At 37.6% G+C, this 72,089-nt stretch overlaps 1 long non-coding RNA gene across 1 annotated transcript; it reads left to right on the top strand.

Annotated features, from left to right (window-relative positions):
* The first annotated feature begins 16,575 nt into the window (after positions 1-16,575).
* Positions 16,576-56,791, top strand: LOC107833320 (uncharacterized). Its single transcript, XR_001659044.1, has 3 exons — positions 16,576-16,712; positions 52,286-52,422; positions 56,706-56,791. It is a non-coding gene; the product is annotated as an uncharacterized LOC107833320 (long non-coding RNA).
* The last annotated feature ends 15,298 nt before the right edge of the window (positions 56,792-72,089 follow it).

Raw genomic sequence — 72,089 nt, 5'->3', positions numbered from 1 at the left:
TGCCCAAACTGTTAGTGGTGATGACATATTAACACACACATTCCCACAAACATCCTGGTGATGCAATTAGCTGTCATGGCCCGATCTCCTATCAGTTGGTAATGAACAGATAAACTGTTGTGGCATCAGGGGAAATGTGAGGGAAGATAGAGGTGTTGTTGACTTGCCTCTGTCAAACAGATGGTAATCTGTCAGCTCTCCAGTTTTCCAGCTCTTCCGCTGATTGGAGCTCACTGTAATTACGTTATTCAGTATAGGAAATGGAAAATATCACCCCCATCAAGTGACATTTCAAGCAATATTTCATTTTGTTCTCAAGGGGGAACTTTACTGTTGTTGCTCAGCAGACTGAATGTTAGGCTGGAAACCGGCACCATCTTGATTGTTTGTTCTTAGAATTGTAACCAGCTCGTCTTTGCTTGAAATACAAAATACATGACCTGCTGGATAAGCTGTAGACATTGATAGGTTTTCAGAATCGAACAGTTTGAAGTGTAGAGACAGAGTAAAGTGTTCATACGGCTGCTCTTACTTTGTTGCTTCCCTCTTCTCAACCATTGTCAGGTTGTGTTTGGCACTTTTTGCTGATGCAGTCAGTCAGGATTTTTTAAATTTGTAACTGATCATATTTAGAGAGTGTCTGTGCATTTTCACAGTATTTATTTTCTTACTCAAAGAAAATTCTGTTTATTTTTGCCTCAAAGCTTGGCTTTCAATGGAAATGAGGATAACCTCCAAGGATGTTTCGAAGGTAAGAAGTTGGTTCTTATTTGGGAGACCAAATTTTTTAAATTTCTTTCTTTGGGTAGAGCTCATACCTTAAAAAAACAAAACAAAAAAAAGACAATGTTTTGTTGGAAAAGTGGAAAAAATTAACTAAATGTTCTCCCTCTCCCACCAAATAAGATCAGGCTGGCTCTTATCTTCCTGTTAAAGGTGAGTTTTTCCTCTCCACTGTCACGCCATGCATGCTCAGTGTGAGGAATTGCTGTAAAGTCTGCAACAGGATGCAATCTGTTGGGTTTCATTAGATAGAAACCAATATTAAACTAACTTGAATAATGTACCGAAATTCTTGCACTGCTTGATAACTAGGATCATTTGTAATGTACATGTGATTGAATTGAAATGACTTGTTTGCAAAGTGCCTTGAGACAAAATTTGTTTTGAATTGGAATGAAATGAATTGAATTGAATAATAATAATAACAATGATAATTTGGCAGACAAGTCATCCTGATGCTTGGGTTAGTATTAAAAGGTGTCCAGGTGCTGTTCCCCCTATGAATGCTTTTTGATTTCATCTATCTGAAGGAAGAAACTTCTTCATTGAAATCACCCAGACAAGAGAAATAAAAGTTGCTTTCAATATGTCTTTTTTTATTATAGATATTAAATAAACTTTGTCCTTCTGCCAGTCTTATGGAATTGGGGAATCAGCTATATTTACCCCTTCACCCCGGACAAAACACAAACAACAACAATGCAGTTCAGAAAATGAAAGAATGAAATACTGTTTATGTTCTGCGTTACTTGATAGAAAACAACCTATAGAGAACATAACTGTAAGGTGGGACTTTAGTAGGGACAAGTAACAACAGAATCTGCCTCCCTTTTTGCAACATTTCACTCTAAACCAAAGCAAGTTAGAAAATTTTCATGTGAGTTCTGTTATGAAAACCTGTTGCCTAAAAATCACTGTCCTCTCATTTTCGGCAGACGAGTGAAAACAACAAGAACACCTGTTTAAGGATATTTGCCATCATCCACCTGTGAATAATTTATAACTCAGCTGTAAACCAGTAAGGCAGGAAGCTTTATGTGGGCGGGCAAAAACAAAAGTGACTTTCACTGGGGAGATTTCCATGACAAATTTAAATATTGGCCTGTCACTTTGCATTCCTTTTAGTGTTCTGTTCCCATGTGTGCATATGAAGGCTCAGATTCGCACAACGCAGTTGTAATACTACATAAAATTAGACTGTTCCTCCTTTAACATTTACAAATGTTGCCCTTGGAGAAATGTAGGATTGTATTCGGTTTTCTTGTTTATTATTTGCAGTTTGTCTGTGGGGTAAATGCATTGTTGTCTTGGTTTGTGGTTTCATTTACCAGATACTATTAAATCCTCTTCAAGTAAAAGTTCTGCCATGGAGGAAAAACCTCTCTGCAAGCAGCGTAGCTGTGAAAGGTAGAGTGGGGTTTTGGACGCTTTTGCTTTGCTTGTGTGTAAACAAATATGAGTTGTTTTTCCCAGCAATCTGAGTGTGTGTGCGCGCGCGTTTAAGTACTCTTGTGTGTCACAGTTCAAAAGCAGACAAGTGAAGAGGAGCATTAAACGCCCTCTTCCTCCACTAATCAGGGATTAGACAGTGTTTAAGAGCACAAGAGAAAACCATAAAACAAATGAGGGTATAAAAGACATGGCTAAAAACGCCTTGGAGGAAATAAAAGAATGCCTTTCTGCTGTTTTGTTGTTTGACTTGTCTCAGAGGGTCCAAGCCACTTAGCATTTAATTTCCAAGAATTTCTTCGTCATTCACAATTTCCTTTGCTTACTGTTACCATTTTTGGGGATTTGATTGGTACTGGACTCAAAGTAAATTTATGCAACAGAAAGGGAGCTCTTGTTTTAAAGTCAACATTAATGTTTGCTATAATGATTTTTTGGAGTTAACTTTTATGTTGATGACTTAAATTAAATTACTTAGATGTTAGATGTATCAGGCTGTAGCTATCAAGGCTTAATAAGAAAACATGAGGTAGAGCGGAAAAACGATTAGAACTGTCAATAAGCAGTCATGAACTTCTTTGACAGATTCCTGTTAAAACATTTTTTTTTCTTTTTCTGTGAAGAATTGAATTCCAAGTTTATTTTTTACCAACTGAGTCACACACTTTAAGATGGCATTGCCACACAACTATCCATCCTGAGTCACAGTTTCCTGTTTTAGTGGGTTTCATAAGTACTCATCCACTTTGAAAATTGGCTTGAATGTTATGATTTGCGTATGAATCATAGTTTCAAGAATTTATGTGTTGTAGTTCTAAAATACGATACTTGAACTGTAACAAATTAATCAATTTATTCTTGTTTATTTCAGTTATTATAGTTTGACATAGTTTAAAGTTGTGAAATTCTTGTCCTAGTTTAATAAAGACGGCTGGCCTTTCCAGTAACCTGTGAAAGCGATCCTACTGTGTGTCTAAATAAACCCACAGCGCTGAAAAGTTTATAAAATTTCCTGAGGCAACATGTACCCAGCAGAGTTGCGACTTGTGTATGTGTGTTTTTTTTAAGCATCTTGCTTTTTTGGTCTGATTGCCCTCCAAGAGGTTTTCTATAACATGCCGCACTTAGAATAAATTAATCTGCCATTCGTTGTACCTTTCCAGTGCTGCTGTTAGAGCTGAACATTACAGGCAGCATGTTGACACAACACAACTGGAAGGGGGCTGATAAATTTTGTAACATATAAACAGATATTGTTTTTAGAGTTGTTTCGTATAACCAGAGAAAGGGAGATAGAAAGATATAGAGAATGTAAAAGAGAAAAAGACATACAGAAGGAAGGAAGACAGTCTTCCTTGGGATGTAGGAATGATTAATGTGAAGCTGTCAGAGGGGTGGAGAGGGGAACCCGCAGCGATGGGGGAAGAGTCATGGCCAGGTGCAGAGAAAAGGATATGCCAGAGAGGGGGGGAAGCAGAGATGATGGCATAACAGCATGAAAAGGTTCCATGACCGACTGCAGACAGTGAGAAGGAGCGATTGTGCAGAGTTTCAGCTGTGGAAGCATGAAAGGGATTTTGGGAAATATTGCTTATAGGGAATGTGAAAAACGAAGAAAAAAAAGGACAGAGTGAGTCGGACAAGATGAAGATGTAACAGAGAAAAGAGTAGCAAAGGGAGCAGAGAGTTCTGGAAAACAAAAAGGAAAAGAAAAATGAAACCCTAAAAACAACCAAGGACATACAAAGGCCTGAAGATGAAAAAGATCTAAAGCAGGTTGCTTGTAAAAAAGACTCTTGGGTTGTTTCTGTATTCTGACCAGAAGTCTGTCTGTCTGTCTGTCTGTCTGTCTGTCTGTCTGTCTGTACAAAGAGTTAAGAAGGAGAGAACTCAACAATGTGGTCAAAATTAGAATAATGTTTCTTACAGCAATTGCCAGATGTGACACTTTGCCATAATTTTTACCTCTGTGTGAACCAGTATGAACAATGGTTCTGTATCTGCACTTATTGTTCTGCTTCACCTCTAACCTCACTCTACTTTATTGTCCCATTCAATCTAATGGACTTTCCATTGTGTGGATGTCTTTGTAGTGGTGTGCGTGCGTGCGTGTGTGTGTGTGTGTGTGTGTGTGTGTATGTGCGTGCGTGCGTGCGTGCGTGTGTGCGTGCGTGTGTGTGTGTGTGTGCGCGCATGTGTGTATAAGCTGTAATATACAGTAAGAAAACAATAATTTGATGATAGGAGGGTAATAATAAAGCCAGTCGAGGCATCTTGGCTTGTTTAATGTAAATTCAGCAGCTGATTAATTTTCTGTAAGAAGAGATGAATCCATTAGTGTGCAATCTCAAGTGATTCCAGACAGATTAGCTATCACCTGTGTGGCTGTGCATACATTTTGCCCATAAAAGTACAGAAACTACTTAGAGTCCAGTCACTTAATCATTGCAGGTCATTTTTCTTTCTTTTAAAATGTTTTCCTAAATTGCATTCTTTTCAATGTATATTTGAACTGTTGTTTAGTGAAAACTTTATATTACATTAAATTTTCATGTATAGACGGATACTTACTAAATGGCTGATAATTGATCTTTGGTTAGTCTGGCCATTCATACCATTTCTGCATAGTTCCAGTTTGTCCCTTCCTACTTTCACATTATACCTGTAAAACTATTTCATATGTATTTAAAGAAATGGTAATTATTAATTTTCATTGTAGTTTAGTGTTTTTGTTTATTGTGCTGGTAAACTGAAAAAAAAAATACTCATATCATATGTATAATTTAATTACCTTTAAATAACTTTCTGTTACAATCTTTTGTGATTTATTTCAGTTCTGATCACCTGATGGCTCTCTGACTCTTAATTTAGTCAGTTCAGAACAACTCCCAAACAACCTTCTGCTGGTAGATATTTAGTCATAAAATCCCATTTCCTTATTCAAGACTATGAATGTTATTGATTTTAACTTAAGTCATCATTGGTTGAAGAGTGTGAATATCAAATTAGATACACACTGACACATAGTCGGTGTGAAGCATCTTGAAGTAGACAGTTTATTTTCACACCAACCAGGTTCAAGATTAACAAAAATGCAAAGCTATGAAATGAGGAGTATCACTGATAAGCAAATCTGTTGCTACTTAGGCGCAATGCTTCATTATTTTGAGGAATTTTGCAAGCATACTGGCATTGTAATACTGGTTATTCATATAAAAGGTAGATTTTAACATTAGTGACTCAGCTTCAAGGCAGCATGTCCTTATTTTACCCATTAGAGCACCATGCAGGGGTAAATCAAAATATATAAATCTGGCACCAATCTTTTCCTACTGTCTATAATACAACTGGATTTTTCAAGAAAGTCTTAGCTGTTGTAGATGTATTTTGAGAATCACAGTGTGTACTCCCATTGTGCCAATACACCCCTCAGTGGGATGGAGAGCTACTGAACTGCATATGTTCTGATAGTTTCCTGTCTTTCTTCTAACATTCAGTGGTCAGCAGATGATGGAGTTGAGCAAAGACAAAGTCTCTCTTTGGATGATCGGTGGAACCCAACGATTGACTGGTCCACTCCAAGCCACGTCACACAGGACTACTTAACCCTTGTGTCTAGAAATGGGGTCCAACCGACCCCACACACGTAAAACTTGTATCATTTGCCACAGTCCTCGCACACACAAGGGTTAAGAACAGCGTCGAAAGGTGCTGATCCACTGGCAAGTGGTGAACTGACTGGTTAATGTACCGCAGATGGTAAGCTTCTCCATTATATGGTCTGTTCTCGCTATTGTGTTCAGGCCAACTCTCCGTTGATGTTTGCAGCAACACTCAGCAATGGAGAACCTCGTGGTTGAGGTTCTGATGGATTCAAATAAACCCAAATATTTCATTTTGTCTGTCTCTAAACATACAGCGCTTTATTTTTTAAATGGGCAGCCACGCATGAATTTTATTTATTTTTTCACGTCCAAAGAAAAAATAAAATTCACATCATAAGCTACCATGATGTGAATTTTCAAATACAGCGTGAAAAGAAAACGCTTTTCACTTTTCACTGTCTCACACTGTCAGTGCAGGACTGCATCTTGTAACTGCGTTTTGTGCTCTGTCTGTGAACATTGCAGACATGTCTGTGGAATGTAAAATTTAAACAAAACAACAATGCATTTTTTAGATTTTTGTAGTTAAAAAGTAATTAGACAGTCTAACATAGCTATTGCGTAATGCTTTGAAGTAGACTGAAAAATACTAACCCGTGGAATACTTGATCAGTTTCCCCAATGTCTTTGTGTTTTACTCAATAAGAAATGATAAAGTAACTTCTTTTTTTCTTTTTTATGCAGTGGACAGAGGTGGAAAGTATTGAAAATAAAGGCAGGTTGAAAAGCAATTCAGGTTCTGAGCCAAGTTGAATTGATAGCGTGAAACTCTTATTGAGGAAGTGTTTTGGTCATTTTTCTGCCTCGTCCCTTTAAGAACAAAACCTTTCTGGTCACAGCCAAAAGATAAAGAAGCGTTTGGACCACAAGATTGTTTAAACAGCTTATAAGAAAACACTTTTCACTTTTTGAAAAGTAAAAATAATGCAAATATAACACTCATCTACATTCCAAAGGTTCTGTTTTCCACAAACTTTTAAAGCACAGCAGATAATGCACACTGGGACAGGATACTGACAGAGACAGCCACATTCACAAGACCCTGAAAGCATCTTACTCGGTTTGAGTGAAATTACATTAAAGGGAAGCTAGAACGACAAGATGAAACCCAGCGAGACATGAGAGATGTATCATTAGGATATGCCCAATGTGAAGGTAGCAGGCAGATGAGTGACTGAGCGTAGATTATTGGAGAAAACATGGATAGAGATGCAGGAAAACACAGCAATATAAACACTAAAGATACACAACAAAAAACATTAACACACAAGAAGAGTGTACATTTCCTGCTGCAGGTTGGTTGGTTTCACCTGCCAGAAACAATGATGGTTTGCTTCTACAGTGCCATCATTGAGTCCATCCTCACTTCCTCCATCACCATCTGTGTGCTGCTGCCACTGCAAAGGACAAAGGCAGACTGCAGCATATCATTCGCTCTGCAGAGAAGGTAATTGGTTGCAATCTGCCATCACTCCAGAATCTGTTCACTTCTAGGACGGTGAAGTGTGCCGAAAAGATTTCAGCTGACCCATCTCACACTAGTTATGAACCATTTCAGACTCTATTTTATGGCAGGAGAGAAGTACCAGCTGTCAAAAATGGAATTACAAAAGCCAGCATTAAACGTCATTAAAGGGGGGATATTAGGTAAAATTGACTTTTTTGAGCTCGATATCACTTGTTGTATATGTTCAAATGTAGGTGAGATAATGCTGCCTTCCTACTTTCGTTTTCAGCCCATGTTGGCTGTCTTTGCTTATCGTTGCAGAGTCATGGGGCGCTGGTACTTATCTCCAGTGGTCATTGTGCAAGAGGCAGCGTACACTCTGGACAAGTCACCAGTCCACCACAGGACTGGTGACACTGTGATCCTCCTGTGTCAGAATCACACAGAACAAACAACCACACATGCAAGTGCACATTCACACCTAAGAACAATTTAGAGAACACAGGAACAACATGCAAACTTCAGGCTGGGATCCAAACCAAGGACCTTCTTTCCACAAGGCAGCAGTGCTGGACTATGCCATGACAACCAAAAACAAAGACAAAAGATAAAATTTCTATTGGGCAACCGATAGTATCTGCTTAGTATGAAGTGGAGGAGTGGATATTAAAACTTGTATTTTTGTCACGAATCATTGGTGTGAAAGTCTAAGCAAAGTCAAAATCTTATGATATTCTTAAATAGTTTAAAATCAGAAAATTTGTGACTCGGGCTTTACTCAATTTTAAGTCGCATTTCTCAAATCCATACCTTTGCTCATTTGTAGGCCATACAAATTTCTCATTTTATATCCATGCTTAGGTCACTTCCAGACCAATTAGGTCAGTTGCTCACTGGGACGTCTGTCGTGTATTTAATTCATGCAAACTGTCAGAAGAGTTGATAAATAGCTTAGACCTGGAATGTCTGAATTTTATATGTGCAACAAGCATAATGCATTCTTAAACTGCAGGTTTCTCAGCGACCTTTAACTTTCCCTGTCTGCATTCTGACCTGAGGTGAAGCTTTTGTTGTATTTTCAATCTGAGGCCTGACTGAGCAGAAAGAGAATGTGCCAAAACTTCTTCCATAAAAAAATCAGGGCTTCATATCAATTTGTTATTTTTGCCAATAATCTTCAGATATTCACTCCACCAGAACAAACCACAAACTATGTTTTCAAAAATGCCCACTTTGGAATGACAATTTTCATTTTATTTTATTTTTTTCCCCTAAATTTTACTGAGGTGGCAAAATTTTGCTAAATATATGTTTTGGTCTGAACAGAGCCAAAAATAATTTCCTTTATTGACGAAATATAAGGGAAAGGATAGTTTGTACTTTAATATTCAAAACCTTTTTTTATTTTCATGGAGACTTGTATTATTATATAATTTTCTTCCATCTTTATTTATCAAAGCTTAAAGTGTTTATTTTGGAATTAAATATCAGCCAGAAAGGCTGTATAAAGTATTGATGTAAGGACCTTGGACAACTATTTAAAGTGAGTTTGAATGCATGTGGTGCTCTTTGTTGAAGCCTCGTGGTTGTCTGAAATGTCCAAAAAAGAAGTTACTAAATTTGATTAGTATCTGCATTGGCTTGCTTTGCTGAGTCATCACGTCCACTTTCATTCTTCCCCGTCTAACACTGATGACTCCTGAAGTTATACGATACAGTGCTAGACGTGAGAATTTTAGACGGTCCGACCATGCTGATTTAGCATTCATGGCTTGAGGAACAATACGTTTCGATTAAATCCAGTTTTGGTGGAAAGGGAATGACATTGATTGGTCGAGGGAATGGGGATTGACATTGATTGGTCCCGTCTTGTTTGTGAGGGTCAGAAATGTTTTGCATAATGTGGGCATTTGCAGTCTACAGAGATTCTGTGTGGTATACTGGGCCAGAATATAAAATGTGGACAGCAGCGAAACACTGAAATAGATGCGCCGCTTATCTTTTACATTCACATTTTTCTGCTTTGAATTTAGAAGTTGGGGGGAAATCTAAAAAAAAAAATAATTTCAAAATATATGTTTGCCTACAAAGCATTTAAAACATATGGAGTAAAACTATTAAGACAATGGGTGATTTAAGTAAAAAATAAAAATCTCGAGAGACTAAAGAAGGGAAAGGAAGAAAGAAAGAAATAATATTTCTAGGGAACTCAAGAAAAGATAAGATAAAAGAAAGTTAGGAAAGATGACAAGGATGGAAGGAGAGCAGCTATAAGAGAGAATAGGGAGGCTCCTGTGTCTCCTACTCGTCTTTGTTTATGGTGACAGGGACAGGTGGAGCCTGACAGCAGGACCTTTACAGGGAGCCAGTTACAAAAAAGGATGGGATGAAGAGATGGAAATGAGCTAAAAGAGAGATAGAGAAGAAGATGGGACACTCCAATATTAAATGCCAGTCCCCAAATGGCTGCCAAGCCTTCTGTTGTCTTCCTGCTCTTGAGTTGTAGCATCATGTGGTCAAAAGCAGCATGGATGCTAAAAATGATGGACTATCCCTTTTGTTTATTTTGATCTCTTTACGATTATAGTGCTATTACATGAGCAGAGACAATTTAATGGTTTTCTGCATAACCAATATGAAGCAAATACAATGATTTTATTACTCTCTTACACCCAGACTTTCACGATAAACATGACTTGTCAATCTGTTACCTCTAAATGTAAAGATAAGAAATTGATTCTTTTATTTTTGTCTGGTCCTGATATTTGCATGTAAATAGTTGTTAATACAGATATTTACCAATCTGAATAGTTTTTAGTGAAACAGATAGTTTTGTAGTTAAAACATTGCATATGCTATAATTTTTAATTACATAAAACACACACTGTTTGGTATTCTGATGCAGTGTTTGTACATATTGTCAGCTGTTGGCATAGATCAACAATTACTGTGCATATTACACATCAGCATGAGTCTTTCAGGCTTATATTTACATTCTTGTTAGGTGTAGCTCTGCTAAAAATGGGTGGTGCATGTGTGTGTATGTGTGTGTTGTGGGTGGAGGGCGCTGGAGGGGAGCGAGTGAGAGAACCAACAGACATTAGGGTAAAAATTACATCTCTTTTCAAAGATTTACCTGCTTAGCTAAGCTACATTAGAGGAGCAGCACTTACTCCTCCCAAAATCTTTAATTATATTTAGAGTGTTTTGCGAACTGTGTTTTACTGAAAGCCTTTTAAAGCATTTTTATAGTTACAATAAGTAAAGTAACTGTTTTTTAACATTTTATTTAAGATGTAACATTTTATTGGAGATAAAATGTTAAATAAAACCACTCTGTATTGTTATCCTGTCGCACTATTCTCACAGTTTGAGCCTGCTCTGTATTTTCCCAGCTGCAGTGAATGCATCCTTCTCTCCTACCTCATTCTACTAATTACCTGCACCTGTGCATGACTCTATTTAATTCCCCTGTTTTCCTCAGTCTCTTGCCAGATTGTCTGTTGCCGTCTTGTCACAGTGTTCAAGTCTGCATGTTTCTGAGCCTTTTCTGTCTTCTGATTTTTTTTTTTATCTGACTTTCCCTCCTTAGGCTTGGAATTTCCTTCTCTGGTTCTTTGGACTGTTAAACCGACATAATCTTTGGAATTGGTCTTACAGATCATTTAGCATTTATATATGTAGTTTCTTGGTGTTTGTAAACATTTCACACATCCCTTTAAGTGGAAAAATGATGAGTGAAAGGTGTAAAATCTCTTGGTAACACATATTTCCTGAGAGGCAACTTTTGAACCAAGTCATGGTATTGAAGGATTGTCTCACAGTGATTACAGAAAATTTGAGTAAAAAATAATCAACAACATGGGGGAAAAAAAATGGATGCGCATTTCATGTTACGTGCACACAGAGAACACAAAATACAACCCCAAACTCACTCGTCAAAGCAGGAAATCCAGCTACTTTGACAGGCATAATCCTGGAACGAGAGGGGGTAAATTTAGGAAGAGACGAACCCAAACCCGGAAAAGCCGATTAGAGGCTAAGGGAACAAAACCCAGGCAGGGAGAGAAGGAAGAGTAGAAAAACGTATCAAAAGCACCAAAGCCAAGCCGACCCTGACACAACAGGCTGGTTATTTCTCATAGACGGGGAGAACACATAAAGGAGGGGGAGTGAAAGCGGAGCACGAGAACAGAGAGCTAGGAAAAAGATCTGCAGGGATTCATGAAGGTAAAGCTGAGATGCGATCAGAGGTGAGAGACAAATATAGGTTCTAGTCTGCCACACTGTTTCACACAAATTGTAATTAAAAAGGTAACCACATGTGGATGTCTGCTCTAAGCTTTTTTTCTCCTGTCTCTTCTACACAATGAAAGGTATTCTGTAAGTGTTTACAAAAATACCCTTCATTCTTAACACGTAGTCCTAAAAATAACCCAAAATCAGCACATCTTCTTTTGGGTCCTGAGCTTTGGTCCTCACAAGGAGCCGTTGGTTCCCACAACCTCGCATGTGTTAGAAAAATGGTCCTTACAATGTATCAAATACACGGCCACACACGGTATTCCTCTCTTACTTAGGCACACTAAAATACAATAGTATACAATCGAAGTCTGCAGCTGAGTTTCTGCCTCATAGAGCAGCACCTTCACCACTCAGCTCCACCTGACCAGCAGCAATTAGCAAACACCTGGTACTGACAGTCTGCTGAGCTTATACAAACTACTGATCAGTCCAAAGCTCCTAAGTTGTAAACACCATAATGGAGAAACGTTGTTGTAGTGATGTGATGAATGCGGAGTGTCAAAAAGAGCAGGTGCTTCTTAAAGACACAGAGGCCAATTTCAAGGCGTCAAGTTCCTTTTAATTTATGTTTGACATATAAAGCATTTTTTTATTGCAGTATTTTTATGCGTGAAGGTGACATAGTTACTTGGTTGTACTATACAATGGCACTATAAGCGTGAAAAATACACAAGACACTTTTTTCCTAATTGAGGTGACTATATCAGCTGAAAAGCAGCTTATATTAAGAGACATTAACATTTTCAGTGGACATTTGATACTAATTCACACACAACCAAAGATACACTTTGTGTCTTGTGGACTGGTGATGTGTCTTTAGACAGAGTGCTCTTACCACAGATGTCACAGGAGCTCATTTTACTGGTGTCTGGTGAATGTGGAAGACAGGTGAACACCTGTGACTCTTCTCTGAGTTATTCCAGAGTTGCTTTAATCGAGTCTACTCCTGTCCTGCTGAGGGAAAGCAGCTCCTGCTGGTGAGTGTTATTCCCGCTTGAAGGGTGCGATTCATCTTGCACGGCGTTTAGGTGGACTGCCAGCGCTGACGTAATATCCCCGGGAATGCCAGGACGTGTGTTTGTCCCTGCAGCACAATAGGCTGCGACAAACCGTTAGTCACTTTAACCGTCATTGGCTATAAAGATATGGATGATTGGTGTATATAACAAATTTACAACAAAAAGAGGGTTTTACAAGACAGGGTTGCATTATGTCCTCAGATCTGTCCAAGGACTTTACAAGAGTGTACTGTACTCATGAGGTGACAAATAAAAATTAATGATAGTGAAAAAAAGAACAAAGGAGAATAAAACTGTTTTTTTTGTCTCATGTTTTTTCATAACTCTTCTTTTATACAATTTGAGTTCCACTGCTTCCTCCTCTGTCTTTTGCACCACAGCACCACTATTTCTTTGTCGGCGTCTAGCTCTCTATTAATCTGGGGGCTGTAGGGGTTGTAGAGTTGGTATTTTCACCCAGTGATAAGGGCCTTTATAGAATGAGTCTGACACAGACGGGGTTGTAATGTGGTGGAAGCAATAAAACGCACTTGCACCAACACACTCACACATAGGCACACACAAAGCCATGACTTTATTCTATCTCGGTATGATAAAATGGTTCATCCCAGCAATGATGGATGATGGAGGAGACTGATAACTCCTGAAAACACATACCAAGACACATAGAAGCAACATGGCAAGTCTGGATTATGTTGTCCACCATTTCCATCACTGTGGACTTTGCTGATCTCTGGACAGACAGCAGTCTGGGGCTGTATAATATTCTCATTTAGATTGTATGGGTAAAGGTAACAAAAATCTGAGTGAAAGTGCTTGGTTGGCTCAGAAAAATGCTTTGGCCCAACTGCATCCACTTCCAAGAGAAATTTCTAAATATATCACAGCTGCAAAAACAGGATTTTATAGTGCATTTAAAGCTGTCTCTTCCTGATGTCCTGCGTAATTGGATGATAAATACAGCAATCAAAAACACTGACAGAGATAAGTGTTGTTGGCTGTTATGGGGAGATGTGCATGTCTGGAACATCTGTGGGAGACACACTTACTCATATTAAGCATGTCTCTCCTTTTTAATGGCTAAAATTTTAACTGCCCAAAATGGAGGAATTATTAAAGTAAAAATAAAAGAATGTAATTATAAAGTACATTTTGTTTTTGCTGCAGCACTGTGGCAAAAACAAGAGTGACCCATTGTGATCCAGTGCTTATTTCTTTATATTTTTGCTTCTAAAAGGTTTTCTGTTCTGTCATCCTGATGTTTTTGCTTTTTCAAGTCTCAATTTTAGCTCTGTTCCCAATGAATGGAATCACAACCCATGTGGGTTCAGTTCTGTGGCTTTTTAGTGGATGAACCAAGTGCATAGCTGCCATTATGCCCTTCTTTCTTCTAAAAATATTCCTTGTCCTGCGTTTTGTGATTTTTTTAAATTTATTCTGTATTTTTTGTGGAGATCTTGGCGCAAATACAAAACAGCTATTGTAGCTAAAGCATAACCTGAAATATCAAGAGCCAAAAAGAGTGAAGTGAAAATAATCAAATAAATTCACAATGGAATTAATTATACTGAGTTTAACTAAATGTGTACCAAATTAGATTCTAATTAATTTAATATGAACTGGATCTGTGTCTTGTAAAGTGCATTGAGAGGATAGGAGGGAAAAACAATATTTACCTCTTTTAGATATTTTTTTCTGTCTCGACCCAACCAAATGTTTTTTTTTTTTGTTTTTTAAAAAAAAAAGCTTTTTAAATTAGATTGTTACATTCTTCTGTTACAAAGACTGACTTTCTTTCACTTACTGTGATTCCATCTATGAAATATGAACAATACAATTGAAGAAATCCTTGTTGTAGACACAGGAGACAGTATTTAGTAGCATAAAAATAACAATTAACTGAAGGATAATCCATCTCTCCGAGTCTGCATATGACCTTTGCTGGACTTTTTCTTTATTGAAAACTGAACTCGGACGCTGTTTATGTGCTGTAGACACTAGAAAGTTGACACACTGTGAATCAACTTTCCTTAGTTTAAACACGCGGGGACAGCACTTTGTCATTGTCGGGTACAAATATTGGGTGCAAAAATTAATGCAAAAGTTGAATCAATCTACAATGTACATCCAATTTTCATTACTGGGAGTGTTACCACAACATTTTTGCTGCTAATAACTTTGCATGATTTTGTAAATTATAATAATTTAATGCAAAGTTGGCATTTTTAATGGACTTTTAATGCAACTTTTAGAGCAACTTTGCATTAAAAGTGTCATTATTTACCGAATGACACTTCATGACAACTGTCATAGACAGTCATAAAGACTTCTTTATGTTCATGACAGTGTCATGTCAGTCTTATGCACACCCCTTCAAATGAAGTGTTACCAGAAAAAATGACACTATCAAAGTTCAAGTTTTATTTTTGACCTGTGAAATAATAGAACAATGCAAAGTCCATACACTTGGTATTACGGCATTTAGTTTTTTCTACGTTATGTGTGGAAGTCTTTCTTTGAGGAAAACCTTAACAAGATGCAGCTAAGTTTGCAAATGGGTTAGAATTCATTTCCATGTATGAGTGTGTGATGTGTGCAAGAATATATCTGAATGTCATTTTGTCTGTACATATATATTCTTTACTTCACATGTGCAGGTGTCCTTTTTCGATTTTTCTTTCCAAGATAGAATTTTCCAGATCGTGGCCAGTCTGGCAGGCGGCACAGATTGAGGCAGCAGCCAGTATGACACCAGTTAGGAAGCAGGATCGCGTGAGTGGGAAAAGCAAATTGAAGTGTCATAAAGATATTAATGGAAACAAGATGTGGCCACCAAAAAAAACCATCAGCAAATTGGCTAGCAGTAAAAATACAAAGCCAGCCAAGCCAAAAGGAGCTTTTCCAATGGAAATGTCTGTGCTGAATAGATTGTGCATATCCCTAGGAATTTATTTCATCTATCTTGCAGAAAGCCAATGCAGACAGAATATTTTCTCAATAAACACAATGAAAAATAAAATATTGTATGCTTTGCTTTTGCATTTATGTTTATGTATTAAAAAATGTGTAGGACAGAAAAATATAGATTTTCCAAAGTCTATTAAAAAGTTTATTATTGCAGTGGACATGTGGTCGTATACAGTGAAATACAAAGAACAATTTTGATGTCAATAGTTTTAGACAATTTGAGTGACACAAGAGTTCCTAGAAGAACTTTTTTAAAAGTCTAGTAAGAAACTGATATAAATACTTGGAAACTATTAAAGCAGAACATATAAATCTAGATAGAGAGGAATTTAACCTGGAAGGACAGAGAGCTTAAAGAATGAGAATTAGAGAGCTGTGTAAAAGAGATAAGAGGATAGACAGATGCTGTGGATCAAAAGTATTAATATCTCCAGTATGAACACTTGTAAAATAAAATACCTAGAGAAGTGAAGCACAAGACTGATCAGAAAACAGGAGAGTAGGCAGAAATATGGAAAGAAAACACACCTCTACGGTTTCCTTACCAGGTTGGACTAGGCTCAGATAAATGGTGGGAGAGGATTAGGAATGCAGGAAGAGTGTGAAGTCTAATGCTTGGGATGTATTTTACATGAGAGCAGAATCAAAATTAATTTGAAGTTTTCTCTTGGTGCTAAAATGAACTGACTGAATGAACTAAGAGGTCATTTTTGTATCAGAAAGGGGACAGAGGGAGGCAGAAGATGATTCTTTTCAATTAGTGGATGGACTGATAATCAAGCAGATGAATGACAGCTGCCGATTAAAAGGTGGAGATTCCTGGAAATGGATGTTGGGAGAAGGGAAAGCATTGTTATGTTATGTGATCAGACGAAGAGGAGAGAAGTGCATAAGTAGGCAGATACTACTGATGCAATTTATGTAGGAATATACAAAATCAGTGGTGTCTACTTCAAGAGGCGGCTTGCAGAACACGAACAAAGATTTCAAGCAGATAGAAACTACCAATCTTTTCCTAAGCATAAAGCTCAAATACAGGAATACAGGCCTGCCACCATATCAAACCCTTCAGAAATGGTAGGTTGCGTTTTGTGGGAGGAAAATATTTTTTTTTGTTTTTATTTTGTTGCATGAAGTGATAACATGTAATCACTTGACAGATAACCATGCTTTGCAGGGATTCTTACAGTTCTTTAACTTTGCTGTTTTTACTAACAATATCAACCCACTAAGACTCAGATTTAAATATTCTTCTTTCCTACTTATTTAAATCTTTCACATGACAGTTTGTGGATCAAGCCACAGGCCATTACTTCCTTAAAGTGTACAAGGCTCTGTCAGTTCTTTTTAACCCTTGTGTTTACAAATGGGGTCCAATCGACCACACACCCGTAGCACTTGTATCATTTGCCCCAGTCCTCGTACATTTGCCTCAGTCCTCGCACACACAAAGGTTAAGGCCCTTTTATATGCGAGTCTGTCATGTTCCTTGTGGATGGGTTTGCACACAGTTATGCCTAATGTTCAGTTTGAATCATAATCCTAAATCCATGTTTTTTTCTTGGTGCAACTACTTGTTTTTGCAAGGCAATTCAGCTTATTACTAGCTCCAAAACCACACATTTTGAAATTAGTAAGTTACTTTGAAGTGTTTATTGACAGTGGCAGAGTCAAGGGTTTTTCATAGAGGTGGCCAGGCTAGACCTGTTGCTAATAACTGATTGCATCCAGAGCCTTTTCTGTGCACAACATTAATATTTTACTAATAATTCACAAAAGAAAATATTTTCTTGAACCAAATAAGTATATGCCTGTGTTAATATATATGTATAGGCTATCTAGGCATATAATCACTCCTGCCACCAACTGGTTTGGAGGGGAACTGCTTGTTCCAGAAGCGCTATTAAGTTGCACTTCTAAGCTTTTACAGTGACGTTGGACTATATTCAAACTAACCTGTCTAAAACACTTAAGCTCCACCAGACTAAGACCAGCCTGAGTTAACAAACGCCTGGTAAAACTGTGTCTGCTGAGCTTTTCCTAGCCCAACACTCCTAACAACAGTTCTAGGGATAATGGAGGACCATTGGTATTGTGACGTGCAGAAGACGGAGTGTTGGAAAGAGTAGAAACTTTTTAAAGAGTCAGAGAACAATTTCAAGGTGTCAAATTGCGAAGTTATGTTTCATACTTAAAGCCCTTTTATAACAATTCAAGGTAACATAGTGACTTGATTGTGCAGTAAAATGCCACTATGAGCCTGGGAAATACATAATTCCCACATTTAAGTGTGTGGACATGTTTTGGTCAGCTCACACCTCTCCTTACATACACATACAGGGAAAACAATATGTGCATGCACTCGTACAGAACCTAATTTTATGCTAAATATATACAGAAATAAAGCTTATGCTACAGTTATACAATGTGCTCAAGCACACGTACAGTAATGTGGGTGCACATAAGCAGACACAGACACAGAAAAACCCAGACTGTCAAGTACTCTTTTTATGGTGTCACCTGAGTTTGGCCTTAAGTACATATTTCATGCTACATTACCCCCTATGGCAGAAGATGAGGGGAAGAAACAGGGAGACTAAGGGTGGCTGAGAGATGAAGTGAGGCAGTAAAATTAAGGTTCCTTTCTCTCTCGACTGCTTGCCTAAACATCCTTTCTACATCTTCTGTTCTTTCTGTTCCTCCTACCCCTCTTATCTTTATCCCCCTGTTTCTTCTAGTTTAGTATTTTTTAATGGTCACTAACCAGAATGGGTCACAGACATGCTCCTGCTGGATGCCCACATGACAAGAGTAGTGATATGTTTTAATGAGGCTGGGACTTAGGGCACAAGTGGAAATTTCTCATTTGGGTCTTCCATTGGAGAAAACTACATCTACCTCAAGCTGTTTCACTCAATCCTCTGCCACGCTTCTAATGTTTTGTTATTTCCTTCATTTCACCCTCTCCGTCTTGCTCTTTTTATTTTCCAGTTATCTCATTGTTTTATTATATTTTTTTATTAAACCGGTTTCTCACGCACGTTTCACCAATCTCTTCCAGGTTTACACATCTGAACAGATTTCTTTTTCAGAGCTCCTCGCAGATCCCCATCTTTCTTTTCACTTGTTAACATTTAACATGCTCTTTTGCGGGGTTTAGCAAGCAGGAGTCATGCTGAGAAAATATCCTCAAAACCATAACTCCACTAGATCTCCTTACAGTGTGAAAAGACGGCTAAGAGCTTTACAACTGACAACGTTGGTCAGCACCCCATGTGCTTGTTTGCCTGCAGAGAAATCTAATCTGATCCTATTGGTTATTTCAGTAAACCCCCTCCTTTGTGTTTTAGACCCATTTGATGTTTTTAAAGTTTTGCAGATATATGGTGTGAATAAAGTCTTCTTCTTGCATACTAAATTGGTAAATATCCTTTCAAAACAACAGAGAGCATAGTCACACTTACTGTGATTTGTAGCACAGCATAATAAATAAGACAATGGTTTTATTTGATGGTTTCAGAAATCAAAGAAAGAAAAACATATTGAGCCCAGCTCTTTGGCTTATAATATTTGTCAGTGTGTTGTGTTTGCTCCATGACTCTCCTAACACTCCTATCACGTAGCCACCAGAGGGTACCAAGGTGAACCAGCTGCAGGACTTAAAGCTGATTCTTTGCAGGTACGGCGGTAAACTTGCTGGGTATCCACGTTTACTCTCTGCATACCCAGCAGCCTCATTACACCCTGGATGTAAGGAGCTGGTTGCCAGTCACTCTTTGACATTACCCTTCTGTTAATGTCAAGCCCTCCTTGCGAACGTCTGTGTATTTTCCCTATAAACTATTTGAGCCCCAGTGTAGCTTCTTGTATTTCTCCCACTCCACGGTCTCCCTGAGCATCTCCTGGGACCTACATGTGAAACCTCTTGACCCCTCAAAGTCGGACCAGAACCAACCATGACCCTCACTTTAGATTCTCATGACTGGTAACTTCAAGCTCCACCGCCATCATTGTTAGACTACCTGTCTGTCCTCAAATCGTCCTGCAGCATTTTCCATCAGGTTCTCCAGCCCTCTGTCTACCTCCATCTTGCAGTTTCACCTCAAAACCAACAACCCGTAGAACCCACTCACTAGTGAGCATCTCAGCTTTGTGTCTGTGATTTATTTGCATTGTGGACATGGAGTGGAATGGGTCTTCTCTGCACTGACAGCTGGCAGTAAGTTGCAGGACAGACGACTGCGTAAGACTGACTGCAGTGCTCATGAAGCAGGAGGGGTCATGACAGCCACTCGCTCAGGACTGAGCAGCAGAGTTGCGATTGGCGCTTTCACTTGTCACCATAAAGTCCCTAGTAACACACAAAAAAAGTCACTAGATTTGTCGTTCTTGGGGGAAAAAAAAGTTTCTGCAGCAGTAAAAAAAAAAATCACTAAATACAGCAATAAAGTGCCAATTTGGAAACAATATTTATTTTGACCTGACCACAGACCCACTTCACCCCCTACACTACTCCCCACTTTTAGCCCCTCAATGTATTATGGCTCCGCTCACTTTGTTGGAGTTTCCTAAAAATTTGTCATGGGCAGGGTTTTGACTTCAGAGAGTTTAATTATGCTTTAATTTGCATAAGCTTAGTCAACTAAATGCTGCCTCTTAAAACAGTTATATCTGCCTATTTAGTTCACACACCAAATATTCCCTATGCACTAATATACACAGTGGAAACCATCTTAGCACTATGGCAAATGCAGATATCTACAGTCTATTAGGCTGCTTATTTTACATGTCGCCATATCTTATGATTTATGCAGCGCTATTATATTAGTGACAATTAGACAGACATCTTCTCCCGCTCAGAGGAAATCACTGCGCATGTCTGGAGCTCCGCGTGCGAGTAAAGGTGGAGGCGATGGGTGACAACAGACACTTAAGTCACGTTATTACTTGGATTTTACGGCGCCACTTTAAGTCCCTGAACTTCACATTTTAACGGACAAAAAGCGCAACGCGACTTGGATGTAACGAGTAATGCGACAGTTTTGTAGAAATGTAGTGAGTGGAGTAAAAGTAGAAAGTATCCATTATTAAATCTACTTAAGTAATGTACAAATACACGAAAATTGTACTTAAGTACAGTAACGAAGTAAGTGTACTTCGTTACTTCCCACCACTGAGAATGTCAAAATAAACTGTTATCAAAAACAGAAAGCGGTAACAAATATAAAAACTTTCGGTGTGACTGAGTGAGCAATCAGTATGTACAGATAGATCATTGCTGACTGGTGACTCTAGTAAAGGTAATTGCTTCTGTGATTCAAGGTGAGGGACAAGTAGGTGTAAAATCTGTGGCATGTTGTAGAAATGGCAATTATTTCCATTCAAAGCAGGAAATGTTAGGATGGTGGAGACAGGGTCGCTAACACCTCCAGACAGCATTGCAGAAGATTTTACTTGAGGGAGAGTTACATCTGAGTAAAGAGATTTGACCTAGAAAACCACTTAAAAATAAATGAATAGAATCAGAAGTTAAGAGCACTTTGCAGTAAAAAAAAATACCGCATAAGAAACCACATAAATAACAGAAGGTAGCCTTTTTTTTTTTACCTTTATCTTAAAAGGTCTAATTTAAGTAATCATTTCTGCCTTGGTTGTTACCTGGAGGGAGATTTGAAATCACCCTGATGCAGTATAAATGCACTTAACTATGTATAGCAGAACATATACTAAAGGCACAATCAGTGAGTCATGCCACCTGTATTTTTGAACCTATAGACTGTACAGTTTAAAGGCCTGTCTGTATGCCAGAATAAAATATGTCTGCCTTATAAAAGATAATCAAAATGCAAAAAGGTTATATGATGAACTACACATTTATGCCAAAGACGACTGACGGTTATGCAGCACAGTCACTGACATCATCAGTGACAAGGATGGTAAGCCACAAAATGTCATTGCTAAAGAAGGTATCTATTCACATACTGCTGTATACAACTTTCTTTCATTTGCCACATTAAGTTTTCATTTTCTTTCTACTTTTCACAGTAAACCTATAATTTTCCCTTTTTTTCAAACTATGAATGAAAAATGTTATTCATGACCTACTTGTCTTTCAATTCACAGAAGAGACTCACTGCAATTTAGAAATGAATACTATCAATCATCACTTCTTTAGAAATTACTGTATTTTCTGCTACAGGTTGAAAAACTGATGGTAGAAGAAAATATACTTTTAATATGATTACATCTTCTCTGTTTAATCTTCTCAAAGATATGTCTTGCACAGTGGCTCTTTTTACTTTTTTTTTATTTTAAAACATTTCATTATTCTTGCTAATCCATGTTGCACATGTCCAGTCCTGACTGTGAGATGAAATTGAACAGATCTGTGCTTCTCTTCTCCATTCTTTTCATGCCATTTGAAAGAGCTAAATTGGCTTTTTCCCTGTAGCAGGAATGAGTCTGGCTTTGTCCTTTCAGTCTCTCTTTCTACTGTCAAATAACCCTCTTTGCTTCTCAGTTGTGATATGATTACGTTCCTTTTCAGCTGGATTTACCACAAAGTCATAGCGTGCCGCTCTGGTAATACTGTGAAAGGAATTCTGGAAAAGCGGACTGTCAATGTTTTATTCAATTTGAAACAATGAAAAGATAGAAAAAGACAGGTCAAATCAAATAAAGAACCATAAGTGACAACCACTGTGTCATGCACTAAAGAGTAACAGGAATAAATAAATAGAGGAGAACATGTATCCTACTTTGTGTGGGACTGCAAAGCAGTTCTGCACCTTCTCCACCCATCTTCTAACTTGAGATAATGTATTGCAGTCTAAAAGCCTCAGAAAATAAAAGTAAAACAACTGTATACACAAAATAAAATCTCTACTGCGAGACCTTTGCACATTCCAGATTAAAATGAACACCTGACCTTATTTACAGGTAAATATTGAGTCCAAGACCTCTCACCTTATCTGTAACTAAAATGTAAGCCTTCCTAGCAATTCACAATTTTTCCACTATCTTCTATTGGCTCTTTTATGTTTGCACTTGACTGGTTCTTAGTCTTGGAGCACGACACACTAGCTGCTGCACGTCAAAAAATGCAGTTAGGTAAAGAGTCATTTACTATCTCACAATTGGTTTCAGATTTCTGGGATGATTCAAAATTGATTTTCGATTCTTAACGATCATTCATAATTTCTGCTTTAATCTATAGGTGTGCAAAGGACGCCACCAGATTCCTGGAGACATTGAAGTGTCTTTTACACATTTATTAAGTTTTAAATATCAATACACGTGTGGTACTATGAAAGAGAATTAAATGAAAATAGCAGCTCCCCCACCCCGTAATAATAAGGTAACTTGCAGTGAGAAACTACGTTAAAATCTATTGTAGTTAAACGTGTATGAGTTCCGCCAGCAGAGGGCGCTCAGCGCCATATGCGCAGGTGGTTGACGCTCTGGCCGGCAGAAGAAGTTGGCCATTGCTAAGGAAGCGGCTTAGAGCCGACATTACGAGCAGCTGCTATAACGCGCTGTGTTTCTGTTTTCCAGGTACGCTGAGTGATAAATAATATATGGATGCTAACGGTAGTAATCTCTGAGAGGCACACAAGGCCTTGGGACCAGTGGGACCGAACTGCCGAGTCGAATGTGGAGCCGGAGTTAGCAGCAGGCTAATCTAATGATTTGCGTGGTTCGCGCTCTTGTGCAGGCGCGGTTGGTTGGCTGTAGTTGTGGCCTGTGTTTTCCTCGCAGCTATTTTTGAGTTAAAGTTGGACCCTAATTTCTATTTTCTATTCGAGTTCAGGTAATGAAAGTTTAATGCACAGGAGTATACAGACGGTGATGCCAATGGTAATGATGAGAACTGTAAACTGTTATGCTACTCTGATAATTGTGTTTTACGGTGAAAATGTATTGTGCTCTTAAGAGGAAGTTGGCTATTGCTGAGGAAGCTGCTTAGAGCAGACATTACGAGCAGCTGCTATAACCCGCTGTGCTGTCTGTTTTACAGAGTTTATTCTAAATAAATATGTTACACTGAGAGTGACCCGGCCCATCATTCTCCACTGTGTATCACATGCTTAGACGGAATTACTCCCTCCTGGCGTCCTCCGTTTTGCTGTTACGAAGTGGTCATGGAGATAGTGCCATACCTTTCTGCAGAAAGCCTCCACTATGAACAGCTCTGCAATTTTCATCCAAAAGTTCCTGGCCATTAGTTTTCATAGCTATTTAGTAAAGAATTGTAAAAAAAAATGTAGCAATTCCTCACCACCTCCAATAAATATTCCTTAATAAGGTTCTAAAACAAAACAGCTGGCCAGGGACGCTGGGGGAGATGTCCTGTCTATAGTGCTCTCTACTTGGCAACTTGGTGTAACTCATCATCTCCTGCTTGTAGAGGAGTGTGATGGGGTGAATTGCCTCAAACATATTCTTTAGGTCAGTTGCTGGATGATGATATCAGGACAGGTATTGAAAATGTGTACCTAAAAGTTGCTATCTGCGTCAGCGAGGCTGTCTTCAGAAAGCTCATCAAAGTGACGCTTAACTTTTCTGGCCCTGGTCGTTTCAAACTCTGCTTGACTTTGCCCATTTTGTAGCTACAGCAAGAGTGGCAGACTCGGCCTCATCAAATTGCTCCTTAAACTCCATCGAAACGCTGATGGCGTTTGTGCAGAAGAGTATATGCTTTCAGAATATCTGTATTCTTAGTGTGCAGTAAAAGTGTGGCAGCGTTTATGCACTCAAGAATCTTGGTTTGCATGTTGACCAAAAAAATGAAAGAAAATTTGCTTATGGCATTCTTGAGCGCACATGCTTTGTTACTCTCTTCTGTTTTGTCACAGGTCAAGGATATTTTGTCGAGAGCTTTTGTATAATCTCTATATATGTGCCTTAATGCAAATAGAGCATCATGTCGAGAAGACCAGCAAGTGGGACAGAGGGGTTTTAATATGACAGTTCTCTGGCGCCATAAATGCACTGAGGAGCACCTACCGTTTGATACTGTGACCAAAAAAGTTGCACAGGTTCTCTACAATGTCATAGAACTGCTTCACTCCACAGACATTTTTTACAGAGACTTTAAGAGCAAGGTTGATGTCATGAGCAACTCAATGAACATAACGGGCAAGGGGCTTGGTCTCTGTTATTCTTGCCTGTACGCCTGAATACGCACTACTCATGGTGGCGGCTGCATCATAGTTCTGTCCGCGGTATTTTGACAGATCTATTCCGTTTTTCTCTGTAGAGTGCAGGATATGGTTTTCAAGCTCTGATGCTGATGAGCTCCCAGTTGCTTCAAAAGCACTTCATTGATTTGCATATCTGTTGCAACATCCATGTCATTCTTAACGGCAGTTACGCAACGGTGCACCGGCTCAGCTGGTTTGTCTTTGGGGCATCTTGCGTTCTGTCCATGATAATGGAATAAAACTTGGCTTTGTTTATTTCATTAATTATTGCAGCTTTCATACATAGAGACGGTATGCAAATAATCTCATCTTAAATCTGGTGACTTAGTTATTTCATTGACCCTTCTGGTCAGGTAATTAGTTTGTTAAATAAGTGTCCAGTTTTGGTAACGTGTACGCCTGAATACGCACCACTCTTTGCTCTTTTTCTTTTCACTTTGCTGCTCCACTTTTGTGCTTTATATGAAGAGCCACTTGTGTTTTTGTCTGTAAAAATGCTCCACCTGGTTGCTGTGAAAATATCTTTATATTCTTTTTGGGTTATATTTTTCTCTCTGTCAAGTTTTCTCTACTCCCTACTACGTTTTATTGGCTATTTTGTCATTGCATCTGCTATGGAACTTCTAAACAAGGCTTCTTACTAATAGAAAAGGGGTAAATGAGGGATCTGTGGAGCTACAATAACAAAGAATTCACACCAGAGCATGAAACTTCTATTTTATATCAATATGATTTACATGTGAAAAGGAAGGATTTAAATGCATAATATGTCCATATTAACTTATTGCTTTTACAGCATAAATCAATTCCCCTTTGGGTAAAGCGTTTTTTAAGCTAAGTGGCCTGAATGGATGTCAAATACTAGCATGCATATGTCTGAGCATGACAACTTACAAAAACTAAAGTTTTCTTTGAACTAGTTCTCTGACAGCGTGCAGTTTAGACTGCAGCTGCAAAGGCTCGAGCAGATGAGCTCCATGTTTGTGTTTTGGGTCGTGTGTAGATTTGTGTGCTGGCATGCAGTGGCATATGTTTTTGTGCAGCTGTGGCTCCACCATCAAAGACCTGCATGTATTTGATGCCTATAAAACACAGGTTTTAGATTTTCGTAGGCAGATCCCGAGTCACCTCAGAAAAAGCTCCCTGTTGAGCCTGTTGACAGCACAGCTTATGTCCTATTATGTGTTTGCTGCATCGATGTGATGCATAAACAGATGCCTGAATGCGGACGAAACCACACACAAACTTCTGCAGCTGTGTTTATGCTCAACTTGGAAGGGCTGCAATGTACTGTGTGACCTCTAAATGCATCAAAAGTTGGTCATTTCCCAGCGAACATAATTTTATCTGCATGACTGCACTTGACTTCCCACAATCTCTCTTGCTTATTTTTGAACATAATTTTAGTTTTTCATAACTAAAATTAGGCAAAACTATAGCAGTTACTGCTATAACTACTGCTTTCATCTTATTTCTCTGTGTTGCCATAATCAGACATAAGTAGTCAGCTATTGATTGGTTTAGGATGTTTCTGCACATTGCTGCATTGGTTTTTACCTTTATCCTGATTAGTTTCCCAGTTCCTGCTGCCACCACCGTGCTTCACTGTAGGAGTGGTGTTGGCCTGGTGATGATCTGTGCCTGGTTTCATTCAAACATCCCACCTAGCATTCACACTAATGAGTTCAATCTGTGTCTCATCAGACCTTCTCATGATCTGAGTGTCCTTCAGATGCTTTGGCAAACTTCAGACAGTCAAACGTCTTTTATTAAGAAATGGATTTGGTCTGGAAACTGGAACCACCCAGGCCTGGAGCTCTGACAGAGTGACGATCGGTTTTCCCCAGTCGCTCAGCTTAGACAGCCAGCGGTCTGGTGATTCTAAACGTCATCCATTTATGAATGATGGATGTCACTGAGCTCATTGGGACCTTTAAAGCAGCACCTTCTGTATCCTTCCCCAGATTTGTGCTTCAAGACAATTCTCGTTTTTCATGCGAGAATCAAAAACGACAACATTTTGTGTTCCTATAAAAGATTTTTAAAGAACTGAAAGCCATTTTAAGTCCATTTTTAAAACTCAAATGGACACCAAGATCCTTTTAGATAAATAATATTTGGTTAAAGTGAAAAAGTAACTTATTAGAGCCACTTTCTTCAAAAATAATAATAATAAAAAAGTCTAAAAAAATAACATGATCCGCAGAGTGGGTGATAACCACAGACTAAGTCTAAATATTTATATATTCTATTAAGAATAGAAATTGTTGTTTAAACTTTGATGTCATGATGATTAAAATACATTTTTAATCCAGCAGTCCTTCGGTTTCCACCTGTCAGTTCTTCTGCTTGCGAACTTTGCTTTCATCTTGTCTCCCTCGTGTCGTTTATATTAAGGACGGCACTTTTCTGCTTCCTCTTTTGGTGCAGGGTTAACTGAGAGATCTTGTATTTTGTTTAATCCACTCCTTTCTTGGTCCCTCCATACTTTGGTAGCCCCAAATCCCAGATGTCTTTTTCTCTCTGCGCGTCTGTCCATTCTTCTCTTGTCCAGCCTTACCCTTTGACCCCAGTCTCCATCTTTTGAAAAGTTGTTTGAAGTTTCAACTTTCCACTTTCTTGTCTTGTCAAAGAGAAGGACTCAGTGTAATTTACTCTTAATCTTTATATCCCTTCTTTTCGGTAGAAGAGCTCCGTTACTGGCAGATGAAGGGAGGGAGGAGGGGGAAAAGGGAGAAATATAAAGAAGATGACAGGCAAAGGGACAGGCAGGAAAGTGACCTGTGACTGCCCCTAATCAGGATTTTCTTCCCCACTGTCTTTATGCTCTTTCACATCCCTTGTTCTTTTTCTCCATCTTTTTTTTATCGTTAACTTGTTCACTGAACTTAGAAATGTTTGTTAATCTCCTACATAAAGTGCAGAGGAATTGAATCCCAGATGATCTAAATTTAGGGCTGCACAGTGGTGCAGTTGGTAGAGCTGTTGCCTTGCAGCAAGAAGGTTCTGGGTTCAATTCCTGGCCCTGGTCTTTCTGCATTCCCTGTGCATGCATGGTTACTCCAGTTTCTTCCCATTGTCCAAAAACATGACTGTCAGGTCAATTGGTTTCTCTAAATTGTCCCTAGGTGTGAGTGTGTGTGCATGGTTGTATGTCTCTGTGTTGCCTTGCAACAGACTGGTGACCTGTCCAGGGTGACCCCACCTCTCGCCCGGAACATTAGCTGGAGATGGACACCAGCAACCCTCCCTACCCCTAAATTTAAACGACACCAAAAGTTTGTTCATTAAAAAGAATCTTTGAAAGAGGAGTGTGAAGTTCTGGAAAGATATATCTTCACCTTATTAATTACATGTCAAACTGGCTTTCTGCTTTTTGCATTTTGCTCCAACCACCAGTGAGTGTGATGTAGTGAGGAGATGAGGGGGAGTGGATGTGATGGACATTAGCTGAAGAACCTGGCCTTTCAGTAATTGTGCTTGCAGCAGAGCAGAGGTCAAAGGTAAATGCCAAATGTGGATGTGTCCTACTATAACGAGTGAGCAAAATTAAGCCACATTCCCACACCCTCACATTTGTGGTTACACAATTATGCACATGCTTGGACACACACACACACACACACACACACACACTAGTTATGCGTATTAACAAGTTAATTATAAACAGATGCATCAACATTTTCCCACATATAGGAGTTTTATAAACATTTTCACCCTCACTCATACAGAATAAGCTCCCATATCAAAACAGTGATCATTAATTTCCTCTGTCAGCGCTACTATAAGCTGATATCTCTGAAAATATTTGCATTTTTTGTTTTTGAATCAGATTAAATTTACTTGCGATAATATGAAGACTAGTTAATAATTAAAGACATGCCTTTTGGCATTTCTCCTAAAGTTTTACTGGACTTCAATTAGGGTTGCAAGTTATTGACCAACTGATGTCTAACTGATAAAATTTTCTAAAATTTTGCTTTTGTATGAAGAGACCATCTTTCCATTTCATGAAGACATAAAGTTTTCATAAGCTGAATTTAAAAAAAATAAGCACTTCATTATGTTGTAACAATTTTTGTTTCATACTGACCAATTAACAGAAACTTGTACTGTTCTCTCATTAAAATGTGACATATTTATAAAATATGACAAAACAGGAACCTATTGGGTTACTGAACAGAAAAATGAAAATAATTAAATGTGAAACTTAATCCCCCCCAAAAAGAGAGATGTTCATACACTGTTTCTGATGAGGACTGGAGACTTTACTTGCCACTCTTTGTCATTGAAGTGGACAGAAACTGCGATGAAGCGCTCTGCTGTTAGGTCAGTCTACAAACAGAGGTGAAAGTGACACTTTGTGCTGTTCATCTCTAACCACGTGGTTATTTTTGCTCTTCAACAAATGTTAAAACTTGGTTTCATAAAGTTTCTTAATTCACAAGAATCATCAAAATCAGTATTAACTTCATAAGTGTTGTACTTTTAAGTAAATTAAATGTTTGCATAAGATTAACCCATGGACAACGTCTGCCATTATTCAGTGTGAAGGAGGTCCACCGGTTCATTTTTTTTTTTGACTGTGGAGTGTATGTTCAATTAATTGCAGTTTGTTTGTGCTGTTTCTCTTCTGTACCTGTCTATGCTTGCCTTGTTGATATTACCAGCTTAAGAAACTTGGTCATCATTCAGGTTTGTGACATTTAGAACCATTTGTCCTGGATGTTAGTCAAAGTGTTGAAGAGGCAAGTGAACCCGACTCGGCCCATAAAGCATGGTCACACATACACAGACACCATGTCATTACAGACTCTGGTTACAGCAGCAATTATCACCTCGCCATCATTTTTTACTGTTGTAATAATCGTGTACCACCAACTGTTCTCTGGCCTACATAGACTTAGACTTTGTTACTGTCAAATGCAAAATGAGTGCTGTTAAACGAAGGTCAGCTAACATGGGGACAAGTGCATGAATGCTCTCCCACTCACTGACTGTATAAAATAATTTTTTAAGGAAACCAGTTACCTTTGGTAAAAATATAACACTGGAAGTCCAACATATTGGTCAACAAGCATTTTGCCATGTACACATTTGTTGTTTAAATTCAACATGTGTTGAATTTAACTAAAATTAAATTCAACACAGACTAAAATGTGTTGTTTAAATTCATGTATTTATTTCCTTCAGATTCAAAATTATGCCGCTCTTTGTGGTGCACTATTACATAAAACTAATAATTATTTTAGTATTCGACTATTGTAATTATTAAACCAAAAAAATTGGCACTTTCTGCAGATTTGTCATTTTACCACTTAAGCCTTTTTATACAGTATTGTAAATACATGGAAATATGTAAATAAACAATTCAGTAATTTTTTTTAGGTAATAAAATTGTGTTTTCAGACTAAAATACAGTAACATCATTTCCTTGCTGAACAGTTTATCATTTGTTGCAAAGGATGCATCTGCAGCTAAAAGAAATACTTCTATGATCAAGATGTTAAAATCTCTGTACTTTCTGCTCGACTTACCATCAGTAAAGTCAAGAGCTAATCTGTGGTTTATTTTTTGGATTTACCAATTAATAATTGGATTGAAAAAAGCACTTAGTATGAGATTTCTTGTACAAAATTTAAACTATGTGAAACTAAAACTGTCACTTGAGGAGCTCTTGGTAAAAAAACAAAACAATTATTTTTATATATCTAATTGCAAGCTAGATATTTTTTGTATAGTTTTGGCTTAATTGTTATTTCATCAAATTAGTCTGTTGCAACTTGGTAAAATTTGAAGTAGAGGCAATATAAATAATCCTTCTGCAAGGCATTCAGAAAGTAATGTAGTTTTTACCATCAGTTTTTGAGCATGTTGTATCACTGAGGACAAACTCAGTTCTCCAGCAAGAATGATAAAATTGCTTTCTCCAATTATCAGCGTGACCTATTACCATTCAGGATTTCTCTACATGTTTCTTTTGTTCTGATTTAGAAAATTAGATCACTCTACTAAAGGAATCGTGGCTTTGCATGGGTGTAAGTAGGCTGTTTCATAACTGCATTTTCTCGATGATCCAAGAAGAATGTTTTCAAAAGTAGAACAAGGTTTTTAATGGCCTATTAGATACCACACTGCTGCACAGCCATTAAAAAACACGAACAAGATTTCATAACCCTGTCCTTATCATTGCTGCAGTCTTTTCCAGATACTGAGTAATAGATACAGGAGAGTCACATTTTGAATATGTTGTAAATGAAAGCCTTGTTTGATTGCATTTTACCTTAGAATTGCATTTGATGTCATCATGGTTTCTGTGCAGCATGGTTTTTATGTCAAAGAATAATTTTTATGTGAAACTTTGACCTCTCTAGTGTGAGAAATAATGAGAGTGCTAGCTCACGTAGTTATGTTTCCATGTATGCCTTTAGGAAAACCAAATAAGAGTAAATCGCTTTTCTTTGCTCAATGTGAAAATAATTTTGCTGTTTGAAGAAATAAATGCTGTCTGACAATTTCTTTTTAGACGTTGCTAAAAATAAATCCTTTAGGAAAAAAACATCTTTTCCCACATGCTGTTAGTATCAGCAGCTCCAGCTGCCTTCTTCCTCGTGTTCCTCATATCCAACATCACCATATGAATACATTTGAATGAGCAATAGTAAAGGGGTGAGTGCCGATTCATAAATTCCTGCATTCAGAGTAAACAAAAACATGCAAAAAAAAAACAAAACACGGTAGTATGTGACGAAACCACTTACAGGCATCCCCAGGCAAAAGTGTCTTGGCACAAGCAAAAATAAGCACCGAGTAATGGATTTCAGATTTGTGAAATTGAAGTTTGCGATGTCAAAACGGCCCACACAAAAGGTCTCACAATGGCACACATGAAACAGCTTTGAGCAAACAAGCTTTACTGCAACTGAAACTGAGTAAGGGTTGAAAGAAGTCCTTTCATGCATAACTCATCAAGCCAACAGTACTGTTCTCTTATCATTACCCAGCTACCTAATGTTTTGTGATGTCATTCATAATGCAACAAGAGCAAAGAGAATGCCGTGAGCCTGCATTTATTAATATTTATGTGTCTCACAACCTTGAAAGATGCTGAGATATCACTAGCCAGGACTTTAATCAAAACATGAAATAGGCATAGTGATATTTGTGAAAAGTCTGCAATGTTATCATTTGCGCATCAAATATTTGGGCGTCAATCATGTTTCTCTGAACATTTTTTTTATAAGTTGACAAATGACTGCATTAACTGTCATTTCTAGAGTTTTCTGTTTGAAATTATTTAATTACTTAGACATTTTAAATTGGATTACATCTATATTTGAAGCCATCTTAACTAAGAAAAAAATACATAAAACATGCCACACATCAATGACAAGAAAACATTAAAAATAAAATTTTAAATATATTACATGTTGAGCATACTATCAATACAAATGTAGGGAATTGGGTTTCAAACAAATTAAGGGATGGAAAAAAGTGATTAAATAGCAACAGGTATTTAGTGTTGATTACAATACAAACAGTCGTTGGGCAGCAGCATGGAGATGGAACGATTTAATGATGATAAAAATCTACAAGCATGAACAAGACAAGAAACGGGTCAGGATATAATCGAAGAATCAAACAAGGAACAAAGAGAACCGGTCAGGTTAAATACAGAGGAGGTTTGATTAGCGACAACGAAACGAAGTCAGTCTAGTTAGGGGAAGTCTGAACAACTGAAGAAGAGTAATGAGCAGGGAAAGACTAAGAGTGTATTCATACCTGGCATATTTAGTACACTTTAAACAGACCAAAGTTTGTCTCCCTTGTTGGTCCGCTCCTTTTGTAGAGTTGTGAATACTCTCAAGGCAATCCTGGTGCGGACCAAACATCCGGACTGAGACCCACTTTTCGAGGTGATCTCAGTCTGCTTCTGTGCAAACTCTAGTGCAGTTCACTTCTGGTGTGAACACAAACCAACATTAATCCAAATCAACTACAGAAAATATAAGTTGCTTTGGCTTTATGAGCCACCTTTGCTGGACATTATGATCAAAATTAGACCTTCAGTGTTGCTAACGCTACCATCGTATGTTCTGACTGAACTGAAATCGTATCTGAACCACCATTTTCTGCTTGGCGATGCTACAGGCAGCATGTTGTGCATCAGGACACGCAGAACATCGTCTCATTCAACTTGCAACATACTGACACCGTTAAAAAAATCATAAATACTTCCTTGTTTGTGTACTTTGTGGGTCTAATCTCTTTCCCACTTCCATAATTTCTGTCGAGTGGGAGTAATGATTGTTACCTGCGTGGTTTTGTTTACAAAATGTAGTTCTCTTGCAAAAGAGTGCAATGTGAAAGCAAGTTGTGACAATGTGCATCACCCAAAAAACACAGTCCCACAGGTTTAGAAGAGAGAACATCATGGTGTGCTGTTGTTTTTCTCCATATAGTGATGTCATATAACTTAATAAATTGAGAACTCTACGGAGACAGTCTTACTAAAACACAAAACTACACAAAAAAATTTTCAACAAGATAAAAATCTCCAACACGCAATAGAGGAAATTCCATATTGATTTCAGAAGAGAAATAGATAAATAAAGGTATTTGAATAGCCTATCAGTTGACTCAAACTGCTAGAAATACTGTAGATGAGAGTTTGCAAAAGAGCGTTGTTTCACTTTGCTACAGTTAGTTTAATTTACAGACTTATCATTTTTGCTTATGTGGATTATTTGAGATGTTATTCTTAATGAAAATATTGCTTAAACCATTTTTGACTTCTATGCATGCAGAATCTGTGTTATTCCATACATGTAGCTATTTTATTATAATACAACTACTGCACATATGCTTTTTTGAGGCTATTTCCTAATTCATACATAAAAACACATACATGCTTTGGAGTGTGTGTTTATAAATGTGTTTGTATATTGTCTGCTCATGTGTGGTGCAGCTCCCTGCTGTTTTGTAATTAAAGCTGAAGCCTAGTCTAATTCTCCTTACTTTGCAGTTCTGGAGGTTAATTGCAAAAACTATGCTGCCCCTGGCAATCTCTACCATTTTAGTACTTTACTGTGCAAACTACAGGGAAGATTGTTTGGAGTAAATGAGAGGATGTGGAGATGCAGTAATAACAGCACCATTATCCTCCTGGTACATGAAGAGAACAGGGTGAGATAGGGTAACTAGTTAGCCACCATGCAAATATTAGTGAGGGCATAACAAATGCTAATGGTAAAAAAAGATGCTTACGCATGGTTTTAATGATTAATTTGCTGTGCCTGTTTGCAAGTCTGTGTGCAGTTATCTGGAAAAAAGGGGTCTTACACTGTAGGTGAGAGGAAATTAAAGTAAAAGATAGATGTTCAGTACAGTGCAAAACCCCCTAAAGACACTTTTCTTCTTACTACTTCTTATACCAGCAGGGAGGTGGGTCATCAAAAAAATCTTAAGCCACAAGAAAAAAAAAAAAGGATATCGGTTCACTGTATTTTAATTTTATTGGATCATTTTTTCAAAGCAACAAAAATCCCCAATCCTTTCAAAGCATGTAGAAGTTGTTCTCAAAGTCCCAGACAGGAGGCTCGATGATTCCTATCAGCAATGACTTTGCATTCGATACAAGAATTGCCTACCCTGGCATCTGTTCACAGTACGCAGTTAAAGCAGTAGCTCTGCAATGTATCCACTAAAATTCTCGCCATGCAACTCTGTGATTGACGTCTCCATGGTGAGAAAGTGGGCGGAAAAAAAGACCAGATATTACTGTGGAGGTCAGGGTTGAGCAGAGTGAGCAATCACTTTTATCTGTGTATGAGTGTGTTTGGGTGTGTGTTTCTGGCCTTTTTTGGGAGATTCCCTATCTACCTTCCCCTTGCAATTTCCTCTTTGCAATGATACACATTTTGACAAAAGATACCACTTGATGTTGAATTGTAAAGATAATATTTAATACTGTTTGATGCAATGTGTTTTCAGGACCATTTAAGAAAAGGAAACGGTTAAAGAAACTGATGTAAACTGACAGGATAGATTGGTGCATGAAGCTAATTTACACCATCATTTCCCTGGAGGTTTTTCACATTAAATTAGGATTTTAGAATACGAGTTCTTTCTTATATTACCTCCTTTTTAGGTACATGGATCAAATTTGACCAATTTTTCTAAATCTATGTTTAGGCAAGTCCTTTAAAACATTTTGCCTCCCATTTTAAACAGACAGATGTTGGGGAAAAGGTTTTGTATTTCATTATAAAACACAAGATTGCAAAGAAACTGGACAAAAGACCATTTACAAAAAAGAAAAAAAAAAAAAAAGAAAATCACCGAACCATCCCTTCTCCTAGGCTGCTGGCCTGCCTCTCAAGTGGGCCACCATGGCACTCCAAAAGAAAAAACCCAAAAACATTTCTTCAGATGAATTATCCATAAGTATAATTAATTTACAGCTTATGAACCACAATAGACAGAGTTTACTATTTATATAGCTCTGACAAATGTTGCATGTGAAGATTTAGTAATTTACACTATTGTAAGACACTATTCATTTGACAGAGATTCAACCTCTGTTATTTTCCTTTTTGTAAACTGTTACATGCTTATGAATAAGCCCCTTTATTTATTTTTTTTTCCTTGCCAGTGAAAGTAGATTTGTAATTTACAGACACTGCAGGCCGTGATCAGTTTTCTTTGAGTGGGTGAGGATGCTGTTCAGACACCTGGCAAGTAGAGATTTTTCATCATGTTATTAATAAAACAGACAGTAATATCATCCTCTTTGTTTTCAATAAAGGGAAACTGTAGGTCCAAAGAATGGTGTAAAAAATTAGTTATAGACTATCTTTGGTCTTATAACTAACCAGGGATCTGCAAACAGAGGAGTTTTTATGTGGGACAAATGCATTTGTACTGAATACTGAATCCAAGGTTGCCACAGTGTAATGAAGAGGCTATAATATAGAGATTAAAAAGAAAGTTGGATTCTTTTTCTAGCTTTTGTACAATCTAGTAGACTCATCATCAATTTTCAAACCCTCATCTAGTTAGTCAAAGTCCTTCATGTTGCTGTGTGACTGGGACAGAGGAGCAGAATATCTTAAGATTCCTGATAAATGCAAATATCGATTTATTCTGCAAGTAAAAATAGTAAAAGGAAGAAAGAGAATTTGTGGAAAAACAGGCAGAGCATTCTGTATTGCTGTCATTATTCTTAAACACCTTTTAACTGCCTCCTCTAATTGGACTTTCATCCAAGCCCACCTTAGTCTGTTCCCATGATTAGCACAAGTCAAACATGCCATTTATGCACGTGTGCGTGTGTGCGTGTGTTTGTGTGTGTTTAAGAGGGAGGGCGCTGATGGAGATGTGCGAATTGTCAAGTGGTTTGAGCAAAGCTCTTTGCTGTCAGCTCATTTGTCTTTATCATGAGCAATCAGAATGGCCCCCCAAGGAGACAGTTTTAAACGTCTAGTTGGACCATCTAATAAATGCATACACGCTTGAATCACACATATCAAAGTCGAAAACTGAATTTTGAAGCTCGATTACCTACAACAATCATAAAAATGACTCGCACTTAAGGAACCGCCAACTGATGGGAGCACATACACATAGTTATGTATAGAAATGTTTCTGACTCAAATGTACTGCTACGCAACAACAAATTATTTCTAGCTGTTGACAGTCAGCGTGATATCGCTGTTGCATAATTTATCAGTTCTAATAGCTACCTGCCTGAGCGTCTAGCTATTCTCAGAAATAAACTGTGGACTTAGAAAACCAGTTTTTACTGTTTGTATAAATGTTGAGAGACGGAATGAAAAATCTAAATTAAATTAATGAAACTGGGCAATATGCTTTTCCCTTATGGCTTTGTAAAACAATGTGGCTAATGCTTTCAAGACTAAGACTGTACCAGACTGGTTCAGACAGGTCTGCAATTGTCCTAGTTTTGGTGGTCAGCAAAACTTTAGTATGATTGTCCAAATGACAAATGAAAAAGTTTAGAGGGAAGAAGAATGACCAGGTGTCAACTGGATCATTGGCCACCATGGATGCCAAGAAATTCGAAGCCTCTGTAGGCTCTGCCTGCCCCTGTTGAGGCTCCCGACAGGTGAATTGGTTCAGGCTGGTCCTGATAACTCACCAGTAAGTCAGGAGGCAGTTAAGCTGGGTGTTATTCAGGAGGTTTGCAGTTATCAGCTTGTTTGGTAATCAAGTACGCAAATCAAATATTGCCCTGAGTATTTACATACTGTATTTTTCTAACTGTATGTTTTTTTTTTTTTTCATAATTTGGCTGGTCTTGCGACTTCGTGTGTTTTTTTTTTCCTCTTCATGACATCTTTTGACTCGTGCATTAAATTAGGGTGACCACATTTTAATTTACAAAAAAAGAGGATACTAGGCCTAGTTTTGAAACATACTAGGCCTAGTCTGACAGAAATAATAACCAAGAATACACAATATATCTGCACCAACTGCAGACTGAAGAGGTGCATCTTTAGTTTGCTTTTAAAAACATCCTCTCTGTTGCTCTCTGGTTCTCAGGAGGGATGTTACACAGCTAAAGGCCATGGTAAGAAAAATATGCCTCACCCTGTGTTTTGGTTGTCACTTTAAGTATAAACAAAGCATGCTCTCCAGAAGACCTAAGGGGTCTGGAAGGCCTAAGGACAAAAACAAATCTGACAAATAGAGCAAGCTAAGGCCATCGTAAGCTAGTAATACAATAAAATCAATTCTAACACTTGCATTTAATTGAAAGAATATTATGGGTCTTAATTGTCCACTTGAAATATGTCACTGCTAGAAAGTCAATGCATTGGTTTAGACATTTTCCCTTGGACTATTCGTAATCCAGGAATCATTTGAGGAAACATTTCAGCTCAAATATTCAGTCAGCTGTTATTTATATTGTAAAATGATGAAAATGAGACACTGCAGACACAACTCAGAAATTGTAATACTTTGATCTCTCAGATGACTTCCCATCACTGTATTAAGACTAAACAGGCTTTGTTTTATCATTTCTTAAGCACTCCACCTATTAAACCTTTGACCCTCTTTACATTTCATCCAGTTCTTTAACAGTGAGGTGTCTTTATCTTCCCATGCACTGTGTTTCTGTAAAATCCGGATTTCTGATATACATGCTAAGCCTGACGAGAAAATAAATGGATCTGAACTTTCTGGCTTTAAAGTTAATGCAAGCCAGCAAGATCTGCTTTGAATGTTCAAACAGTCCTACATAATTCAGATAGCTTGACTTTGCTTCTCACCATGTCATTTAAAGAACAGCCTACACAGAACTCACTTGGTTTGCTTCTAGTTTTGCTGAAGAGGGAAAACTATTTGTGCCTGCAATGATTGTAGCAGAAGTTATTGGCAGCAGTAAAATGGTGAAAAGCGTAAAAGGCCTAGTGTTGGAGGAAAGCACAGAATGTGTTAGTTACATGGCAACTTGAATTTGAGTGGTCTTCATCTGGGAAATCGGGGTGGCACATTGGTGTAATGAAGAGCTGGCATATGCTACATAGTGAATTGAATTATAATTGTCCTGGGATTGAAATTCAGGGAAGCATTTCTTGGGTTTCAACTTAGGCAAAAGGGTAATCAGTCAAAACAGCTGTTCACCAAAAGTTATAGGGAAAAAAATTGAATCTGACCAAACAGGATCTGCACACTGTGAAAGTTCAGGAACGCCAATGAAACTTCTCAGGTTGTCATTGAAAATGCTTTCTATTAGGTATGCATTTTCACTGCTGAACTACGCTCCCTGGATTCAAAATGGGAAAGTGGAAAAAGTAATTTAATTCTGCTATGGGTTATCAGGATTATTGAAAGGGAAAGTAATTAAATGAAGACCTGGGACTAAGTTTTTTTTTTTTTTTTTTTTTTTTTCCCAAAACCATTTCTGAGTCTGCTACAATTTACCTTCACTGTCAAGTTAGTTTAACATCTAGCTTTGACTTGGGGAGAGCTGGTGTGTGAGCCTGTTTCAAAATGTGGCCAATTTTAAAAAGAAACAACCAAACATTACTCTGACATGTCCTTCTAAACACATTACAAATGCCTTTTGTTCAGTGTCCTTCAAATGCAAGTGTACAAACTTGAATTAGGAGTGACATAAATAATTTACACAATTTGAAGTGATGTTTCATAAACCCTTTGGCTTGTCCTTAGATATTTGGACATCTCTGATATATTATTTACAGCAAGAGGTTCTCTGACTTTTTTTCTCTCTCTTACAGATAACAGTTAGGAGCTCAATCCATGTTAAATATTCATTACTCTAAAGATATGGATAAGCCAAGAGTAATGACATCTTAACTGTCACACAGACTTTGTAAACAGAGCACCACAAAGAACTGACCACCGACATGGATTGGCATGTTTTTGCAAAGATTAATTAAAAACCTTAACATAAACATGTAAACTATTTATAAAGCAGCTATTCTGCTTTTTTTTTTGTCAATCTCCTATTGGTTTATTTCTTAGATCACAGAAATAAACTAAAACCTGCAACTAAAATACAACCTTTCTATTTCATATTTTCTAATTAGACCAACTCATCTGGGGAACCAGAGAGAACTTCAACATGTTAGGAGACCACACTTACTTAGCACCCTGCACACTTACTGGCATAACTAGTAAATGTGTAGAAAAATTCAGGTTCGGGGTCATATCACACTTTGTAATTGTAAATCATTTGTAGCACACTGACATAGGTCTCAGTGAATTTCTATTGTACTGTTGTCTGGTCATAATTCTAAGCTACATTGATGCCACAGTTACTGGCACCTCAATCATTTTTCATAAGGCGAATGCAACTGGAGCATTTTTAAAATTTCCATTTGTACAGAGTAGAGAACTTTGGAACAAGAAATTTGATGACGGCAACAAGAACATGATCTTATTCAATAAATTATATGAACCACTAAAACATATACATTTACTTGTTTTACAACAATAGGTTTGGTTTGGGCTATAAATATTTGCTTAAGGCAGTTATTAACTAGTAATTTAAGTCCAAATTACCAAGTCAGGGCACCACCTGATGTCTATAAGATGATAATAATAAGTAGTTCAGTCTCTGTTATAATCTATAAATAGCTGCATGTCTTGGGTATTGAAACTTACAAGTAGATGAAGGGATCATTAGTTTAACAATGGACATTGTTCAACAGCAAGGCACTGTTCATGTATGGAATAAACCCAAACACCTCTACAATATGCAAACAAAAATGATCCAATCTTGTTAAATACGTCAATCAATAAACTCACTAAGTTTGTAACGCTCGTCAAAACTACCGAGTAAAAGACGAAAGGATAACAAAAACAAATAAATTACTAAAAGTAAAAATATACAAGGGTAGACACAACATAACTCGATTGAGAATATATGCTTTATGCATAATTATGCAATCAAAGGCGGTTAGTCATTCCTTTGCCAGGTGACAGGTCCATTATCCTGATTCTTAAGTCTGACTCTGTGACAACCTTTAAAGTCTTTATGCTTTTGCTTCAGCTGCATACTAATGATATTTACAGGGTACATCTGGACCTCGGGTCACCTCTTCTCACTTTGGTCAACAGTAACAATACAACTGGAACGTAATCTGGACTGAATTTAAGAACAGTCAGTATGTGAGAGAGCCACACAATCGCAGCATAAGTGTACTGATGGTTATAAACATAATCTTTTCGTCAAAATAATAATATTGTGTGTGGAAACAAAGCATCCACGCACAAAATGTTTAATGCTAAAACCTCACAATTACTTTAGTTGTTAACGTAGCATCACAGTTGATAAAACTGACACCTTGACAGTTTTTGATTAGTGATTAAAAGGTTAAAAAAAAAGTCATGTTAAAAGTATAGATGCTTGCATCTTTTGTCAAAGAACATTAAGAGTGAACATAACATTTGATGATGCTTCTGTTTCATTTTATTTCTGTTTATAGAAAAGGTCTAGCTTGTAATGCAGTAGTACTAAAACAGCAAATCAGTAAATTAATTATTTAGACGACACTTTATCATTGTTTCATGCAACATATGATTATAGCAGTTTTTGATACTTTCTAAAATTGAATCTTGCTTTTAATATAATGTTTAGAACTACTCACCAGGATAAAGTAAAACAAAGAAAGAGAAATATGTGTTTGCCAATGCATTACGATTTCACCAAAGTCATCTTGGCAGAAGAACCTCATCACAAACTAAAACTCAAATGTAAACACGCTGAGTGCTTCAATGTATTCCAATACTCCAGCGAGATACTTGCTCATTATGCTGTATGTGCTGGCTGCCTACATTCTTAAACTGAGGCCAGCGCTGTGAGCCCACAAGAGGATTTAGTACCGGCTCCCTCATTGCTTCTTATTTCTCCAACTCAGCCAGGGATTGACTGCTTCTGATGGCAGTCTGGCCACCTCATCTTGGAGCTGAAAAATCAAACACATAACCATCTTATATGCATAAATACATAAGCAGTCACACAAGCAGATGGAAAACGCACATACAGCTGCCTGCTAACCCCCTAAACACACAGACATTAACTAATACTCGGTTGTATGAATTATGAAGATGCAGACTGGAGCAATTGGGTAAAAGAAATTAGATGACTCGGCACTGCCATGAGCCAGTCTTATGGCTGGAGCTACACACACACACACACAGAAAATAAAATCCACCCACATACAAACACACAGTTTTGGCTCAAATATGTAACAAGATGGCACCTCTTGTTGAATTGATATCAATAATTGGCCGAAGAGTTATTTACACTCCCCTTTAATCAGAGGGAACAGATGGCCATAAGGTTTGTGAACTGTGTCCATCGTTTTAACCGAGTACCAAGTCCTGGCATTGGGAGAGGGGAAGCTTTCTACTGGACAGCTGGGGAAGTTAAGTGAAGGGAACGATACACAATAGTTGCAGTCCATTGTTTTAGCTCTTTTTTTATGACATTTGAGGAAACTAATGGCTTATATTTTTTGAAAAGCAAAGCTAATATAAATTTAAACTTATTAGTTAGCAAAATAACAAGAAATTCATTAATTTTATTTGTCCATTTCTGTTAAAACACGTTAATTTAAAAATAAATAAATAATGCTAAATTAAGAGCAGTGATAAGGCCTGGAAGCAGACTCAACATCAGTGACTGTTGAACTTTTGGCCTCTTCCCTCAGCCAAGTTATTTTCTCATGAAAGCAATTTTGTAGTATTTTTCTGATTGGTGTTGGCTGTGTAGGGAACTATAGAAAGACAGAAGCAGGTAACTTGTCTGGGTCGTCATAAAATCTCACTGGGCTGACATTTATTTTTTTTTTACTATGACATTTGAGAATGCTGTTTTCATTCACAATTTATTGAAATTGAATTGACACTGCCAGAAAGAGTGTGCACCAGCGTTACTACTCATACTTTGATCTTTGTCTTACTTAGACCAAAATAAGTATAGTACAACCAGATCTTGCCTGAGAACCGTCTAGATGGGCTCAATAAACAGAACGGGGGGGAAATAAACAGAAAGTGTTTTCGTAAGGAGGACACAACCGTCAAAGTTTTTTTCTGAATGATCCACATGCCCGGACGTGCGAACTGAGCTTTATTTTTCTTTCTGCAAACAAGATATCTGCTTAGAAGAATAATTTTGGATACGGCTTTGATACTTGTAAGTTCTGAAATAAGAATTCAACTTATGTCACAGAACCTACAATCAACATTTTATGTGTGCTTTAATGTTTTTCATATCATGTTCTGTCTCTATTGTCTCTTTCTCCCTTATGGCGCACTCTTCATGCCTTGTCGTGTTCATTCATGTCATGTCATGTTTTTTTTGTTTTGTTTTTTTTTTCAAAAAATGACATGAAATTAAAATATATCCATACTTTCATGTTTTAATCCTTGGATGACTTCACATTCGCCCTCTATGTGTTTGTATCATCTGGCCCCAGGAGTTACACTTAGAGAACGAATTTCATGTTTCCAATCTCTTTTTAAGCATCCTCTCACAGCAATGGTTGACAGTTGCTTTGAGGTATTTTCCCTTTTCACACTTCCTTACAAACCAGCCCCCACCAATTTTACAGACCTCATGCACAAACACAAATACACGCAAATAAATACCAGCACTCTAATCCTGAGCTGAGAGTTGGAATTGCAGTAATACATTTCTATAGAACTGCTCTAGACAGCAAATTGCATAAATGCAACTTGGGGGAAAAAACCTTTATATTGTTTGGGGGATTAAATCTTCCTTCTAAGCCCAGATCAAATTTTTGATTGTTCCTGCTGCTGCTTCGAAGCGAAGCAAATACACACCGATTCACACACAGTTTGATTATATGGATTAATCCAGCAGACTTTTTGTCAACTACCCCACATTCTCAACTTTTATTACAATATGTATAGCGTTTGGCCATATATTCATGAATATTTCAGCATAATCTGAAAACTCTTAAGGTTGCTGTTGCATGAGATTGCCATGTCCATCAATACTGCTTTTTAAATACTTTCTCTACCACCTTAATTTTCGGTGGATTAGCCATCATCTATTTATCAGTCTGGATCCAGAATCCCTTGTCATGAATGTATCATCCCTTAACTACCAGTGTTGGTGGTGGCCTTCCCTTTGACTGTGGGACTTGCATACTCAGCATAGATGCTCCTATTCCAACCAATTGACTATAAAGCTATGTCTGCTCTTCCTGCCAGCATTTCCCATCCAGTTACCACTGTATATCATGGACTGCTTCAGGGTCAACGCTGCATGGACTTCATCTTAAGCTGTGTCTAATGGAGCACATCTCATGTCTTTCCATACTGGTCCTGGTTTTCTTGTCACATTCTGGGTGTTTGCTGTCTGAGACATTCAGTTTTCTAAGATCCTTTTTCTGGCACTAGTGACCCTTACTGAGAGTTACTGGATATGTGCAGAGAAATAAAATATTTCAGTGAAGCTGAAATGTTCACTTGAGTATATTCACTCACTATTATAATTAGCCACAGAATTATAGCAAAGTGATGTACTTGAAGCTGAAGCATTTTTTTTTTATTATTTTAATTTGCTGTTAGCCTTAGTCATTCAATGAAACGGCAAAGCGAGCTTTACACCCTCCTACACAATTCTTGTTTAAAAGTCCAAGACACAATTTCCAACATAAATGAGAAACATCTAATTTGTCCATCACATATCTCCAGTATAGCTACTAAATACAAGAACATGGATGAATGTTGAGTACGGGCTTACTGCTCAGTGCAGTTTCTCAGTCATCAGAGGTTCGGCTCTGTGGCATGTGGTTGTCTCCCCTTCTTTACCAAAGCCCTGCTGTAAAGCTCTTTGAGTGCTGTAAAGGCTCTGTGCTCCTCTTTATACAACTTCTCTACACTTGCAAGTTGCTTTGGATGAAAGTGTTTGCTAAATCAATGTGGTATAAGCACACAAGCACACAGAAATTGTATCTGTACACTGCTCAAATGCTACAAGCATGGTGTGATGATAAACAGCTAATGCCGCTCATGTCAGAAGGGTACGGACTGCCTGCAGTGGAAAAAGCTGAATAAAAGCATATCCATGGATTTAGTCCCCAGATCAGAAATGTTTAGGACAGCAGGGTAATGATAAACATTTTCAAAGTTGTTTTATTTTTTCCATGTTAGTTCAAGCATTGTGTGGACATTAGAACCAGTGCCTTACAGAAGGGTTCACATTCTTTGAACTTTAGCATTTTGCTACATAAGAACTTTAGTATTTTGCCATGTTTTAGCTTTCTGCCAACACATTATAAAATATATTAGACTTTTTAGATTTTCAGTGGTAAAAAATCTGAAATCGCATAAACATATCTTATAATCCTAGTTAAATACATTAACATTTGTAGCTGAAACTCAATAAAACATAAAAGTTTAGGAGCTGCTAATATATTTCAAAGGCAAGCATACTTGTGTTTTGTGACTATTTTGTGAATTTCATTTTGTTGGGCTAGCTCATATTACTTGTTTAGAAAAAGAAAAAAAAAGTCTCCAACACTTTTAAATGTTGTGTGGATGTATTTTGTGTGCTTGGTTAAGTGAAGAAAGAGATGCAACAAATTTCAAAGCATGATTTGCTTCGAGGTTTGAGATTAGAGTGCAACTGATTCTCACTGGTCCAAAAATTAAGGCCAACACAGATGAAACCTGAACAGGACAATTAATTATATGGACCGCAGACCGAATTAATGAAACTTTATTGTATCTGTGGAAACACAAAATTGAGCATTTCAATGAGTTTTTTTGGCTGTTTGACTACCATCTAATTAAAAAAGGATTAAAATGTCACTAAATGGACTGATCAAACCTGCATTGAATTATCGTTAAAGTATTTTTAGAACAAAGTTTATGTGTGAAGCTTTTTATTTCTGGACGTAACAATGGGCTTCATTAGTCTCAGCTAACTTTCTTTTAAAATCTTTCTTCTCATTCTTGTTAATCCAATATTGAGCATAGTCTCATTTTGGAAGATGAATGCATTTTCACACCCCTACAATCTGACCTCAGAATGCAGACTCGTTGAATACGATTAACCTTTCTTTCAAATTCAATCCTTTGAGACTGTATTTCTCTGCAGTGACTTTCATCTCTTTTCCCATGTGGAAAATTGAGCTTTGAACACAAATAACTAAAGTAACTAAAGTTTCTTATGACAGAGGACATTTGTTTTGTCTTTGGATTTTCAGGGCAATGAAAATTTGCCCTGAAAATTTTTCATTTTTATTTTTTCCTAAGAAAAGGAAAACAGAACAAGAATGAAGGCCTGAAGCAATTCATTGTTTAATTGTGATGAATTGAAACAATCATCAGCTAATTTGGTAATCAGTAAGTGGCTGGAGTACACCTAAAACAATTCAAAAAAGGAGATTTGCTGAAAGAACAACATACTCATGGTGGCAGACAAGCCAAAACTGCATAAAAGAAAAAAAAAAAACTTGTACATTTTGCAATTAGGATGAAAAACCTTTGTCTCTAAATTTGTTCTACCCAAAACTCAAGTGTAATGGCTTTTGCTTCACATTGTTCAAATTCTGTAAAAAAGAAAATAAATAAATCGATTATTAAGCACAATTTACTATCCATTAATCAGTTGATTGAAAAAAATAGTCTACAGATTAGCACACTGTACTGATCTTAAGTCAAGCAAAGGGCTGAGCTTTTCACAGGCTTAAGTTAGTTTTTTTAGCTGCAGATGTATCCTTTGTGTGCACTAAAGGAATGCTGTTGTTGCACTTTAGACAATATTTTACTTAATTTAAAAAAAAGGTATCAAATTTGTTTATTTGCATTTTAATGTATTTGTAAAATTGTATAAAATAAGCTTGAGTGGTTACATGGAAAATCTCCAGCATGTCCCTTTTTTTTTTATCAGATTCTCCAAAGAATTGATAAAATAATTGATTACTAAAATATTTGTTAGTTGCAACTCTATAAAAAATATTCAAACAAACTACATGCCGTTGTTTATTGACCAAAACTGAAAGGACCGTCACTCTGTCTGAGGACTCGGTGTGACTGGTGTGTTTTCAAATGTCTCGCTGAGCGACAGGGGTCATTATTTAGTAATTCAGGGAAAAGAAGACGTCAAACATAATTCCTGTGTGCTTAGAGCAAATAAATTAGTTATTTTTCTTGTTGCTGAGGTGACGAAGACATTTCTTCATAGTGCTGGCCAGGCTGTTTTGTGGAAGTGCAAAGGTTTTCCTGTTAAACGTCTTCAAAGATCAGAAGGATGGGATTCATTAATGTGCCGAAAGAGTTCCAGTTGTTTGTTGTGGAGCTGAATAACTTGATGTTGATTTTTGTTCGCTATGGATCCTCGCTGAACGTTGCTATACCAAATCCACAGGCACACCCCAATAAATAACTGCAAAGAACATTTATTTGAAAAGTGAAATTCACATGTTAGATTCATGACACACTCATGCATATTTCAAAATATTTCCTTTTCTGTTAATGTCAATGACTGTGGCATGCAGTGAATAAAAAACTGAAAATTAGAATGTAGTAGAATGTATTAGAATGTAGAAGCAATAACTTTAATAATAATTTTTAAAAAAGTTATGTCATTGCTCAACAACTTAAGAGTTGTCCAGTAGTTAGAAGGACACGCCACAAAAGTTCATTGCCAAAGAAACTTGCTATTCACAAAATGGAGCATTCAGTTTGCTGATTTCAGTTTGAAAGGATATAATGCGGTAGAAAAGGGTGCAGAAGAAATGGGAATAGTCACAACCTTGAGAGGAATGTGACGCAAAACCCACTGAAGAGTTTTGGAACATTCATAAGATGTAAACTGTTAGAATCAATGCTTAAAGAATCAGCAAACATATCTTTGATTTGAGCTATTGCTGCCATATTTCTTGGGAAAAAAAAGTAGTCCTAAATCAGAAACATCTGAAGCACTTCTGTCCCTAAATGCAGCAGAGTTCAGAAGAATATTCTGTCAGATGAGTTAGAAAAGAAGTCATTGTCCAAAATCAGTCTAATAGTCTTGCTGGATTTTATGTTCAGTTCAGTACAGTTTATATGTTTCCAAATCACAACGTGTGTTGTATAAGAAGTCAATTCAATCATAAAGACAGATTCAATGTCACAAACATACATTCTAAGTGATCCTAGTTATTGAATTATCCAGTCAAGTTCATTTTATTATTTAAATAGTTTGAAAAAAGCTTGTCTAAACAGAACATTTTTCTCTTGAACAGTAAACGGAAAGACATATTTAAGTCTCCTGTAACTACCTGTATCAGATGTTCCACTAAGCTTTAACAACAAGGCAATCCAAAGTGCCTTACATCATAAAAACATAAAATGGTAAAACAAAAAGCATTGTATTGCAGTGACAAAATAGAGACCAGAAAATGTTCCATTTATTAGCCAAAGAGAAACGGAAAGACATAATGTCTGTAATAATGTCAAAAATGAAATTTGTTGGTACAAATTGATCAAATCCTTGACATTTTAAACTTATAATTTCAGTAGTTTGAGCCTCAAAATTGCTTGTTAAATTTTGAAGACGTTTAAGTGAGTCAGGCCACCAAAGGCTGCTCATACAAACCACATGCTGAAGCTGTATGTGCACAGCAGAAGAACAACTGGTCACAGGCTTTACTATGTCTAGTAAAGTATGGTTCATAAACTGCTGCTCTTAGCCATGTTCCCGTAAACCCCAGTTTTGCTCTCGATATAGAAAAGACGGCACCTTTACACAAAGACACACCTACGGTCAGTCATCAATTCACTCTGATGTCTCTCTCTGTCATTCTTTTTGTAAGGTCATATACGTATCCTTGTAAGCAATGAATTTATGTTAGGAGGGAAAATACGCGCACACACATACACACATTACCTGACATCAGACAACTGACGTCGGACTCTGACCTAAAAGGCCAATAACTCATTTTAATTGTCAGTAGTAAATATTTCTGGAGTTATAAGAGGTGATGGAAAGAGCAAATAGCCCTCTTTCAGCTGCCAGTTGTATTTATAGGAGTTATTAATGTAGGCTTTAACTATTTTTTTTTTCTATCTCGTTTCCGTCGATTAATTGCTGTAATTCCAATCTTCTTAATCAGTTTTGTTAATATACATCACATACAAATAGATTTCTTCCATATGTGCCAATAGTTCAGAAATTACTTTTCTATAGCATTTGAAACAGGGAGTGCATATAAATGCAAACTTTCTGGCTGCCTACTGCTTTGGGTACTTTAGGTCATTTTTAGGTTGTTAGCCATTCTTGGGGAAATGAGTTCCCCAATTTTGATTTAGAAATAGAAACATCTTATAAGCTCCCTGGTTTTTGGTTCCTTGTATCACCAGAATAATTTATGTTAATAAAAAGACAGTGTCTAAAAACCCTGAAAGAATATTGTGCAGTGTACACAGATTGGTCTTCTGAAGTGTCATTCATGCTAAAAAGTGTAAAGGGAAAAGAGAAGAATAAGGGCACATGATGTTTGTCATGAGTTATGATTTAAGCAACATGAAGTGAAGGGAAATAGCCCTAGTTTCTGTTTTTCAGATGTATCTCTTTTGAAGAGTCATGCAAGCGAGGGAAACGAGAAGCTGGACACCAACAGATCATGACATTTATGGCCAGAAATAAAACAATGTCTTGACTTTATTCAATGCAGTCCATGTCTTTTTACATTTTTCAATCTCGCCTTTTGTCATCTGGACACTTAACCCCAACCTTTGTCTCCTGGGGTTATTTTTTTTAGTATTTATTAAATGTAAGGTTATCTGTCAGAAGAAGTCATATTCCTCCCATCATTTGTCTTCCAGCAAATTTTTTTATTGCAAAAAAATAAAAATTAATAAATGGAAAAAAGCCAGATTGTAGTTTGCAAGTACGTTCATTACCAAATGTCCTCATATTTGGATTTGTCTCCTTTTTTTTCCCTATGAAACTAAGATGCAACTGTTTGGGCATATTGACCATCGTTACATTTGGTGGTAAAAGAGGCGTGCTTATAAGTCTGATATCCCGATCCCAACTATGAAATGTGGGGATGGCAGCATCTTGTTTTTTTTTTTTTAAAGGTTTTGTTGGCTCTAGTGGCCTTTATCTGAAAGTAGATTGACAGGAAAGAGGGTTATGAGAGAACATGTGGCAAATGTCACCAGGCCGGGAATCGAACCTGCGACCACTGGGATGAGGACTAAAGCCTCAATACATGGGTTGTGCTTTGCCCCTGCGCCACCACAGCACCTGGCAGCATCTTGTTTTGGCTCTGTTTTGTTGTCAGACGAACTGGTACACTTGGTAAAATAGATGGCAGCACGAGGAAAGAATGTTATGTGGAAATATTGAATAAATGGAGCTAAATGTTCAACTTTAAGTAGATAAAAATCTTCTATTACATATTTTCAAAAAACAATCGAAAAGTTGCAACAAGTACAATACATTAAAACAAAACGACAGCATTGCAATAGACCAATATTACTTGATTCGAACACCACCATCCCTTATCCAAAATGCACAATTCCACACAAACACACACACACACACGCACACACACACACACACACACACATGGATACATTTGATGAAGGAGTGGCCTGGAGCCGTCATGGGAGAATGAGCTGTCTGTTTGAGAGGAGCCAGGGGATCAGAGGGAAGGATGGAACAGCGAAGAGAGAGAAAGCAAAGTGACAGTAGGGGCCAAGCAAAAGAGACAAGAGAAAACAAACAATAGTCAGGGAGAAAAATGCAGATTGCATTTGTTTTTTCTCTTTGTTGCAAAACAAATTGATAATGACTTATTAAACAAACCATTGGGACTTTAAAAATATATAATTTTAAGGATGTTGGGTCCCACACTTTCTATATAAGTATTCTTTGTTGTATAGTATACGATGTCTTAAAATATAGTTTTTGTCTCCAGTATGCTGTGAAATGAAGCAGCTCAGCTTAATCCAAATGACTTGAAAACAGCCTTAAGAGAAATCAACAACAGACATGAGCCACACTTCTCTTGCCAAAACAATTACACTGTAAATTCTTTTTAGGAATGTTTCTTTGTAGCCATTGTCAGAGTCATTATACTCTAAAGTTAACTGAGGATAAGCTGTGTCTGGTTTCAGAGCAAAGAGAAAGCTGCCAAGAACAGCTTGCTGATAAAACTATTAAAGTTTAAAAGTAAGGGTGAGGCAGAGGTAAAAAGTTCATCCCATGTATGAAGACCTTGGTCCTTGAAGTGGCCGTCGCATGTTTGAGTCCCAGCCTGAAGACGTTTCCCGCATGTCTTCCCTCTCTCTTATAACCCACTTTCATGTCAGACAACTGCTAAATACGAGCCATCTGAGCTGACGAAGCGTTTTTAAAAAGTTGAAAGGTAATTCGGAAAAGACACAAACTATAAGAAATGGCTATTTTTTTAAAAGACTTTATGTATTTTACATTTAGGTGAAGGTATATATATATATATATATATATATATATATATATATATATATATAATTTTTTTTTTCTTTTACAGGTGTTTATGTTCCAGTGCACCTCTTATTACTCCACAAAGCTGTAGTCTTCCAAATTAAAACTGCTGGCACCAAATCCTTTGGCGCCTACTGAGTAACCTCTAAAAAGTATCGTCCGCCTTTGGATTAATGAGCTGGGATGGAGCAGATCAGGAGGTGGGCATTAGGGAACTTTCCGAAATGGGTTTAAGGACTTGCTTCGGTTTCACAGTGACAGGGTTAATAACTTTCGATATGAAATTTCCCTTCAAAAGTCAGAAACAACTCAAAGGAAAGTACCAAGCTGGAAGCCACACTCTCTCTTTAATTATAATTTAGAGTTACAAATCTAGGCCAGGTGGCCACTTGTTTTAGTTTGGCTATTTTCTTCAGCAGAGCTCAAGTTTCAACTGAGGGTCTTAGGTTTATCTGGAGAGGCATTGATAATCGAGGGCCATTTATTCTTAATACATATGAGGAGCCTAAGAGACGATGCTGGAATTGGTGAGATCAAGCTGCATCATTCCATCTCCACTTGTTGGATGAGTTGCTTCTTGAAAGGACAATGGCTGGATAGCAACTGTCTTTCCCAAAGGACATGAGGCATACTGGCAGAGGCAGAGGGGAACAGCTACTTTTGGCGTCCGGGCGGAGGAAACTTTAAAAAAAGCCTAAATCCGCAGTATGCTTTCATATAGTACATTAGCAGCCGTACCAATGGCAAATTTACCTCCCCTAAAACCCAGAGAAACAAACGACCTGTTTCCTATAGTTACTCGTGTTCAATCTGAGACATGGAACATACACTTTTTGGTCTTGACCAAAAGCTGAGATGAAATAACACGGTGCAGTCATCTTTCCCATTGAGCTGTTGACTTAGAAAAACAGTATATCATTGCAGATTCCAGAAGTTGACTCTAAAGGGGTAAATCTAATTTTTAAGCATTAACAAGATTCAATGTATTAACATTAAAAACACGCTCCCTTGGGACAAAACTGGTGATGGAGGTAGGCTGAGGTTAGGACAGATTCAGGACAAATGAAGGAAGGAATAAAGCGATGACTGGACTCAGTGGGTCCCTTTACTTTATTACATGATTATTACTGAACTCTAGCAGTACTCTTGACCAGAGTTTCTTGTGGTTTGGGTAATCAGATTTCTGGGCTTAAACCAGTCTAAAAATGACTTTAACATGGAAACATCTAATGGGGTTGTCCTATTTGTTGCAAGACTTGTAATCAGAAACTCTGTTTTCTTTAAAACAATGTCGAAAGAAACTTGGCAGTGCCCACATAAGCAGTCGTGTGGTGAAAAATATCCAAACGAATGCAAATGGGCAAACGTCTGTTCCACGCTTCTGCTGCCCATGTTTTTCCTCTGCCTGAGACAGTAAACCACATGTGCTACTTTGTGTCCCCTCTGTTGGATAGGTGAAGACCAGAAACTTGAACTGAAGAGAGCTTTGTGCGAGAAAAGGCCAGCAGTTGCCTGAAAGCCCAGAAAACGCTCAGGTTTTGACAGATGAATTGAGACTGAAGAGAGCGCACAGCAGTGGAGAAAGTCAGAGGTGAGTAAAGCCTCGACAGTCTGATTTCTGAATCGACACTTTTGCATTTGATCAGCAGAAGAAGCACAGTTGCTCACTCATCAAAAGCCATCTAGCATTCCTGTCTTTCCACCAACCTTTTTGATATATTTTGAAAGACAAATAGTTTGTTTTTCTTGCATGTGGTTTGTTTTTGAATTATTTCAAGTCACTAAGTAAATATAAGTAAAAAAGAAATCAGATTTTCATTAACTCTGGCTGAGATCAGTGCTCTCCTGTACCTCTGCTGCTGACGTTCCAGGCTTTTACAGCACTTCTTACACGACTAAAGTGTGTAACAGTGTGGAGTGTGCATCTCTTGAAGTTAAAAGTGGTTCAACTTCAGGGTATTCAGCTACTCTGACAAATTTCACTGCCATATATGTTGAAACCACCAGTTATCCTTGATCTAATTTGATGTCTTACCTCTTGGAGAGTACTAAGCGGTGCCTTTGTCAAAGCCATGACATTCAGCCATGAAAGTGGACATCAATTTTAAGGATTAGAGAGAGTTCAAGCTGCCAGGCATGCCTCTTTGTTCTGACACCAAGTCAGATCACGAGATCAAAGAGGCAAATATGTATGTATTTCTGTATTTGCACACATCTATTTGTTTGGTGATGGTGGATGTGTTGCAAAGAATTCATTTTTTGTGTTTTGTGCTGAGATCAAAAATTCAAATGCAGTCATTTGCCAATACTAATGTGTATCTTTATATTCAAAGACGAGGGCCTCAATTCGCTCTTGTTACACATAGGCCTGTCACGATAACAAATTTTGCTGAGCTATTGTCTAAAAAATTATTGCGATGAACGATAATATTGTTTCAAGACCTTTTGACACTGATTTAATGAAAATGACATAATAATGCATGCAATTTCCTGCCACAGATGGATGCACTTTATTTTCAAAAGAACACATAATACTTGAACTGATAAACTAAATAAACAAAACAACCAAAAACAAAAATAAAATGGATTCTCAGTCTCCATTAACAAAAAACGTACTTGAATAAAAACTAAACATAAAGCCAAAGTAGAAATAAATACTGCATTCAACCAAAAGAGTGCAGATATGAAATCTGTATACTATATTGCCCTTCAGTAATCACTAGATTTAAACAGAGAAGATGGGCACATCCGACTACCTAATGCAGTAGTTCATACTACACGAGTTTTTTTGCCCCTATTTTCTCCTTATGATAATCTTAGATCGTTGGCCGTTCCAAGATGGTCGCTGGTGATTTCGTAACCGATCATCCTGTAGTGTGTGGTGCGTTACGGTAGATCGTCATGGCCGCTCCGATCTAAATCAGGGGTTTTCTCGACTGGAAGCTTAACGCTGAATGTGACAGGTAGCCAATCAGAAAGCCGGATTCTCCTCCGCGCTTTCTGAGGGGTAATAACGAGGGGAATCCCAAACAGCTGACACGGCGCAACCTGAAGTCCAGCGGACATCGGAGATGATATGTGGAAACAACATTAATATGTATTCAACATTTTGTGCAAAGAATATAGAAATGACAAGGGGAGGAGTTGGAGCCAAATTGCTACTGCAGTTGATAAACCCAGTAAGTTTTCAGCTGTTCTTCTTAACGTGACATAAATAGGTTATAATGATTTTCATTCAGTCAGGACTTTACGCTGACTCTCGCCATATGCATCACAGGTAGATTTTAGTAAAGCATTGATTAATGCCTGGTTTTAAAATTAGTTAACTGGACTTGTAGCCATTATTTTGCGCCCATGTGGCTGGACACCACACGCCACGACAAACCGTTTGAACTGTTATACCTAGGATTTCTGTCGGCTAATGTGTGTCTCAGGTTTTGAAAATGGACCGACAACTCATGTAGTGTGCGCTGGACATTTCAGTAAGGAAATGAGGAAGGAAGTGGCAGTGGACCGGAGCTGAGCTTTTTTTCATTCAGTGTCATCAATTGGAAGAAAAAAAGGCAGGAAGAGATGATAAAGCCGATAAATAAAATGAGGTCGATAGGTTTAATTTATCGTGCGATTAATTGATTTATTGTTCATCGTGACAGGCCTAGTTACACGCCACATGTCGATATATTTCATAAGATTTGTTTAGGCTTTCTCCTTGTTTGCGTTTCAGTTTTTCATGTCATTGCAGATTCTGAGTTGACTATTCTTTTTCCATGAAATCTTTGTGCAAAGTTAGAATAACAATTATTCAACAAATACAGACAAATCTATCCTTGCCATGATGAAATACAACAGTTAGATTACAGTGACTGGAAAGGGGGACATCAAAGACAAGATAAAAGAGATATTACTGCCTGTCTGAGTAGAACAGATCCCTCTTTGAGATGTGCAGGTCAGGAACAATACCGTCTTTTCTGACTCGGTGGTTTAGATCCAAATTAATGTACAAAAACAATGTGTTCTCTAACTTTGTTTTTGTTTAAATGCAGGAACATATTGTACCCACCATTGTTTTACTTTGACATTTGCTATCATTTTCTATGTTTTTGAAGACATTGCATCAGTATTTTTAAACTATGTATAATTTCAGACTCAGAATGAGCTTCATCAACCGAGTTTGTGCACAGAGACAAGGAATTTGAGTTCAGCTGAGTTAACATTGCTCTCAATAAAGACGTCGTCAAAATAAATTTGTGAAAGGGGGAGTAAAAAAGGTGTGTTTTATGAATACGTATATTTTTGAAAAAGAAAACAAGGTTGAATTTGTGAAAATATGCATTGTATCGATGTGGGATTTCCCACTGTCAAGTGCTCATCAATGAGAAGGAACCGTCTCTGTGGAGTCTAATTTTTGCAAATACCGCTTTGTAGCACCGACCTGATGGTAAAATTTGCAAACAGGTTGTGTCCAGGATGTGTGTGATCTTCAGAAGTCATAGCTGCCCTTTTTCCTGACTCTAAACCTTTACAAGTCCTGAATAAAGGGAAGGTCAGACTTGTTGATTCTCTCTGCAGACCTAATTTCTCTGTTGTAGTTTAGACCTGTCCTGTTTAGTAGTTGGACAAGGTGATGGACAAACACAAACCTGTCTGAACAATGTCAGAATAGAAGATGGCCAGTAGCCCTTGTGGAAGGTTCTACAGAGTCTCCTGGACCATCATCTGCACATTGTCTATGTGTAAGAACCATCTCAGTTCCAGAGAAATTAAATGAAAAGACATCAGACTTTTGTAGCGCTTTTCTGGGCATTTTTCTGGACAGCCTGATTAGCAGGCTTCTGTAACTCTTGATGGCATGCAGAAGAGGCCATGAAATCATTTAAATCACATGTTCTGAAACAGAGACACATCTAAAATATGCAAGGCAGTGGTTCCTGAAGACCAAAATTGAGAAACACTGGTCTATGGAATACACAAAACATGCTCCTTATCTTTTTCTTCTTTTTTTTCCCCCGCAAAATTCTCAGAGATTTCACTTGCTCAGTTCTCACCCCAACTCAACTTTACACTCACTTTATACTTGTAAAAATAGCTGCAAGTAGATGTGCAATTCTACAACTGTATATCTTTGACCCCGAGTCTGAAGCAGTAGTGGAGCGTCCTGCACAACCATCAAAGATGCAGCATGTGGTTTCTAAATGGCAAGTCAACAACAAAACACTTGTTTTTTTCCAGCAGCCACGGTACAGCGCATACAGCGGTAAAACCAGCTGACTGATGTTTTCCACCGTAGTCCTGTAATCAACAACGCTTTGAGTGAATTATGTATTCAAATATCATAGCAGAATCTTACAAATAAACTGACCCTTGCAGAGAATATACAGAAGAGAACAAATGGAAGCATAAACATTTACTCCTTAAAAGGAATCATGTAAATTCATCTTTAAAAGATTTGTAGGAAGACTTAAAGGATTGCCTTCATATTATCTTTGCTAGCATATTTAGCTGCTAGATCCAGCTAAATGAATTGACCATTATTTGGTCAAATGGTCAAATTTATTTGGTCATTGTTGCACATGAACAACCTAAAAGCTTTGAAGCACGTTACTTGCACTGAAATGTGTTAATGATGTCTTGAAGGAGGTTGTGTACCTTGAAGGAGATGTAACATGGACAAAGTGGGGGGTTCGAACTGGCAAACTACCAGTTACAGGAAACAAACCCCCGTCTCCTGAGCCACCCCCAAGTTTAATGGCGTATTTGACTACTCTTCACTGTCAGTTTCCCTTTGTAGGTTAAGAATGCAGTCTGGGATTGAAATACTAGTGTTTTGTTGCATGTTACTGAAGCCTAAAATCATATCTGATCTGGTTTCAGCAGGACTGCAAATCCTTTGCAGATGTTTCAAAATGAGAAAAGACTTTTCCTCCACGGGTTTGCTACGGGGAAAGTGAAAGCAGAAAACATAGTAAGTTTTTGTTTGCTTTAAATTTTTATTATTGAACCACATTCATCTTAATTCATGCACTGTTACTAGTGAAAATGAACCAGTGCTTGCAGGAACAATTTTGTTATTTTGGCGTTGTGTTCAGCAAAAACACTTGCTGGAGCAACAGGTTAAAATTGGTGTTATTGGCACATGTGGAATGTGAATGATGAATCATTCATGATTCATGAATCCATCATCATGAATGATGAATCCATACCTCTAACTTTGTAGCTGTTTGATGACATTGCAGAAGTGAGGAGAAACAGGATTTAGGGTTTTTAGTCGATATAGGTTCACTTCATTTTATAGAAATTTTAATTCATGGACATTGAGCTAATGAGCATAAACAAGTCTTAGTGGTTATCCTGATCCATCATTTGTGCATCCATTTCACCTTCCCATTGATTGAATTTGCTCCGATTCACTAGTTATTGGTGTTTAAAGCCAGAGATAAAAAAGGACAACGAAACAAAATATTTCACAGTGACCTCAAACGGTGCAACTGCAAAAGAGTTCAAGGCTTCAATATAGCCTCGCTTTTAACTGCGGCAGAAGGAGCATTCATCATTTGCAAGTGATTGAAGTGATAATTTAGGGTCAACAGTGGTGCAGCTCAAATATAAGCAGAGGATTTATTTGGTCAAATGAGACCTTATTACTCATAAAATGGAAATCTTGATGAAGCAGACAGCTGTGTCAATACAGTATTGTGGCAGAAATGATGACAAGAAGAGACAGAAGGAGAGAGGGGGATGAGAGAACAACAAAAGGAGAGCAGAGAAGCAATAGTGAAGGATTAAAGACCTGTGAAGGTTAGCTAATGTGACACAGCTGCAGGAGAAGGAAAGCTTGACTGAATAATGAAGTGAGTGAGTGGAAAGAGAAGAAGAAGAAAGAGAAGACAAACAAAAGGGGTCAAAATGGAAAACAGACAAAAAGGAAACGACAAAAGAAGTAGAGTGCCCTTGACAAGAAAAATGGATTGTATTCAAATAGGAGCACCACCTGACCAGTGATTCCTGATGTCTTTCTGTATCCCATCATCTCTTTTCAGTTTCTTCTCCTCTGATTTGCCAGCTTCCTCTCCTTTGTCATCTGCGGTTCCTGTTTTCTTTTGTCTCAGTTGTCCTCTTCTTGCTGTTCTCTTATCCTCTTCTATCCTAATTTGTTTTAAAATCTCATTATGGCTACTTATTCACTGTTGCCATCTTTCAGTGAACTTCTCGCATATCTTGTAAACACGGACAGAGAGACACGTGTCATTCAAATGGCTCAAAATATATGAGGGCAAACAGAACCAAAAGTACACACACAAAGGCAGAAAAAAAACTAGCAAAATGAACATGATATACATGGTGAGAAAAATGGCTCTTGTAAATGTAGGATGAACCCTCTATATGTATTCACTCCATCATTAATCCTGCAACATCTTTGAACAGATTTTTTAGCTTCTCAATCCTTGTATTTATTATTAAATTATACTACCTTGCACAAACATGTCTGGTTAAAGCATGTGTCTTCTTATTACATATGCTTAGACATTGCACATTTTCTAGTTGTGTTTGCCTGATTATATACATAAGGTAAAATTAAATGCCAAAATATTAGCTTTTAGTTGATTTTTAAGTCATTATGCAATAAAACATGCAGTAGTTTACGAGCATAATGGTTAGATTCTCCAATTCCATTAATGCTCTTCTGGTTGATTAATGCCTTAGTTGATTTCCATGTCTTGATTGGTCTTTTGTACCATAGTCTTCCCATTTTGGGATGAAAGGAAAATAAATAAATAATCTTTGATATTGTTTATTCATTGATGTTCTCAATCTAACTTCTGAGGGGTTCACATAACTGCTGTATGTACTGTATAATGAGATTAAATTATACATGTGTGAAATCAGGGGCTTCTGCAGAAAGTAAACATTTTAAGTTATTTTTCTCAAGAATTGGAATACCGTGCAACATTTAGTTTCAGTTTAGAATAATATGCCATTAGTGATTCTTGTGTGACAAATTGTAACAAAGGTTTTTTTTTTTTTTTTTTTATATACTTTTTCTCTTCACTCACCTAAATTTTATATGAAGTAGACCTGGTAAGGTGTTAGATGTTTGGCTCATCTAAAGATGTGAAAACATTCAAGTTAAAACAAAAACAATAAAAGGCCAAAAAAAGTCTAACACCATGTCCTTGATAGCAACCTTAAAACATTGCATCCCTCTGGAAGCAGCAGCATCATCCATTCATTTGTTGCAATAGAAAGACCCTAATAGAAATTTGTCCTCCAAGAGGCACTTTGGTTTTGTTAAACCTTAATGCAACCTATCACAAGAAGTGAATCTAAATTGATATAATTTATTTTTTTTTTGTGACATGTGATTAGATCTTGGGTAAAGAATGTTCCATCAGCTTGTTTTCTTAAAATATGTGTATTTTTTTAATATAATGTCTTGCCGAACACAAAGGACTGACATGTTTTCTTTGCTTTTTACTAATTTGGCCTTGTGAACTGACAAAGGGATGAAGAGACTATTTGGCGTGTTCTATAAATCACTCATAAGCATGTAGTTCTTGACAGTCATCTGACAGAGACTCAGAACTATGAATGTGTTATGGTATTCCGGCTCTTATCCCTTGGTGGAATGCATTAATAACGCACACAAGCTGGCATTCTGACTTCATCCCTGGGCACAGCACATAAATCTTTCCTAATAACAGCAGTGGCATTTCACCAACAATAGGGATTACACACAACCTTTGTCGTGTGGTCTAACAGCTAGAACACACACAGATCCACGCAGTCGCTTGCACACACACACACACACACGCACACACACTAAAGGTGATGCAGGATCTTTAAGTTTAACAATGGAAAAGGAGAAAAAAACAAGAGATAAAAATATGTCTTTGATTTGTTCTTCCATTTTTCATATTTTAAAACCGACATCACATAACTATAAAATGGCAATTATGATCTGTACCTTGTCAGGGTTTTGATGTATTCAAAATGTAAAGTACATAAATTGCTGAAACTCTGTTGATTGAGTACTGAGTATTGAGAAACATGAAAAAATGTTTTTAAACAAAAGACGAGGTTAAAGCATTTAGTTAAAGCAATCTAAACTATGACAAATATGATCAGTAGAGAGTAGATACGACCTCCTTGAAGGCCTTTTTCCCCCTCAAATTTCTTTTAAGTTTGTATCTACACTTTTTTAAAAGGCACATGCATTTCAGAATTCGTGAAACAAATTAAGCCTAGGCGTAAATTCAAACTGGAAGATTCTCTTCAGCCTCACCGCCGTCATCCAGTCGCTGCATCATGCGCTTCTACTGCAACCCGTCGGCATCGGACCACGCCTCATCACAGCCAGTCATCAAGCACGCCTCCATTCATAAGGCCCTCCATCCATGGCTCCATCTGCTCACCAGCAGAGCTTCAGCCCACCTCCACCACTTTTCTACCGGCTACTCCAGGCTTCCATCCTCTCCGCCCTCTGCCGCCAGTGTCCAGGCCCCAGGGGGAGGACGTCTCTAATCCTCATCCTAAACTGCTCATCCAAAGCTTATTGCAATTCACAGCGCCCACGTCTTCTGCCGGGGAACGAGCGCCAAAACTTTAATTCATTTGTGGCAAATAAAACTTTCTGATTTCAGCTTTTTCTTTGTGAAAGTATCTTCAGGTTGAAATCGGTATCATTTGGCCTTTCCATTAGTTTTCAAAACAATTTTAAAACTATTTTTCAAACAAAAACATAATTTTCAGTTCCACTCTGAAACAGGAAGGCAGTACAACAAGGTGATGTGTGATAATTATATACTTATCTGTCACAGTCTTAGGCTGTACACCCTTTACATAAATGTTTTTGTTTTTTTTGTAAAAGAAGAAAAAAACCTCAACAATAGCTTCAATGGTTGTGTGACTATGGAGTGCACAGAGAAATGCTGCAGCAGCTGAAGTTTCTCCTCAACTTCCAAAATGTTTCTTTAATGTAAACACTTTGGTTACAGGAGTATTTATTGAAGGGAAACACTAATCCAAAAATGAGGGTGGAGGGCACACCATTGTTCATGCCTGGGTTACAGCTAACAGCAGCTGAACCATAAGGTGACTCAAGCTGTCATTTGTGAGCATAAAGTTTTTGAGATAAGAAAATGCTGTTATTGGTAGTAAGTTGCATAGCATTTTATTTTATTTTNTGACACTGATTTAATGAAAATGACGTAATAATGCATGCAATTTCCTGCCACAAATAGATGCACTTTATTTTCAAAAGAACACATAATACTGGAATTCTCAGTCTCCATTAACAAAAAACGTACTTGAATAAAAACTAAACATAAAGCCAAAGTAGAAATAAATACTGCATTCAACCAAAAGAGTGCAGATATGAAATCTGTATACTATATTGCCCTTCAGTAATCACTAGATTTAAATAGAAAAGATGGGCACATCCGACTACCTAATGCAGTAGTTCATACTACACGAGTTTTTTTGCCCCTATTTTCTCCTTATGATAATCTTAGATCGTTGGCCGTTCCAAGATGGTCGCTGGTGATTTCGTAACCGATCATCCTGTAGTGTGTGGTGCGTTACGGTAGATCGTCATGGCCGCTCCGATCTAAATCAGGGGTTTTCTCGACTGGAAGCTTAACGCTGAATGTGACAGGTAGCCAATCAGAAAGCCGGATTCTCCTCCGCGCTTTCTGAGGGGTAATAACGAGGGGAATCCCAAACAGCTGACACGGCGCAACCTGAAGTCCAGCGGACATCGGAGATGATATGTGGAAACAACATTAATATGTATTCAACATTTTGTGCAAAGAATATAGAAATGACAAGGGGAGGAGTTGGAGCCAAATTGCTACTGCAGTTGATAAACCCAGTAAGTTTTCAGCTGTTCTTCTTAACGTGACATAAATAGGTTATAATGATTTTCATTCAGTCAGGACTTTACGCTGACTCTCGCCATATGCATCACAGGTAGATTTTAGTAAAGCATTGATTAATGCCTGGTTTTAAAATTAGTTAACTGGACTTGTAGCCATTATTTTGCGCCCATGTGGCTGGACACCACACGCCACGACAAACCGTTTGAACTGTTATACCTAGGATTTCTGTCGGCTAATGTGTGTCTCAGGTTTTGAAAATGGACCGACAACTCATGTAGTGTGCGCTGGACATTTCAGTAAGGAAATGAGGAAGGAAGTGGCAGTGGACCGGAGCTGAGCTTTTTTTCATTCAGTGTCATCAATTGGAAGAAAAAAAGGCAGGAAGAGATGATAAAGCCGATAAATAAAATGAGGTCGATAGGTTTAATTTATCGTGCGATTAATTGATTTATTGTTCATCGTGACAGGCCTAGTTACACGCCACATGTCGATATATTTCATAAGATTTGTTTAGGCTTTCTCCTTGTTTGCGTTTCAGTTTTTCATGTCATTGCAGATTCTGAGTTGACTATTCATTTTCCATGAAATCTTTGTGCAAAGTTAGAATAACAATTATTCAACAAATACAGACAAATCTATCCTTGCCATGATGAAATACAACAGTTAGATTACAGTGACTGGAAAGGGGGACATCAAAGACAAGATAAAAGAGATATTACTGCCTGTCTGATTAGAACAGATCCCTCTTTGAGATGTGCAGGTCAGGAACAATACCGTCTTTTCTGACTCGGTGGTTTAGATCCAAATTAATGTACAAAAACAATGTGTTCTCTAACTTTGTTTTTTGTTTAAATGCAGGAACATATTGTACCCACCATTGTTTTACTTTGACATTTGCTATCATTTTCTATGTTTTTGAAGACATTGCATCAGTATTTTTAAACTATGTATAATTTCAGACTCAGAATGAGCTTCATCAACCGAGTTTGTGCACAGAGACAAGGAATTTGAGTTCAGCTGAGTTAACATTGCTCTCAATAAAGACGTCGTCAAAATAAATTTGTGAAAGGGGGAGTAAAAAAGGTGTGTTTTATGAATACGTATATTTTTGAAAAAGAAAACAAGGTTGAATTTGTGAAAATATGCATTGTATCGATGTGGGATTTCCCACTGTCAAGTGCTCATCAATGAGAAGGAACCGTCTCTGTGGAGTCTAATTTTTGCAAATACCGCTTTGTAGCACCGACCTGATGGTAAAATTTGCAAACAGGTTGTGTCCAGGATGTGTGTGATCTTCAGAAGTCATAGCTGCCCTTTTTCCTGACTCTAAACCTTTACAAGTCCTGAATAAAGGGAAGGTCAGACTTGTTGATTCTCTCTGCAGACCTAATTTCTCTGTTGTAGTTTAGACCTGTCCTGTTTAGTAGTTGGACAAGGTGATGGACAAACACAAACCTGTCTGAACAATGTCAGAATAGAAGATGGCCAGTAGCCCTTGTGGAAGGTTCTACAGAGTCTCCTGGACCATCATCTGCACATTGTCTATGTGTAAGAACCATCTCAGTTCCAGAGAAATTAAATGAAAAGACATCAGACTTTTGTAGCGCTTTTCTGGGCATTTTTCTGGACAGCCTGATTAGCAGGCTTCTGTAACTCTTGATGGCATGCAGAAGAGGCCATGAAATCATTTAAATCACATGTTCTGAAACAGAGACACATCTAAAATATGCAAGGCAGTGGTTCCTGAAGACCAAAATTGAGAAACACTGGTCTATGGAATACACAAAACATGCTCCTTATCTTTTTCTTCTTTTTTTTCCCCCGCAAAATTCTCAGAGATTTCACTTGCTCAGTTCTCACCCCAACTCAACTTTACACTCACTTTATACTTGTAAAAATAGCTGCAAGTAGATGTGCAATTCTACAACTGTATATCTTTGACCCCGAGTCTGAAGCAGTAGTGGAGCGTCCTGCACAACCATCAAAGATGCAGCATGTGGTTTCTAAATGGCAAGTCAACAACAAAACACTTGTTTTTTTCCAGCAGCCACGGTACAGCGCATACAGCGGTAAAACCAGCTGACTGATGTTTTCCACCGTAGTCCTGTAATCAACAACGCTTTGAGTGAATTATGTATTCAAATATCATAGCAGAATCTTACAAATAAACTGACCCTTGCAGAGAATATACAGAAGAGAACAAATGGAAGCATAAACATTTACTCCTTAAAAGGAATCATGTAAATTCATCTTTAAAAGATTTGTAGGAAGACTTAAAGGATTGCCTTCATATTATCTTTGCTAGCATATTTAGCTGCTAGATCCAGCTAAATGAATTGACCATTATTTGGTCAAATGGTCAAATTTATTTGGTCATTGTTGCACATGAACAACCTAAAAGCTTTGAAGCACGTTACTTGCACTGAAATGTGTTAATGATGTCTTGAAGGAGGTTGTGTACCTTGAAGGAGATGTAACATGGACAAAGTGGGGGGTTCGAACTGGCAAACTACCAGTTACAGGAAACAAACCCCCGTCTCCTGAGCCACCCCCAAGTTTAATGGCGTATTTGACTACTCTTCACTGTCAGTTTCCCTTTGTAGGTTAAGAATGCAGTCTGGGATTGAAATACTAGTGTTTTGTTGCATGTTACTGAAGCCTAAAATCATATCTGATCTGGTTTCAGCAGGACTGCAAATCCTTTGCAGATGTTTCAAAATGAGAAAAGACTTTTCCTCCACGGGTTTGCTACGGGGAAAGTGAAAGCAGAAAACATAGTAAGTTTTTGTTTGCTTTAAATTTTTATTATTGAACCACATTCATCTTAATTCATGCACTGTTACTAGTGAAAATGAACCAGTGCTTGCAGGAACAATTTTGTTATTTTGGCGTTGTGTTCAGCAAAAACACTTGCTGGAGCAACAGGTTAAAATTGGTGTTATTGGCACATGTGGAATGTGAATGATGAATCATTCATGATTCATGAATCCATCATCATGAATGATGAATCCATACCTCTAACTTTGTAGCTGTTTGATGACATTGCAGAAGTGAGGAGAAACAGGATTTAGGGTTTTTAGTCGATATAGGTTCACTTCATTTTATAGAAATTTTAATTCATGGACATTGAGCTAATGAGCATAAACAAGTCTTAGTGGTTATCCTGATCCATCATTTGTGCATCCATTTCACCTTCCCATTGATTGAATTTGCTCCGATTCACTAGTTATTGGTGTTTAAAGCCAGAGATAAAAAAGGACAACGAAACAAAATATTTCACAGTGACCTCAAACGGTGCAACTGCAAAAGAGTTCAAGGCTTCAATATAGCCTCGCTTTTAACTGCGGCAGAAGGAGCATTCATCATTTGCAAGTGATTGAAGTGATAATTTAGGGTCAACAGTGGTGCAGCTCAAATATAAGCAGAGGATTTATTTGGTCAAATGAGACCTTATTACTCATAAAATGGAAATCTTGATGAAGCAGACAGCTGTGTCAATACAGTATTGTGGCAGAAATGATGACAAGAAGAGACAGAAGGAGAGAGGGGGATGAGAGAACAACAAAAGGAGAGCAGAGAAGCAATAGTGAAGGATTAAAGACCTGTGAAGGTTAGCTAATGTGACACAGCTGCAGGAGAAGGAAAGCTTGACTGAATAATGAAGTGAGTGAGTGGAAAGAGAAGAAGAAGAAAGAGAAGACAAACAAAAGGGGTCAAAATGGAAAACAGACAAAAAGGAAACGACAAAAGAAGTAGAGTGCCCTTGACAAGAAAAATGGATTGTATTCAAATAGGAGCACCACCTGACCAGTGATTCCTGATGTCTTTCTGTATCCCATCATCTCTTTTCAGTTTCTTCTCCTCTGATTTGCCAGCTTCCTCTCCTTTGTCATCTGCGGTTCCTGTTTTCTTTTGTCTCAGTTGTCCTCTTCTTGCTGTTCTCTTATCCTCTTCTATCCTAATTTGTTTTAAAATCTCATTATGGCTACTTATTCACTGTTGCCATCTTTCAGTGAACTTCTCGCATATCTTGTAAACACGGACAGAGAGACACGTGTCATTCAAATGGCTCAAAATATATGAGGGCAAACAGAACCAAAAGTACACACACAAAGGCAGAAAAAAAACTAGCAAAATGAACATGATATACATGGTGAGAAAAATGGCTCTTGTAAATGTAGGATGAACCCTCTATATGTATTCACTCCATCATTAATCCTGCAACATCTTTGAACAGATTTTTTAGCTTCTCAATCCTTGTATTTATTATTAAATTATACTACCTTGCACAAACATGTCTGGTTAAAGCATGTGTCTTCTTATTACATATGCTTAGACATTGCACATTTTCTAGTTGTGTTTGCCTGATTATATACATAAGGTAAAATTAAATGCCAAAATATTAGCTTTTAGTTGATTTTTAAGTCATTATGCAATAAAACATGCAGTAGTTTACGAGCATAATGGTTAGATTCTCCAATTCCATTAATGCTCTTCTGGTTGATTAATGCCTTAGTTGATTTCCATGTCTTGATTGGTCTTTTGTACCATAGTCTTCCCATTTTGGGATGAAAGGAAAATAAATAAATAATCTTTGATATTGTTTATTCATTGATGTTCTCAATCTAACTTCTGAGGGGTTCACATAACTGCTGTATGTACTGTATAATGAGATTAAATTATACATGTGTGAAATCAGGGGCTTCTGCAGAAAGTAAACATTTTAAGTTATTTTTCTCAAGAATTGGAATACCGTGCAACATTTAGTTTCAGTTTAGAATAATATGCCATTAGTGATTCTTGTGTGACAAATTGTAACAAAGGTTTTTTTTTTTTTTTTTTTATATACTTTTTCTCTTCACTCACCTAAATTTTATATGAAGTAGACCTGGTAAGGTGTTAGATGTTTGGCTCATCTAAAGATGTGAAAACATTCAAGTTAAAACAAAAACAATAAAAGGCCAAAAAAAGTCTAACACCATGTCCTTGATAGCAACCTTAAAACATTGCATCCCTCTGGAAGCAGCAGCATCATCCATTCATTTGTTGCAATAGAAAGACCCTAATAGAAATTTGTCCTCCAAGAGGCACTTTGGTTTTGTTAAACCTTAATGCAACCTATCACAAGAAGTGAATCTAAATTGATATAATTTATTTTTTTTTTGTGACATGTGATTAGATCTTGGGTAAAGAATGTTCCATCAGCTTGTTTTCTTAAAATATGTGTATTTTTTTAATATAATGTCTTGCCGAACACAAAGGACTGACATGTTTTCTTTGCTTTTTACTAATTTTGCCTTGTGAACTGACAAAGGGATGAAGAGACTATTTGGCGTGTTCTATAAATCACTCATAAGCATGTAGTTCTTGACAGTCATCTGACAGAGACTCAGAACTATGAATGTGTTATGGTATTCCGGCTCTTATCCCTTGGTGGAATGCATTAATAACGCACACAAGCTGGCATTCTGACTTCATCCCTGGGCACAGCACATAAATCTTTCCTAATAACAGCAGTGGCATTTCACCAACAATAGGGATTACACACAACCTTTGTCGTGTGGTCTAACAGCTAGAACACACACAGATCCACGCAGTCGCTTGCACACACACACACACACACGCACACACACTAAAGGTGATGCAGGATCTTTAAGTTTAACAATGGAAAAGGAGAAAAAAACAAGAGATAAAAATATGTCTTTGATTTGTTCTTCCATTTTTCATATTTTAAAACCGACATCACATAACTATAAAATGGCAATTATGATCTGTACCTTGTCAGGGTTTTGATGTATTCAAAATGTAAAGTACATAAATTGCTGAAACTCTGTTGATTGAGTACTGAGTATTGAGAAACATGAAAAAATATTTTTAAACAAAAGACAAGGTTAAAGCATTTAGTTAAAGCAATCTAAACTATGACAAATATGATCAGTAGAGAGTAGATACGACCTCCTTGAAGGCCTTTTTCCCCCTCAAATTTCTTTTAAGTTTGTATCTACACTTTTTTAAAAGGCACATGCATTTCAGAATTCGTGAAACAAATTAAGCCTAGGCATAAATTCAAACTGGAAGATTCTCTTCAGCCTCACCTCCGTCATCCAGTCGCTGCATCATGCGCTTCTACTGCAACCCGTCGGCATCGGACCACGCCTCATCACAGCCAGTCATCAAGCACGCCTCCATTCATAAGGCCCTCCATCCATGGCTCCATCTGCTCACCAGCAGAGCTTCAGCCCACCTCCACCACTTTTCTACCGGCTACTCCAGGCTTCCATCCTCTCCGCCCTCTGCCGCCAGTGTCCAGGCCCCAGGGGGAGGACGTCTCTAATCCTCATCCTAAACTGCTCATCCAAAGCTTATTGCAATTCACAGCGCCCACATCTTCTGCCGGGGAACGAGCGCCAAAACTTTAATTCATTTGTGGCAAATAAAACTTTCTGATTTCAGCTTTTTCTTTGTGAAAGTATCTTCAGGTTGAAATCGGTATCATTTGGCCTTTCCATTAGTTTTCAAAACAATTTTAAAACTATTTTTCAAACAAAAACATAATTTTCAGTTCCACTCTGAAACAGGAAGGCAGTACAACAAGGTGATGTGTGATAATTATATACTTATCTGTCACAGTCTTAGGCTGTACACCCTTTACATAAATGTTTTTGTTTTTTTTGTAAAAGAAGAAAAAAACCTCAACAATAGCTTCAATGGTTGTGTGACTATTGAGCGCACAGAGAAATGCAGCAGCAGCTGAAGTTTCTCCTCAACTTCCAAAATGTTTCTTTAATGTAAACACTTTGGTTACAGGAGTATTTATTGAAGGGAAACACTAATCCAAAAATGAGGGTGGAGGGCACACCATTGTTCATGCCTGGGTTACAGCTAACAGCAGCTGAACCATAAGGTGACTCAAGCTGTCATTTGTGAGCATAAAGTTTTTGAGATAAGAAAATGCTGTTATTGGTAGTAAGTTGCATAGCATTTTATTTTATTTTTTTCTGTCTCTGAGCCAAATTAAGGAGAAATGTTTGACTGCAGATACTACATAAATATTTTACCTTACCTTGCAACCACAATGTGTAGCTGTAGCTTGACATGAGTTTGCTCAACCAAAAAACAGAGACTTGCAAATTCACTTCATGGAGAGCTGGTATAAATTATTTACCGTTTCCCGTTGGCATCAAAGTAACAAACACTGGTCAGAACCAGGGTTTTATCTTGGACACTATAATGACTTATGTCGATGCTGACAAACAGTTTTTATCACAAGTTGTCTTTTTTCCCCAGTGGTGAATTACAGGCGGATGGGGCTCACCGCAGGGAGCTGTTAAATCTCTCCACAGGGTCGCATTTTGTTGAGTCTCAGAGCTACTGCATTCAGACTGCGGTTTTCTTGAGCCCCTCGCTCAGTAAATTACTATGTAAATTCTGACTTGGTATAAACTCAGATTCAAACCAGAGACTTTGCAATCTCTACACTGATCTTTTATGTCCCCCCCCATATTTCTTGAGTTTGATTATAGAAATAGAGTGAATATTTCTGTATAGTTATTGTAATCTACCCGATAGCTATACAGAAAATGAAGTTGTAAAATTGATAATGACTTATCCACACTTTGAACAGGTTTAGAGCAGCGCACTGATTGAGACTGATGTAAAATGGGACAAAAATAACTGTTTTAATCGCTCCTCAGCTCTTAGTACTGAGCTAATGTGCACTGGATTTGGTGTTGAAAATGAACTTTTAAAGTATTATAAATCAAATTCCTTATAAGCATGCACTTAAAAATGTTTTATCAAATGTATAAACTGTAAATCAGAAAGTACACCATATATTTGTAGTGCAGTACTTCAACACTTAAGCTGAAAATGCAAATATGTATAAAAAAAATATATAGCAGTCTTCAGATATTACATTGTATGGGTTACTAGAGTTTGGGTTAGACTCTCCACAATGAATGGATGCCATGTAGCATAGTGACTCCTAATACAAAGCAATGTGTAGTGTGTATGTGTGTGTGTGTGTGACTCCTTTAAAATCCTCAGACAGCTTGGGGCTCATGATTTATCAGCAGATGGGGACCTTTTACTTCCACATTATTTTGCTTGTGGGCAGTGGCACTCCGCTGAATGGGAAAAAGCAGATGAAAGTTTGTCTTTGGTAAGAGTTACCGGTATATTTCTGCTTAAGTATTAGGATGTATTCTCCCAAGAAAACTCCTTTGCTCTGCTTGTTTGCTCCGGACCAAGAACGTATTTTAAAGCTGATCTACAAAGATTTCAAATGCAATACATAGCTTGTTGTTGCAACTGATTGCAGGCGTAAAGTTAGCACAGTCCCAAATGACTGAATGTCAACAAAAGCTTGCTTTTTGTTGATGTCAAAGGGGCGGGGTCAGGCCTCGAATTTGGCCTGTTTGACAAAAATTTCAAAACGCTATATCTTTCACATAGAAACATCAAACTGCATGAGTCCTCCATGTCTGAATCCCAACCATACTCTGTGGTCATGTGCTAATATAAACAAAGCACCATCCCCTCACATCAGGAAGTTACTTTTTTTATTGGGAACTCCATCTTCTATTTTAACATACAGTAACAGAAAACTTAAGTTCTTGCGTTGATTTCCTGCAAATAATATTGCCATGGTATTTGGATGAGAAAAGAGTAGAGGTAGCACTCAGAATCTCATGTAAATTGGGCATATATGTATGCAAAGAAGGTGGACTGTGCTCCTGACAGACCAAGATAACTTGGAGCACAATACAGTTCATGTCAATAAGAGTCAGTGACCTGCGCTTAGAAAGCAACTGTTACTCAGCCATGCATTCAGCGCTGCTCTCCTATCCATCCTGTAACAAGCATCGACTTCCAAATGGGACACGCACTGACTTCACAGAGGACTATCTCTGAAAGCTGCAGCCTTCGAGGGGGGCGAGAATCAACTTCAAAGCACACATGCTTTGAAACGCATTAGATCCAAATGGGTGCATTCAAAGCAATGTTAGCTTCAAATGAGTCATCCTTCATAGTTTACTAACTTCAAACAGAGACATGAAGGTGAACAACTCTACATTCATACCCTCAGCCCTCTGAGAGTCTAGGGACACTGTCGCTACTGACAGACCTAAAACTTGATGCTTTGTTCATATCTTACCGCTTTACATTCTGTCTCAAGTACATCGTCAACGTTAAAATTATATGATTTTTGCCTGCAGAGTAAAAAAATCTTTTTTTTTTTTTTGGAACTTATGAGAATTAAGATGCTTAGGATCTTGATTTGATTTTCATATCCAATGAATTTAACATCATTGATTTGGTCTTCACTGCCAACCATCTGACTGTAAAACAATGAATGCATTATTAAGAGGAGGCTTAGCTAAAATTCTCGTGTTAGGGTCAGTTTACACAGTTTCTTAGTTTTTTTTTATGTCTAAAATTATATCTAAATTGTGTCAAGCATAATATCTGATAATTAGCATTTTGTTGTTAAACACAATTAGACCACAGTTGCTTGACAATATTTCTCTCCTTGCCTCACTGTGTATTTGAGCCATCTGGGTTGTTTCCCAGGCAGCGTTGATCTACCGTGTCTCTTGCGTGGGTGTGCTCTGGGTTTTAGTCTGTTCTGTTATGAATACAAAAAATAAAACAGAATATTGTTTGATTTACTTATATTACATTGGAAAACGGTGAGTGCAGAGGAGTTTCTCTGCTGGTACTGACTCCTGTGTTAATCACTGCTGTCAACGTAAGGGCTTTGTTTGAGCCACCTTACTTTGCTGTGACTTTAAAACCAAAATGTTCACACAGTGCATTTTATTTATACTTGTAGTCTGTCTGTCTCTTCTATGCTGATTAACCTTGTCATCTTTTGTGGTGTAACATAGAGTTTGGCACTTAACATCAACAGGTCCATACTAAGAATAAAGGCACTGTTTCTCTGCTATCACTTTCATATTTTTATCCAATTACTTCATTATACCATCTTGGACTCCTGTGAAAATATTCAAAGTTTTAAAAACTGAAGCAACCATAAATAAGAAGGAACCAAAAAACAAGAACAAGAAATATGAGCCCTCATTGTTTTGTTTGAAAAGAGGCTGCAACTTTCAAACTTACCGAAAGACTTGCTGCTCAAATACACAGGAGCTGTGAGGGATGTGTTTATAAGTTGAGTCTGGTCTGTCCAGGGGCTTTGTGTTCTTTATTTCTAGCTCATTGCTTCAAATATGAAATGACAGTTGCAGGGTCATTGCCTTCGTTTACAACAGACAACAAAAAGGGAAAGTAAAATTCATCATGCAATTACTATCCCTTCATGGCTGACTTAGCCATGCAGTGACCAAAGACTAGCCTGAGGTAGCCCTAAAAACAATGATAA

The sequence above is a fragment of the Poecilia formosa genome, unplaced genomic scaffold (assembly GCF_000485575.1).
Source record: "Poecilia formosa unplaced genomic scaffold, Poecilia_formosa-5.1.2 Scaffold362, whole genome shotgun sequence".
Taxonomy (NCBI): domain Eukaryota; kingdom Metazoa; phylum Chordata; class Actinopteri; order Cyprinodontiformes; family Poeciliidae; genus Poecilia; species Poecilia formosa.
This window is presented reverse-complemented; position numbering and strand designations above follow the sequence as displayed.